This window comes from Salmo trutta, chromosome 12 (genome assembly GCF_901001165.1).
Source record: "Salmo trutta chromosome 12, fSalTru1.1, whole genome shotgun sequence".
NCBI lineage: Eukaryota > Metazoa > Chordata > Actinopteri > Salmoniformes > Salmonidae > Salmo > Salmo trutta.
The window spans coordinates 61,962,067-62,020,841 of record NC_042968.1 but is presented as its reverse complement, the minus strand read 5'-3'; the positions used below and the strand labels follow the sequence as shown (position 1 = coordinate 62,020,841).

Here is a 58,775-nt window from a genome sequence, read left to right as displayed (position 1 = left end):
TAAAATTAACTATTTGTACACAACTTTTTCTGAACAGCGTACCACTTACCTTAAAACCCCCATACCATTTCATTACTTCCCTTACAACAACAACAACAAAAAACACGTGAAATGTATAACAGTTTTCACATGTTGAGCTAACATTTTCACATGTGAAAACAAGAGCCACGTGAGGTCAGTTGTTCACATGTGAAACCATATGTTCACATGAATTCAATATAGAATTCACATCTTAAATCCACCTTTTCACATGTGAAGAAAAGAACATGTTTTTACATTGCATGTGAATTGCAGATTCACATGTTGAATTTACAGTGGTTACATGGTCCCCCCACATTCTGAAATTGCATTTTGTCCCTCCCCCAGTTTTATCATTGGAATGTGAAACAAACGAGGCAACGTTGTGATTTAGGACCATGCGGAAGCCTACGAGCGGTTGGGTAGGCTGTTTGGAATGTTTATCCGACTGACAAAAAAATTCTAATCATAATTATGCACCCCCCCTTCTAAAACCAAAGTTGCTCCCCTGGTTTTACATGTCACATGTTATCACATTTACTTCACATGTGATCACCTGAAATTGCTGTGTTTTTTTCTTTAAGGGGAACCCTAACTTTTACGCTAACCTCACATCCAACCACTGACCCATTACAACCAACAAAGCATCTTTGGGTTTTAGAAAAGCGCCATATAAGAACTGTTTTGTTAACAACAACAATATATACAGTATCTCATGAATTCTCAGCAGTTCAAACAATATCACCAATGTTGTCTGAAACCATAACATTTAGAAGTAGTTGTCTTAATTTCCTTTTTGCAAACCCACATCCACCTCTCTCTACTCTGACACATCTTTGTGAGGATCCTGAAGCAAAAAGATTAACAAGCGATCATCTATGTCAGCACTAATTCACACGCGCGCGCACACACACACACACACACACACACACACACACACACACACACACACACACACACACACACACACACACACACACACACACACACACACAAAGGTCAATTCTCAGTTCGGTGTGATTGGTTGTAATTGAGCAAGATAATGAGTCTGTCTGGTGGGAAATTATGTGATGATTATCTTTTTTTGTGACATTTCACAATAGCTGTAATCATAGCGGACCTCTCATCGATTTAGAAATAGTACTTATTTTTCATAGAATTATAGATTCTCCCTTTGTTAGAGAACTTGTACTTGGCGTGACCCTCTTATCTTTTGCTATCCCTCTCCCTTGGAGTGATGTCGTTTCTTACAGCTCAAGTTGGCTGTTGTGTCATTTTGTTCCCATGGAAGCATACTACACAAATGCATTGTGTAGCTTGTCAGTCTCTTCACTTAATATTTGTGTACTGTAGGTGACATGATAAGAACAGTCATTTTAACATCATGGCTTCCATGAACGAGCCTAGTGTTGGCAGTGTGTCTCAGTTGGCCTCGTTTGTAACACACACACACACACACACACACACACACACACATACAGATGTGTGTACAAAGCACACGCATGCACGCACCTTCCCTATCACAGCCCCATCTCCTTGTTCCCCTGAGATACTGAGATGTAGCTGAAGCCATGTCCGAGTTGGAAACACGAAGAAACACTGAGAGACACAGAGTCTATTCCCATACACGTCATGTCCAATTGGTTTACGGAACTGTGAACGCCATTATCCATGCTCTGCGTCACGCACACACACACACACACACACACACACACACACACAACGGCCTGGAAAGAAACTGAGAAAACCACACGACATAGAGCCTACTGGAGGAAATATATGGAATACTTATTCTGCAGTCCCCAAGAAACAAAATGTTTAATAGACGCACACACAGCTATGTACTTTACTGAACATGAACGAAATGTTGTTATGTGTAACGTAACTAAAGATCTGGAGGAAAGACCACACCTGGAACAATCTACGTCTCTTACCCTTCCAACAATCAAACCATTTACAACACCTCCCCTCCTGCTAATCAAACTATTTTCTACTCCTCCCTTCGCCAATCATTGGCTGTGTATGTACTCACCCAATCCAGTCCCTGTTATTTGAATATTTTCTGTCAAAACACCTGCTCCCGTCATGTCTTGCTCACAAACCTCTACTACGCCGTTCGCCTCTCAACCTCGCTGTTGAAATCAGTTGGTTCTTGGTGTTTCATGCTTTAGAGCAGGGCTCTCGAACCCTGTTCCTGGAGCGCTACCCTCCTGTAGATTTTCAATCCAAACCCAGTTGTAACTAACCTGATTCAGTTTATCAACCAGCTAATTCTTAGAATCAGGTGTGCTAGATTAGGGTTGGTGCGAAGACTTAGCTCTCCAGGAACTGGGTTGGAGAGCCATGCTTTAGTATTATATTCAGTCCGTTGCTGCCTTCGGGTTGTTTATACCTCGTTCCTCTCGTATCACGGACCAGCAAGCTACCTACCTAACCAATGTTTCCTCTCCACCAAACCATAGTCCACATAAGGGCAGGTCACACATAGGCAGGCAGCCCACTTCTGATTTCTGCCAAATTAGCGGCAAAAGACCTGATCTGATTGGTCAAAAACAATTTGTGGCAAAATAATCATAATTGGGCTGCCTGTGTAAACACAGATGTTGCATCATGCTAATGTTAACCTTTTATTGGCCACTATACTATTTAAACTCACACAATCTAGGAATGCCTATCGCTATGTAATGGTGTGGAGATCCATCCTGCCATGATTCATTTCTCTCTTATCTTGCTCCCTTCTCACTTTTCTTCCACTAAACTACAGTACTTCTCCCTCTCTCCGGTTGGTCGCCTAAAGCTGCCACTCCTCCCTGAGGCAACAACCACATCCACCTCCACCCATTTTGCCCGCCTCCTGATAATACCATGCTCCCAATAATGGTCTGGGGCTGTTTTTCATAGTTCGGGCTAGGCCACTTAGTTCCAGTGAAGGGGAAGGCCCTTTCTTGTTTCAGCATGACAACACCCCCGTGCACAAAGCGAGGTCCATACAGAAATGGTTTGTCGAGATCGGCGTGGAAGAACTTGACTGGCCTGCACAGAGCCTTGACCGCAACCCCATCGAACACCTTTGGGATGAATTGGGAACGCCAACTGCGAGCCAGGCCTAATCGCCCAACATCAGTGCCCGACCTCACTAATCCTCTTGTGTCTGAATGGAAGCAAGTCACCGCAGCAATGTTCCAACATCTATTGGAAATCCTTCCCAGAAGAGTGGCGGCTGTTATAGCAGAAAATGGGGGACCAACTCCATATTAATGCCCATGACTTTGGAATGAGATGTTTGAGGGGCAAGTGTCCACATACTTTTGGTCATGTAGTGTACTTCTCAGGCTCTCCGGGTTGGTCGCCTAAGGCTGCCACTCCTCCCTGGGGCTCAACCACATCCACCTCCACCCATGTTGCCCACCAACTGATAATACCATGCTCCCAAGGTCCACCATGATGACATCCCCTGCGGCCCCCACTGCCGTATTCCACCACCATCAACTAGGCCCAAACCAGCTCCAGACCTGGATTCTCACACAGCTTCCACAAACTACGACCTGGCATCCGACGCAGCCTTCTGCTTTCACATTGCTGCGGCTACAGCTCCCCCTGACGGCCCAGAAGCTTCCAGCAGGACGGCTCCCCCTGCCAGCAGGCCACACTCTCTCCCTCTACCCGCTCTCTCTTTTTACCTGAACACAGGTACTCTTCCCTCTCCACTATCTCCCCCCTTTCTCTTATGCACCCGAACAAAGATGACGACCCAGCATCTGACACAGCCTCAACAGCTCCCTCTGCTGGTCCAGCGGTGCCCATTCCTACTGCGTCTTCCAGCGCTGCTCCCCCTGCAGGCCCGGAGGTTGCAGCCATCTTGTCCTCATGCCACAGGCCACAATCCCATCCCTCCCCACCCCACCCCAAGCGCAACGTGCAACATCCCCCTTCACTATCCTGACCATTTTCAGGCTTGCCTGCACTCCACCGGCAGATCATATAGGATTCCTTGCCTATGCAAGCTATCCGGCATCTTCCCCATCGAGTCTAGTTCCTCAAGGTTTCTTCCTTCTAGGGAGTTTTCCTTTCTTATGCTAGCTTTCAGTGTCAACAGAATTGCTTCTTAACAAACTTCAATCTGATCCTGTCCACAATCAACCATAAGACCCTCTACACATCAAGTTATGGCTGCCTGTGACTTCAAGATCATGACTAGAAGCTATCATACAACCACTACAGACTTCCTTTTCGACATGTGAACAATTCTATACAAGAAACATTCTTCCTAAGTAATTCTTCAAACTACAAGATCCAAGCTCAAGATTGCCCCATCTTCACCACCAAATGCAGTAAGAGGACTTCACTACCTCCTTCCTCATCACCTCAGTTCCCATCTCAACTCAGACGTTTCCCATCCACATCATCTGTCCCCTGGTCCCTGGACTCTCAGGCCATCAGAACTATGATCTTTCCATTCAAACCACCAAACCCTCTGACATGTTCTCGCTTCTTTGTTCACAGACATTTCAGGAGTCCTGACCCTTCCTTTTTTGGGATTAACTCTGCGCCGAGAAGCAGAGACCACCAGTACTCCCACCCAAAAACTCAGTCTTCATCACCCCTTCCCTATCCTGTGACGACCAAGCAACTATCCTCCCAAACCATCAAGGTCCACCAACCATAAGAACCATCAAGCTCCTCGAACCATCCTGAACCATCAAGCTCCACCAACCATCTGAACCATCAAGCTCCACCAACCATCCTGAACCATCAAGCTCCACCAACCATCCTGAACCATCAAGCTCCTCCAACCATCCTGAACCATCAAGCTCCTCCAACCATCCCGAACCATCAAGCTCTACCAACAATCCCGAACCATCAAGCTCCTCCAACCATCCCGAACCATCAAGCTCCTCCAACCATCCCGAACCATCAAGCTCCTCCAACCGTCCTGAACCATCAAGCTCCACCAACCATCCTAAACCATCAAGCTCCTCCAACCATCCCGAACCATCAAGCTCCACCAACCATCCTGAACCATCAAGCTCCTCCAACCATCCCGAACCATCAACCTCCTCCAACCATCCCGAACCATCAACCTCCTCCAACCATCCCGAACCATCAACCTCCTCCAACCATCCCGAACCATCAAGCTCCACCAACCATCCTGAACCATCAAGCTCCTCCAACCATCCCGATCCATCACGCTCCTTCAAGCCTCATGAACAGTCACTCTCCCTTCAATCATCCAGTGTCTTCCTCTCAAATCCCGCCTACAAAGACGTTTCCATTCTACAACCACCTATCATCAAACTTCACTCCAAGCTCAAGCTCATTTCAGTATGACATCATTCTCTATTCATACCTTGCAACCTTTCCTGCATTAAGCTATATCAAACGTGCATAGCTATATGTTGAAGGTGTGGTCTGTACCTAGTGAATACAAGTTAGAACACCAAAAGAGCTGTGTATTCCAAACCTACTAGTCTTCAATACAGGAAGCACGTGGTCACAGTAGAGAATCATGAAGAGTCCCCCGTCGAGTTGAGTTTAAACTGGTCCGTCAAAGAAACCCCTTCTATTGAACTTCCATGTCCCTCCAAGTATATCTGAACACAGTATCTGTGGTGGATCAAGTTGCACAATTATATGCAGCTGAAAGAAAAGTCAGCAGGGTGTGCGTGAGTGTGTTACAGTAGAAAGTTATTGGGGGCTGCCGCCCTCCAGACAGCAGGACAGGTACCAGAGCACGCTCTATAGACACCACAGGAGGTTGGTTGCACCTTAATTGGGGAGGACGGCTCATGGTAATGGCTGGAGTGGAATACATGGAATGGCCATCGAACTCAAACACACGGTTTCCATGTGTTTGTTTCCATTCCGTTCACTCCTTTCCAGCCATTATTATGAGCCGTCCTCACCTCAGCAGTCTCCTCTGATGGACACTATGAATATAACTCAGAACAACTATTACCTGTCCCTTAAGATGGTTTCCTTATATGGCTGCCCTGCAGCACACAAACACACACACACACACACCATTCCTTTTGACCGCTGTCTCTCCCCATCACACAGACACAGCCCTCCCTCTCTCTGTCAGAAAGCCTAATTTATTTCTTTGGTGGCAACGTTTATCTCCTCCTCTTGCCAAACCCTGAGCGGTCCCCATCAGCTTCTGACGTCTACAGAACTGATGATGAAGGGCTTGTTTTGCCATTTGAGCGTAAACTGCTACCATCGATCACTCCCCCTCACGTCATGCTATGTTTGGGATAGGGAGATGGAGGGTTGTGATGGTAGATTTTTCTTTTCACAGCAACAGCCCATTTTTTAACACTAGAATACCTTCAGATGGTCCCTTGGTGTCGGCCTCTGTGTCTGTCTCCGTGTCTTTCACCTAACAATGGGGCTTCATATTGAAAGGATCGGCTCTCGCTGGTGCCTGTTATCTGTAGTAGATCTGTGGTCCTTCTCTCTCTAATCCATTTCCTGAATGCAACAGGAAGTCAACAAAGCCTGACAGGACTGACTGACTGTATGTCAGCGATAGCCACAACCAGGGTCTATCTACACTCCAATGGCCAGGGATCAGCCATCAGTAGGCTAATATAGGGAAATGTTTCCTCCACTGGGGACGTAGGACTGTATTGTTCAAAGGAGGCATATCAGCCTATTAGAAAAAGACACTCAAACCATTACATCCAAGGTTGTCCTTTACAGTTTCTCTCTGTATGCCCCCAAAATAACGTAAAGAGGGAAAGAGAGAGGTTACGAGAGAGAGAGAGCAAGAGAAAGAAAGAGAGGGATGAGAGTGAGAAAACGAGAGAAGGAAAGGGATAGAGGGAGAAAGAGAAAGAATAAGTGTGAGATTTATCACCTCCGGGGGGCTAGATGTAAAGAGACAGAGAAACGGATCGTTCAGACGTTTTCACACCGTGGTGCTGTCCTTCAGCGACAGATGGAAGCTCATGCTAACAAACAACACGTGAGGCCCAGCCTCCAGGACAGGTCGGTTTGTTCTGCCAAACAGCATTGGTCATCCCCTGGGGCCTAATGACAGACAGAGTGAACGAGAGATGGAGAGAGTTGCCATCATAGAAGTACAATGAACTAGATTACTAGAAAGAGAATCCCATTCAAATTTATGCTCTGTGGTCATCACTATCTAACCATTCTATGTAACGCACGTACGCACGCGCACACACACACACACACATACACACACATACATGCACACACACCACACATGCCACCCTACCCTATGAGTTTCAGTATTGAGTGGGATAATCTTCCTGTTTCAGTGTAACTGAAGGGTTTGCATGGTCTTTGCGTCAGTTATGACTAGGGTTGCACATTTTGGGGAATATTCAGAGGTGGAAACTGTCCGTGGGAATTAACGGGAATATATGGGAATTAACGGGAATTTATGGGAATTAATGAAAATATTAGCAAATTAATATTAATACCATTTAAAAGGAGATGTTTTTTGCATTGGATATATTTATCATATCATATGGAGACAGAAACATAAACCTTTTACCTTATCATAAGTAGCCATAATTGCAAATGATTAAATCATTCCAATAGAAATAAAAACAACAATTTAGTTACGAATTGAACTTTAATTAAATGAATTGACTCTTCACATGGGATGATTTCACTGAAAAACAAAAGGGAATATTGAATGATCCCCAATGATCCATCGCATCTCCCAAAAACGTTTCCAACATACATCTGTAAAATTATAGTCTAGAAACTAAAGCTTTGGTGGTCTTCCTCTCAGGCTTCCATGTCTTCTCCCTGGACCTCCTCAATGTCCACCTCTTGAACATCAGACTCTGAGACCTCCTCTTCACTGTCACTTTTCAACCTTGTTGAGGATGGCTCGTTGTCAGGCTCAAAAACCCTCAAATTTACCCGGATGGCCATCAATTTTTCAACCCATGTATTGGTCAGCCTGTTGCGTGCTTTAGTGTGTGTGTTCCCAAACAAGGACCAGTTACGCTCTGAGGTGGCTGATGTTGGTGGGATTTGGAGGATGATGGAGGCAACAGGGAAAGAACCTCAGATCCACAAAGTCCCTTCCACCAGGTGGCTGATGAGATATGTTGGCACGACTGCCATATTGCATCTCCATCCCAAAGCCCTTGCTTGGAAGTGTACTTCACCAGACTGCCAAGAACCTTGCCCTCATCCAGGCCAAGGTGGCGAGACACAGTAGTGATGACACCATAGGCCTTGTTGATCTCTGCACCAGACAGGATGCTCTTGCCAGCATACTTGGGGTCCAACATGTACACTGCGGCGTGTATGGGCATCAGGCAGAAGTCTTCACGCTTTTTGATGTATTTCAGAACTGCAGTTTCCTCTGCTTGGAGCAACAGTGAAGTGGGCAGGGATGTCTTCTCTTACATCTGCAAGCAGAGTCTGAACATCAGACAGGATGGTATTGTCTCCCTCAATCCGCTATCCCTTATCCACCCGATTGGTGTTGCTGGCCAGCTTCAATGTGGTGCTCTTATTCTTCTCACTTTGCTTGGTGAGGTAGATTGTTGCTATAACTTGATGACCCTTCACATACATAACCATTTCCTTGGCTCTCTTGTAGAGTGTATCCATTGTTTTCAGTGCCATGATGTCCTTGAGGAGCAGATTCAATGCATGAGCAGCACAGCCAATGGGTGTGATGTGAGGGTAGGACTCCCCCACTTTAGACCAAGCAGCCTTCATGTTCGCAGCACTGTCTGTCACCAGCGCAAATACCTTCTGTGGTCCAAGGTCATTGTGTGGCTCAGTTGGTAGAGCATGGTGTTTGCAACGCCAGGGTTGTGGGTTCGGATTCCCACGGGGGACCAGTATGGAAAAAATGTATGAAATGTATGCATTCACTACTGTAAGTCGCTCTGGATAAGAGCGTCTGCTAAATGACTAAAATGTAAAATGTAAATGTAATGACTGCTTCAGCTCATCTGCAATGTAAAGACTGGTGTGTCTGTTGTCCCTTGTGTCTGTGCTCTTATAGAATACTGGTTGAGGGGTGGAGATGATGTAGTGAATTATTCCTTGCCCACGAACATTTAATCACCCATCAGAGATGATTGCAATACAGTCTGCTTTCTCTATGATTTGCTTGACCTTCACTTGAACTCTGTTGAACTCTGCATCCGGCAAATTAATAGATAAAGCATGTCTGGTTGGAGGGGTGTATGCTGGGTGAAGAACATTCAGAAATCTCTTCCAATACACACTGCCTGTGAGCATCAGAATTGAACCAGTTGCATACACAGCTCGAGCAAGACATTCATCAGCATTTCTCTGACAACGTTCCTCCATTGAGTCAAAAAACTTCTGATTCCAGGAGAACCATGAGCTGTTGCTATTGATAAGGTGTCTAATTCATCATTTTCACCGCGAATAGAAGTAGAGGTACTTTTGTCAGAGGTTGCTTGTTGTGAGCACTGAGGGAACTTTATGCACTTGGCCAGATGATTCTGCATCTTTGTTGCATTCTTCACAAATGATTTGGCACAGTGTTTGCAAATGTACACAGCTTTTCCTTCTACATTAGCTGCAGTGAAATGTCTCCACACATCAGATAGTGCCCGCAGCATTTTCCTGTAAAGATTAGAACAAAATGAGTAAAAAATAAAATACAATTCGATGTACAGATAAATAGTTAAGCAGTTAGATTAAACAACTCCTTTGTAAGATAAATGTTTTAAAATGAAACATGTATGGAAACAGGTGAATTTACACTCCTCAGTTGGCAGGCTCAAGAAAGATAAAACCCACATGGTACAGCAGCAAAAACTAACTAGCAGAAATTGTTAACAAGTTAGAAATGATTTAAAGACACTTTGCTGTAGGCTACTATTTACTAGTTAACAAAAAAATCATGTGTCATATAAAATATATTCACCCCACCCAGTATTGTATTCAAAACTTACCAGAAAGCATGTAGTCCTTGGCTCAGACAGTGTAGTAGTGTGGGCTCAATAGCATCTCATTAGTGTACCAGATCTTGAGAATCAGCTGTACATGTGATGGAAGAATGCACTGCGCATGCAGAGGCTTGCAATTCCATTGAATTGGGGTTAGTTTAACCAAAATATGCCAGAAGACCTATTTCCTTATATGTATCTCACAAAAAAAGGTAAACTGTTATAAGCTAACTTTTTTGATGAATTTAAGAAGAATTCCCCAAATTCCAGGGCTTAACATAACATGGACAATTTCCGGGAAAATTCTGGGAATTTACCAGAAAGTTTCCGACCCTTTGCAACTCTAGTTATGACGTCCCTTGTGATTCCTGTTTTACTGTAAGACTTTCACTTCTTATGACTTGCTTGCTGCAGGAGAAATGAGACAGTTTCCATTGAGAGGGAATGTGGTGACTGACATGATTGCTGCAGTTTTTCCACCTGCACTAAAAGGTCAATGTCATCATGAGAAAATCAAGGGACATGAAGAACTATAGAGAGGAAATGTATATTAGGCAGTATGCTGTATATATATCCAAAAGAAAAAATAGTCAAATAGAAAGAATCAGAAGAACGTTATCGCTCTTCAACAATGTCAAAAGGAATCATTCCTGTCCTAAGAGGGGATCGGTGAGGCAGAAAGCACCATGGAAGCAGGGCTCAGGGTAAGGACATGTAAGGTTACACTGTTATCTGGAGACAAAGCTCCAGGAGGCCCCTTCCGTGTCAATCTCCCTGCCGATCAGAGTCAGGTCGGGTGGTGGGACACTGGTATGTGGGGGGTGGAGATAAGACAAGGGGTCACTGTCAGGAGGGAGGAGAGTTAGTGAAACGGAAAAGGAGAGGGGAGGGATAGGGGAACACATAAAATACGTCAGAGAAGAGAGGAGATGAGAAAAGCTGTAATGGCTCCTGCTGATACCAGGCGATACCTGAGAGGAAGAGGAGGAGGAGAAGCACAACCCAGTGGAGGAAGAGAGATTAAAGTCCAGTCATACAGGAGAAATACACTCAGATCGATAGTGTAGGTCTTAAACAGGCAGGGAGAAAATGGATGAAGAGAAATGGGATATGGTCGGCTCCTGATGAGTGCACATCGGTTCAGTTCTGTAGAGCTGTATAACCCTGGGCGCTGGATGATTTTCTGACCCCCTAAAAGCATTTTTGTTTTATTATTAATATTTCTTCAGAGCTTCAGGGCATTATTTCCATTTGGTTGATTTGTCAGTCTCTCTCTCTCTCTCTCTCTCTCTCTATTTATCTCTTTCTCTCTCGTTTTCTCTCCCTCTCTCTTTCCTCTGTCTCTTTTCTCTCTCTCTTTTTTCACATTTTCTCTCTCTCTTTCTCTCTCTCTTTCTTTCTATCTCTCTAAACACCAGTTTATAGTGTTTAGTGTTACATAATGGGGAAAAGAAAAGTGTGTCTAATTTATTCTTCAATATTTAGCCCCATTAGAGACTCGACTGCCTAAGTAGAAAATGACCATGTAATATGGTAATGAGGGCAAGAAATACCTCCATAAAAACACACACAATATAGCTTTATTTTCAGATCTGTAATGGACTGTCATCCATTAGACAAAAAGTACTTTTATCACCCTGACTCTTTATGGCTGGGTTGAAGGTACAAACAATGCTTAGGTCACCATCAAGACCTACGTAAAATAATGATTACTCAACCGGACCATTAGCACGGTTTGGTTTAAAAGGACCTCATGCCTGATTCATCCTCTTTGGCATTTCCCTTCTATCAAAGTGCATATCGCCTTTGTCTATGTTTAGATTTAACATGCTTGGAAAACATTGTAAATCGTGTGCATTTTGTCCTGCTATGATGATGGACATTTATGTAAAGTAACAAAACACCTGGCAGTAGTGTCCTCTGTTCTGGAGTCTGGCTGTAGTGTCCTCTGTTCTGGAGTCTGGCAGTAGTGTCCTCTGTTCTGGAGTCTGGCTGTAGTGTCCTCTGTTCTGGAGTCTGGCAGTAGTGTCCTCTGTTCTGGAGTCTGGCAGTAGTGTCCTCTGTTCTGGAGTCTGGCAGTAGTGTCCTCTGTTCTGGAGTCTGGCAGTAGTGTAGCGCTTAAGTGTAACAGCTAGAGCAGGCCTTGAACCAGCAACTCCTGCAGATACAGGTCATACATTTCTCAGGTCACAAAGGCTGCCTGATCTTTTTGCCAAAGATCAAAATTAGGCTGCCTGTGTAAACGCAGCCATAGGCTCAGAATGAGTTTAGCCAACATGTAATCAGAAATCAATACATACGCCACAATTGCCTCAGAGCTTCCATCATAGATTCCCCCCCTCCAACACACACACACACACACACACACACACACACACACACACACACACACACACACACACACACACACACACACACACACACACACACACGCACACACACACACACACACGCACACACACGTGCGTGCGTACAAACCCACTTGGGGTGATCTCAAATCCTTATCAATTAGCTGTGCTGCTCGGTGGGGTGGTGCACCAGGTGTCTCACCGTGACAATACACACTCTGACCTTTAATCAAGCCAGCACTCGTCAGCAACACCCACACCATGTTCCCCTATCCTCCCTGCGGAGGGGGGGAGAAGAGTATTACTCATACATACGTCAGACATACGGCACTTTTAATGAAGGAGAACTTGAAATGCGGCTTAATGAATCCTTCATGAACCCTTTATAAAGGAAATCAGAAGTAATTCATAAGTAATGCCATGCCATATAAAAGGTGGCAGAAAGGTTGATTGTGTTCAGGGTTTTTTCTTCTTCAACAAACAGGTAGAAGACAGTGGGCTTATTGAGGCTCCGATATTTGTATTTGGGTAATATCACTGAATATCTGTTTGTGATTAATTCTGTGTACAGGAAACCAAATATGAAGTACTCTTTGACCCTAAATGAACCATAAAGCTTTTAACCATCAACCCATGGTATCAAAAGTAGGCCATTTCTAAAAGTGTCTCATCAAGAGAATTTGTTATTGGTTTGTTTCATGTGCGATGTGGGATAATGCTGCAAAGCAATATATGAATAATTTACTGTATTAATACATTCTAATCTAAATGTAATCATGAACTAGAGGGATTGAGCTTCAGGATATGGAATGACTTGGATACCAAAATATCACAGTGTTCTTTCTGGTTCTATTGAAGTAAACTCAACTAATCAAATATGATTAACATGTATTTAACTATTGACTATTTTAAGAGTGCTTAAATTCTGTGTAATCGGGAACTGGAGAGGGTTTTCTTGTTAGGTTGAGACATGCGACTGATTTTGACATCTTCCATTCCTCTTCATAGTGACCCCACGAGACCCCCCCTCCACCCAGCATCCTTCCCCTGACAGCCAACCCTGTTAGTTCTGCATCATTTTACTGATTCAAAAATGAAAGGAATTATCATCTCCAATGAGTGCTTTCTCATGCGATTCAGTTTTATTACAAAAAATGTTTTGATACAAATGAATATAGATCACAGCAATGAACATGTATTTGACATGCTCCATTGAACACTCGTCTCCATCCACAGTCCTGTAACCACACACATCGTCTCGCAAAATAAATAAATAGAAACATTCCGTTTTTCAGAACCCTTTCTTGTACAGAATGTGAACCAAAAACGCCCTGCTTAACACCCTCACTGGCCCGTTTGTACAGTCATGTACTGCATATAATCACACAGGTTAAACAATCTAAATACAGAATCAAAACCAATATTAGAAACGCCCACAAAACACAAAATGACACTTTATTAAGCTTGAGCGCCAGCCACAATTCATTGAACATATAGTGAGCAAAAAAAACAAAAAAAACGAATGAGGTACAAAATTAATAAATCTCTTTAAATTCAAAATGTAGTACAGAACAGAATTTTATGGCAATCTTCAGGCTTTTTTTCTGTAATCAGTCTCATAGTAGATTTGGCAGCCGGTGATGGGTGGTCCCTGTTAGCTAGGTGGCAGATAGACAACATGTTGGCGGGGGAGATAGATAAAGAGACAGAGCTCAGCCAGTGAAGCAGAAATCCTCCACACTGTTCACCTTGATCCTCTGCAGCTCCTGCCGGTCCAGCAGGCGGTACTGGAACGCCACCCGGTTGACAAACTTCCCGCTGGACACCATCCTAACCACCGTGTTATCGCAACCGATCTTCATCTGGGCTGTAGGACGAGGAAAAGAGACAGAAATAAGAGAGAAAGTCAAAAACAGTCAGACATCATATTGCACACGGTAAGCAAAGCAACAACAAAAAAACATTCCATTCAAAAATGGCTAATAGAGAAATATTCTAGTATGGATGGTGATGGTGGGGAATAAAGATATATTGTAGTTAGGATGGTAATGGTGGGTAATAAAGATATATTGTAGTTAGGATGGTGATGGTGGAGTTAATAAAGATATATTCTAGTTAGGATGGTGATGGGTAATAAAGATATATTCTAGTTAGGATGGTGATGGTGGAGTTAATAAAGATATATTCTGGTTAGGATGGTGATGGTGGGTAATAAAGATATATTGTAGTTAGGATGGTGAAGGTGGGTAATAAAGATATATTCTTGTTAGGATGGTGATGGTGGGTAATAAAGATATATTGTAGTTAGGATGGTGATGGTGGGTAATAAAGATATATTCTAGTTAGGATGGTGATGGTGGGGAATAAAGATCTATTCTAGTTAGGATGGTGATGGTTGGTAATAAAGATATATTCTAGTTAGGATGGTGATGGTGGGGATTAAGATATATTCTAGTTAGGATGGTGATGGTGGGTAATAAAGATATATTGTAGTTAGGATGGTGATGGTGGGTAATAAAGATATATTGTAGTTAGGATGGTGATGGTGGGTAATAAAGATATATTCTGGTTAGGATGGTGATGGTGGGAAATAAAGATATATTCTAGTTAGGCTGGTGATGGTGGGGAATAAAGATATATTCTAGTTAGGATGGTGATGGTAGGGAATAAAGATATATTCTAGTTAGGATGGTGATGGTGGGTAATAAAGAAATATTGTAGTTAGGATGGTGATGGTGGGTAATAAAGATATATTCTGGTTAGGATGGTGATGGTGGGTAATAAAGATATATTCTAGTTAGGATGGTGATGGTGGGGAATAAAGATCTACTGTTGTTACGATGGTGATGGTGGGTAATAAAGATATATTCTAGTTAGGATGGTGATGTTGGGTAATAAAGATATATTCTAGTTAGGCTGGTGATGGTGGGGAATAAAGATCTACTGTAGTTAGGCTGGTGATGGTGGGTAATAAAGATATATTCTAGTTAGGATGGTGATGGTGGGTAATAAATATATATTGTAGTTAGGATGGTGATGGTGGGTAATAAAGATATATTGTAGTTAGGATGGTGATGGTGGGTAATAAAGATATATTGTAGTTAGGATGGTGATGGTGGGTAATAAAGATATATTGTTGTTAGGATGGTGATGGTGGGTAATAAAGATATATTGTAGTTAGGATGGTGATGGTGGGTAATAAAGATATATTCTAGTTAGGATGGTGATGGTGGGTAATAAAGATATATTGTAGTTAGGATGGTGATGGTGGGTAATAAAGATATATTGTAGTTAGGATGGTGATGGTGGGTAATAAAGATATATTGTAGTTAGGATGGTGATGGTGGGTAATAAAGATATATTGTAGTTAGGATGGTGATGGTGGGTAATAAAGATATATTCTAGTTAGGATGGTGATGTGGGTAATAAAGATATATTGTAGTTAGGATGGTGATGGTGGGTAATAAAGATATATTGTAGTTAGGATGGTGATGGTGGGTAATAAAGATATATTGTAGTTAGGATGGTGATGGTGGGTAATAAAGATATATTGTAGTTAGGATGGTGATGGTGGGTAATAAAGATATATTGTAGTTAGGATGGTGATGGTGGGTAATAAAGATATATTGTAGTTAGGATGGTGATGGTGGGTAATAAAGATATATTCTAGTTAGGATGGTGATGTGGGTAATAAAGATATATTGTAGTTAGGATGGTGATGGTGGGTAATAAAGATATATTGTAGTTAGGATGGTGATGGTGGGTAATAAAGATATATTGTAGTTAGGATGGTGATGGTGGGTAATAAAGATATATTCTAGTTAGGATGGTGATGGTGGGTAATAAAGATATATTCTAGTTAGGATGGTGATGGTGGGGAATAAAGATATATTGTAGTTAGGATGGTGATGGTGGGTAATAAAGATATATTCTAGTTAGGATGGTGATGGTGGGTAATAAAGATATATTCTAGTTAGGATGGTGATGTTGGGTAATAAAGATATATTCTAGTTAGGATGGTGATGGTGGGTAGTAAAGATATATTCTAGTTCGGATGGTGATGGTGGGAAATAAAGATATATTCTCGTTAGGATGGTGATGGTGGGGAATAAAGATATATTGTAGTTAGGATGGTGATGGTGGGTAATAAAGATATATTCTGGTTAGGATGGTGATGGTGGGTAATAAAGATATATTCTAGTTAGGCTGGTGATGGTGGGGAATAAAGATATATTCTAGTTAGTATGGTGATGGTAGGGAATAAAAATATATTCTAGTTAGGATGGTGATGGTGGGTAATAAAGATATATTGTAGTTAGGATGGTGATGGTGGGTAATAAAGATATATTGTAGTTAGGATGGTGATGGTGGGTAATAAAGATATATTCTAGTTAGGATGGTGATGGTGGGTAGTAATAAAGATATATTGTAGTTAGGATGGTGATGGTGGGTAATAAAGATATATTGTAGTTAGGATGGTGATGGTGGGTAAAAAAGATATATTCTGGTTAGGATGGTGATGTTGGGTAATAAAGATATATTCTAGTTAGGATGGTGATGGTGGGTAATAAAGATATATTCTAGTTCGGATGGTGATGGTGGGAAATAAAGATATATTCTAGTTAGGATGGTGATGGTGGGGAATAAAGATATATTGTAGTTAGGATGGTGATGGTGGGTAATAAAGATATATTCTGGTTAGGATGGTGATGGTGGGTAATAAAGATATATTCTAGTTAGGCTGGTGATGGTGGGGAATAAAGATATATTCTAGTTAGTATGGTGATGGTAGGGAATAAAGATATATTCTAGTTAGTATGGTGATGGTAGGGAATAAAGATATATTCTAGTTAGGATGGTGATGGTGGGTAATAAAGATATATTGTAGTTAGGATGGTGATGGTGGGTAATAAAGATATATTCTAGTTAGGATGGTGATGGTGGGTAATAAAGATATATTGTAGTTAGGATGGTGATGGTGGGTAATAAAGATATATTGTAGTTAGGATGGTGATGGTGGGTAATAAAGATATATTGTAGTTAGGATGGTGATGGTGGGTAATAAAGATATATTGTAGTTAGGATGGTGATGTTGGGTAATAAAGATATATTCTAGTTAGGATGGTGATGGTGGGTAATAAAGATATATTGTAGTTAGGATGGTGATGGTGGGTAATAAAGATATATTCTAGTTAGGATGGTGATGGTGGGTAATAAAGATATATTCTAGTTAGGATGGTGATGGTGGGTAATAAAGATGTACTGTAGTAAGGATGGTGATGGTGGGTAATAAAGATATATTCTAGTTAGGCTGGTGATGGTGGGTAATAAAGATCTACTGTAGTTAGGATGGTGATGGTGGGTAATAAAGATATATTGTAGTTAGGATGGTGATGGTGGGTAATAAAGATATATTCTAGTTAAGATGGTGATGGTGGGTAATAAAGATATATTCTAGTTAAGATGGTGATGGTGGGTAATAAAGATATATTCTAGTTAGGCTGGTGATGGTGGGTAATAAAGATGTACTGTAGTTAGGATGGTGATGGTGGGTAATAAAGATATATTCTAGTTAGGATGGTGATGGTGGGTAATAAAGATATATTCTAGTTAGGATGGTGATGGTGGGGAATAAAGGCATACTGTAGTTAGGCTGGTGATGGTGGGTAATAAAGATCTACTGTAGTTAGGATGGTGATGGTGGGTAATAAAGATATATTGTAGTTAGGATGGTGATGGTGGGTAATAAAGATATATTCTAGTTAGGATGGTGATGGTGGGGAATAAAGATCTATTCTAGTTAGGATGGTGATGGTTGGTAATAAAGATATATTCTAGTTAGGATGGTGATGGTGGGGAAAAAATATCTATTCTAGTTAGGATGGTGATGGTGGGTAATAAAGATATATTGTAGTTAGGATGGTGATGGTGGGTAATAAAGATATATTGTAGTTAGGATGGTGATGGTGGGTAATAAAGATATATTCTGGTTAGGATGGTGATGGTGGGAAATAAAGATATATTCTAGTTAGGCTGGTGATGGTGGGGAATAAAGATATATTCTAGTTAGGATGGTGATGGTAGGGAATAAAGATATATTCTAGTTAGGATGGTGATGGTGGGTAATAAAGAAATATTGTAGTTAGGATGGTGATGGTGGGTAATAAAGATATATTCTGGTTAGGATGGTGATGGTGGGTAATAAAGATATATTCTAGTTAGGATGGTGATGGTGGGGAATAAAGATCTACTGTTGTTACGATGGTGATGGTGGGTAATAAAGATATATTCTAGTTAGGATGGTGATGGTGGGTAATAAAGATATATTCTAGTTAGGCTGGTGATGGTGGGGAATAAAGATCTACTGTAGTTAGGCTGGTGATGGTGGGTAATAAAGATATATTCTAGTTAGGATGGTGATGGTGGGTAATAAATATATATTGTAGTTAGGATGGTGATGGTGGGTAATAAAGATATATTGTAGTTAGGATGGTGATGGTGGGTAATAAAGATATATTGTAGTTAGGATGGTGATGGTGGGTAATAAAGATATATTGTTGTTAGGATGGTGATGGTGGGTAATAAAGATATATTGTAGTTAGGATGGTGATGGTGGGTAATAAAGATATATTCTAGTTAGGATGGTGATGGTGGGTAATAAAGATATATTGTAGTTAGGATGGTGATGGTGGGTAATAAAGATATATTGTAGTTAGGATGGTGATGGTGGGTAATAAAGATATATTGTAGTTAGGATGGTGATGGTGGGTAATAAAGATATATTGTAGTTAGGATGGTGATGGTGGGTAATAAAGATATATTCTAGTTAGGATGGTGATGTGGGTAATAAAGATATATTGTAGTTAGGATGGTGATGGTGGGTAATAAAGATATATTGTAGTTAGGATGGTGATGGTGGGTAATAAAGATATATTGTAGTTAGGATGGTGATGGTGGGTAATAAAGATATATTGTAGTTAGGATGGTGATGGGGGTAATAAAGATATATTGTAGTTAGGATGGTGATGGTGGGTAATAAAGATATATTCTAGTTAGGATGGTGATGTGGGTAATAAAGATATATTGTATGTTAGGATGGTGATGGTGGTAATAAAGATATATTGTAGTTAGGATGGTGGATGGTGGGTAATAAAGATATATTGTAGTTAGGATGGTGATGGTGGGTAATAAAGATATATTCTAGTTAGGATGGTGATGGTGGGGATTAAGATATATTCTAGTTAGGATGGTGATGGTGGGGAATAAAGATATATTGTAGTTAGGATGGTGATGGTGGGTAATAAAGATATATTCTAGTTAGGATGGTGATGGTGGGTAATAAAGATATATTCTAGTTAGGATGGTGGGTAATAAAGATATATTCTAGTTAGGATGGTGATGGTGGGTAGTAAGATATATTCTAGTTCGGATGGTGATGGTGGGAAATAAAGATATATTCTCGTTAGGATGGTGATGGTGGGGAATAAAGATATATTGTAGTTAGGATGGTGATGGTGGGTAATAAAGATATATTCTGGTTAGGATGGTGATGGTGGGTAATAAAGATATATTCTAGTTAGGCTGGTGATGGTGGGGAATAAAGATATATTCTAGTTAGTATGGTGATGGTAGGGAATAAAGATATATTCTAGTTAGGATGGTGATGGTGGGTAATAAAGATATATTGTAGTTAGGATGGTGATGGTGGGTAATAAAGATATATTGTAGTTAGGATGGTGATGGTGGGTAATAAAGATATATTCTAGTTAGGATGGTGATGGTGGGTAGTAATAAAGATATATTGTAGTTAGGATGGTGATGGTGGGTAATAAAGATATATTGTAGTTAGGATGGTGATGGTGGGTAAAAAAGATATATTCTGGTTAGGATGGTGATGTTGGGTATAAAGATATATTCTAGTTAGGATGGTGATGGTGGGTAATAAAGATATATTCTAGTTCGGATGGTGATGGTGGGAAATAAAGATATATTCTAGTTAGGATGGTGATGGTGGGGAATAAAGATATATTGTAGTTAGGATGGTGATGGTGGGTAATAAAGATATATTCTGGTTAGGATGGTGATGGTGGGTAATAAAGATATATTCTAGTTAGGCTGGTGATGGTGGGGAATAAAGATATATTCTAGTTAGTATGGTGATGGTAGGGAATAAAGATATATTCTAGTTAGTATGGTGATGGTAGGGAATAAAGATATATTCTAGTTAGGATGGTGATGGTGGGTAATAAAGATATATTGTAGTTAGGATGGTGATGGTGGGTAATAAAGATATATTCTAGTTAGGATGGTGATGGTGGGTAATAAAGATATATTCTAGTTAGGATGGTGATGGTGGGTAATAAAGATATATTGTAGTTAGGATGGTGATGGTGGGTAATAAAGATATATTGTAGTTAGGATGGTGATGGTGGGTAATAAAGATATATTGTAGTTAGGATGGTGATGTTGGGTAATAAAGATATATTCTAGTTAGGATGGTGATGGTGGGTAATAAAGATATATTGTAGTTAGGATGGTGATGGTGGGTAATAAAGATATATTCTAGTTAGGATGGTGATGGTGGGTAATAAGATATATTCTAGTTAGGATGGTGATGGTGGGTAATAAAGATGTACTGTAGTTAGGATGGTGATGGTGGGTAATAAAGATATATTCTAGTTAGGATGGTGATGGTGGGTAATAAAGATCTACTGTAGTTAGGATGGTGATGGTGGGTAATAAAGATATATTGTAGTTAGGATGGTGATGGTGGGTAATAAAGATATATTCTAGTTAAGATGGTGATGGTGGGTAATAAAGATATATTCTAGTTAAGATGGTGATGGTGGGTAATAAAGATATATTCTAGTTAGGCTGGTGATGGTGGGTAATAAAGATGTACTGTAGTTAGGATGGTGATGGTGGGTAATAAAGATATATTCTAGTTAGGATGGTGATGGTGGGTAATAAAGATATATTCTAGTTAGGATGGTGATGGTGGGGAATAAAGGCATACTGTAGTTAGGCTGGTGATGGTGGGTAATAAAGATCTACTGTAGTTAGGATGGTGATGGTGGGTAATAAAGATATATTGTAGTTAAGATGGTGATGGTGGGTAATAAAGATATATTCTAGTTAGGATGGTGATGGTGGGGAATAAAGATATATTCTAGTTAGGATGGTCATGGTTGGTAATAAAGATGTACTGTAGTTAGGATGGTGATGGTTGGTAATAAAGATATATTCTAGTTAGGATGGTGATGGTGGTTAATAAAGATATATTCTAGTTAGGATGGTGATGGTGGGGAATAAAGATATATTCTAGTTAGGATGGTGATGGTGGGTAATAAAGATGTACTGTAGTTAGGATGGTGATGGTGGGTAATAAAGATATATTGTAGTTAGGATGGTGATGGTGGGTAATAAAGATATATTCTAGTTAGGATGGTGATGGTGGGGAATAAAGATATATTCTAGTTAGGATGGTGATGGTGGGGAATAAAGATATATTCTAGTTAGGATGGTGATGGTGGGTAATAAAGATATATTGTAGTTAGGATGGTGATGGTGGGTAATAAAGATATATTCTAGTTAGGATGGTGATGGTGGGTAATAAAGATATATTCTAGTTAGGATGGTGATGGTGGGGAATAAAGATATATTGTAGTTAGGATGGTGATGGTGGGTAATAAAGATATATTCTAGTTAGGATGGTGATGGTGGGTAATAAAGATATATTCTAGTTAGGATGGTGATGTTGGGTAATAAAGATATATTCTAGTTAGGATGGTGATGGTGGGTAGTAAAGATATATTCTAGTTCGGATGGTGATGGTGGGAATAAAGATATATTCTCGTTAGGATGGTGATGGTGGGGAATAAAGATATATTGTAGTTAGGATGGTGATGGTGGGTAATAAAGATATATTCTGGTTAGGATGGTGATGGTGGGTAATAAAGATATATTCTAGTTAGGCTGGTGATGGTGGGGAATAAAGATATATTCTAGTTAGTATGGTGATGGTAGGGAATAAAGATATATTCTAGTTAGGATGGTGATGGTGGGTAATAAAGATATATTGTAGTTAGGATGGTGATGGTGGGTAATAAAGATATATTGTAGTTAGGATGGTGATGGTGGGTAATAAAGATATATTCTAGTTAGGATGGTGATGGTGGGTAGTAATAAAGATATATTGTAGTTAGGATGGTGATGGTGGGTAATAAAGATATATTGTAGTTAGGATGGTGATGGTGGGTAAAAAAGATATATTCTGGTTAGGATGGTGATGTTGGGTAATAAAGATATATTCTAGTTAGGATGGTGATGGTGGGTAATAAAGATATATTCTAGTTAGGATGGTGATGGTGGGGATTAAGATATATTCTAGTTAGGATGGTGATGGTGGGGAATAAAGATATATTGTAGTTAGGATGGTGATGGTGGGTAATAAAGATATATTCTGGTTAGGATGGTGATGGTGGGTAATAAAGATATATTCTAGTTAGGCTGGTGATGGTGGGGAATAAAGATATATTCTAGTTAGTATGGTGATGGTAGGGAATAAAGATATATTCTAGTTAGTATGGTGATGGTAGGGAATAAAGATATATTCTAGTTAGGATGGTGATGGTGGGTAATAAAGATATATTGTAGTTAGGATGGTGATGGTGGGTAATAAAGATATATTCTAGTTAGGATGGTGATGGTGGGTAATAAAGATATATTGTAGTTAGGATGGTGATGGTGGGTAATAAAGATATATTGTAGTTAGGATGGTGATGGTGGGTAATAAAGATATATTCTAGTTAGGATGGTGATGGTGGGTAATAAAGATATATTGTAGTTAGGATGGTGATGGTGGGTAATAAAGATATATTCTAGTTAGGATGGTGATGGTGGGTAATAAAGATGTACTGTAGTAAGGATGGTGATGGTGGGTAATAAAGATATATTCTAGTTAGGCTGGTGATGGTGGGTAATAAAGATCTACTGTAGTTAGGATGGTGATGGTGGGTAATAAAGATATATTGTAGTTAGGATGGTGATGGTGGGTAATAAAGATATATTCTAGTTAGGATGGTGATGGTGGGTAATAAAGATATATTGTAGTTAGGATGGTGATGGTGGGTAATAAAGATATATTCTAGTTAGGATGGTGATGGTGGGTAATAAAGATGTACTGTAGTTAGGATGGTGATGGTGGGGAATAAAGACATACTGTAGTTAGGATGGTGATGGTGGGTAATAAAGATATATTGTAGTTAGGATGGTGATGGTGGGTAATAAAGATCTACTGTAGTTAGGATGGTGATGGTGGGGAATAAAGACATACTGTAGTTAGGATGGTGATGGTGGGTAATAAAGATATATTGTAGTTAGGATGGTGATGGTGGGTAATAAAGATATATTCTAGTTAGGATGGTGATGGTGGGTAATAAAGATATATTGTAGTTAGGATGGTGATGGTGGGTAATAAAGATATATTCTAGTTAGGATGGTGATGGTGGGTAATAAAGATGTACTGTAGTAAGGATGGTGATGGTGGGTAATAAAGATATATTCTAGTTAGGCTGGTGATGGTGGGTAATAAAGATCTACTGTAGTTAGGATGGTGATGGTGGGTAATAAAGATATATTGTAGTTAGGATGGTGATGGTGGGTAATAAAGATATATTCTAGTTAAGATGGTGATGGTGGGTAATAAAGATATATTCTAGTTAAGATGGTGATGGTGGGTAATAAAGATATATTCTAGTTAGGCTGGTGATGGTGGGTAATAAAGATGTACTGTAGTTAGGATGGTGATGGTGGGTAATAAAGATATATTCTAGTTAGGATGGTGATGGTGGGTAATAAAGATATATTCTAGTTAGGATGGTGATGGTGGGGAATAAAGGCATACTGTAGTTAGGCTGGTGATGGTGGGTAATAAAGATCTACTGTAGTTAGGATGGTGATGGTGGGTAATAAAGATATATTGTAGTTAAGATGGTGATGGTGGGTAATAAAGATATATTCTAGTTAGGATGGTGATGGTGGGGAATAAAGATATATTCTAGTTAGGATGGTCATGGTTGGTAATAAAGATGTACTGTAGTTAGGATGGTGATGGTTGGTAATAAAGATATATTCTAGTTAGGATGGTGATGGTGGTTAATAAAGATATATTCTAGTTAGGATGGTGATGGTGGGGAATAAAGATATATTCTAGTTAGGATGGTGATGGTGGGTAATAAAGATGTACTGTAGTTAGGATGGTGATGGTGGGTAATAAAGATATATTGTAGTTAGGATGGTGATGGTGGGTAATAAAGATATATTCTAGTTAGGATGGTGATGGTGGGGAATAAAGATATATTCTAGTTAGGATGGTGATGGTGGGGAATAAAGATATATTCTAGTTAGGATGGTGATGGTGGGGAATAAAGATATATTCTAGTTAGGATGGTGATGGTGGGGAATAAAGATATATTCTAGTTAGTATGGTGATGGTGGGTAATAAAGATGTACTGTAGTTAGGATGGTGATGGTGGGTAATAAAGATATATTCGAGTTAGGATGGTGATGGTGGGTAATAAAGATATATTCTAGTGAGGATGGTGATGGTGGGTAATAAAGATATATTCTAGTTAGGCTAGTGATGGTGGGTAATAAAGATATATTGTAGTTAGGATGGTGATGGTGGGTAATAAAGACATACTGTAGTTAGGATGGTGATGGTGGGTAATAAAGATATATTCTAGTTAGGATGGTGATGGTGGGTAATAAAGATATATTGTAGTTAGGATGGTGATGGTGGGTAATAAAGATATATTCTAGTTAGGATGGTGATGGTGGGTAATAAAGGTATATTCTAGTTAGGATGGTGATGGTGGGTAATAAAGATATTTTCTAGTTAGGATAGTGATGGTGGGGAATAAAGATATATTCTAGTTAGGATGGTGATGGTGGGTAATAAAGATATATTCTAGTTAGGATGGTGATGGTGGGTAATAAAGATATATTGTAGTTAGGATGGTGATGAAGGGTAATAAAGATATATTGTAGTTAGGATGGTGATGGTGGGGAATAAAGATATATTCTAGTTAGGATGGTGATGGTGGGTAATAAAGATATACTCGAGTTAAGATGGTGATGGTGGGGAATAAAGATATATTGTAGTAAGGATGGTGATGGTGGGTAATAAAGATATATTGTAGTTAGGATGGTGATGGTGGGTAATAAAGACATACTGTAGTTAGGATGGTGATGGTGGGTAATAAAGATATATTCTAGTTAGGATGGTGGTGGTGGGTAATAAAGATATATTGTAGTTAGGATGGTGATGGTGGGTAATAAAGATATATTCTAGTTAGGATGGTGATGGTGGGTAATAAAGGTATATTCTAGTTAGGATGGTGATGGTGGGTAATAAAGATATTTTCTAGTTAGGATAGTGATGGTGGGGAATAAAGATATATTCTAGTTAGGATGGTGATGGTGGGTAATAAAGATATATTCTAGTTAGGATGGTGATGGTGGGTAATAAAGATATATTGTAGTTAGGATGGTGATGAAGGGTAATAAAGATATATTGTAGTTAGGATGGTGATGGTGGGGAATAAAGATATATTCTAGTTAGGATGGTGATGGTGGGTAATAAAGATATACTCGAGTTAAGATGGTGATGGTGGGGAATAAAGATATATTCTAGTTAGGATGGTGATGGTGGGGAATAAAGATATATTCTAGTTAGTATGGTGATGGTGGGTAATAAAGATGTACTGTAGTTAGGATGGTGATGGTGGGTAATAAAGATATATTCGAGTTAGGATGGTGATGGTGGGTAATAAAGATATATTCTAGTGAGGATGGTGATGGTGGGTAATAAAGATATATTCTAGTTAGGCTAGTGATGGTGGGTAATAAAGATATATTGTAGTTAGGATGGTGATGGTGGGTAATAAAGACATACTGTAGTTAGGATGGTGATGGTGGGTAATAAAGATATATTCTAGTTAGGATGGTGATGGTGGGTAATAAAGATATATTGTAGTTAGGATGGTGATGGTGGGTAATAAAGATATATTCTAGTTAGGATGGTGATGGTGGGTAATAAAGATATATTCTAGTTAGGATGGTGATGGTGGGTAATAAAGATATATTCTAGTTAGGATAGTGATGGTGGGGAATAAAGATATATTCTAGTTAGGATGGTGATGGTGGGTAATAAAGATATATTCTAGTTAGGATGGTGATGGTGGGTAATAAAGATATATTGTAGTTAGGATGGTGATGAAGGGTAATAAAGATATATTGTAGTTAGGATGGTGATGGTGGGGAATAAAGATATATTCTAGTTAGGATGGTGATGGTGGGTAATAAAGATATACTCGAGTTAAGATGGTGATGGTGGGGAATAAAGATATATTGTAGTAAGGATGGTGATGGTGGGTAATAAAGATATATTCTAGTTAGGATGGTGATGGTGGGGAATAAAGATATATTCTAGTTAGGATGGTGATGGTGGGTAATAAAGATATATTGTAGTTAGGATGGTGATGGTGGAGTTAATAAAGATATATTGTAGATAGGATGGTGATGGTCAGTAATAAAGATATATTCTTGTTACTATGGTGATGGTGGGTAATAAAGATATATTGTAGTCAGGATTGTGATGGTAGGTAATAAAGATATATTCTAGTTAGTATGGTGATGGTGGGGTTAATAAAGATATATTTTAGTTAGGATGGAGATGGTGGAGTTAATAAAGATATATTCTAGTTAGGATGGTGATGGTGGGGAATAAAGATATATTCTAGTTAGTATGGTGATGGTGGGGAATAAAGATATATTGTAGTTAGTATGGTGATGGTGGGGAATAAAGACATATTGTAGTTAGGATGGTGATGGTGGAATTAATAAAGATATATTGTAGTGAGGAGGGTGATGGTGGGGAATAAAGATATATTCTAGTTAGGATGGTGATGGTGGCTAATAAAGATATACTATAGTTAGGAGGGTTATGGTGGGGAATAAAGATATATTGTAGTTAGGATGGTGATGGTGGAGTTAATAAAGATATATTGTAGTTAGGATGGTGATGGTGGGTAATAAAGACATACTGTAGTTAGGATGGTGATGGTGGGTAATAAAGATATATTCTAGTTAGGATGGTGGTGGTGGGTAATAAAGATATATTGTAGTTAGGATGGTGATGGTGGGTAATAAAGATGTACTGTAGTTAGGATGGTGATGGTGGGTAATAAAGGTATATTCTAGTTAGGATGGTGATGGTGGGTAATAAAGATATTTTCTAGTTAGGATGGTGATGGTGGGGAATAAAGATATATTCTAGTTAGGATGGTGATGGTGGGTAATAAAGATATATTCTAGTTAGGATGGTGATGGTGGGTAATAAAGATATATTGTAGTTAGGATGGTGATGAAGGGTAATAAAGATATATTGTAGTTAGGATGGTGATGGTGGGGAATAAAGATATATTCTAGTTAGGATAGTGATGGTGGGTAATAAAGATATATTCTAGTTAGGATGGTGATGGTGGGTAATAAAGATATATTCTAGTTAGGATGGTGATGGTGGGTAATAAAGATATACTCGAGTTAAGATGGTGATGGTGGGGAATAAAGATATATTGTAGTAAGGATGGTGATGGTGGGTAATAAAGATATATTCTAGTTAGGATGGTGATGGTGGGGAATAAAGATATATTCTAGTTAGGATGGTGATGGTGGGTAATAAAGATATATTGTAGTTAGGATGGTGATGGTGGAGTTAATAAAGATATATTGTAGATAGGATGGTGATGGTCAGTAATAAAGATATAATCTAGTCAGGATGGTGATGGTGGGGAATAAAGATCTACTGAAGTTAGGATGGTGATGGTCGGGAATAAAGATATATTGTAGTTAGGATGGTGGGTAATAAAGATATATTCTAGTTAGAATGGTGATGGTAGGGATTAAGATATATTCTAGTTAGGATGGTGATGGTGGGTAATAAAGATATAATCTAGTTTGGATGGTGATAGTGGAGTTAATAAAGATATATTCTAGTTAGTATGGTGATGGTGGGGAATAAAGATATATTGTAGTTAGTATGGTGATGGTGGGGAATAAAGACATATTGTAGTTAGGATGGTGATGGTGGAATTAATAAAGATATATTGTAGTTAGGAGGGTGATGGTGGGGAATAAAGATATATTCTAGTTAGGATGGTGATGGTGGTTAATAAAGATATACTATAGTTAGGAGGGTTATGGTGGGGAATAAAGATATATTGTAGTTAGGATGGTGATGGTGGAGTTAATAAAGATATATTGTAGTTAGGATGGTGATGGTGGAGTTAATAAAGATATACTCTAGTTAGGATGGTGGGTAATAAAGATATATTCTAGTTAGGATGGTGGGTAATAAAGATATATTCTAGTTAGGATGGTGATGGTGGGTAATAAAGATATATTCTAGTTAGGATGGTGATGGTGGGGAATAAAGATATATTCTAGTTAGGATGGTGATTGTGGGGAATAAAGATATATTCTAGTTAGGATGGTGATGGTGGGTAACAAATATATATTCTAGTTAGGATGGTGATTGTGGGTAATAAAGATCTACTGTAGTTAGGATGGTGATGGTGGGGAATAAAGACATACTGTAGTTAGGATGGTGATGGTGGGTAATAAAGATATATTCTAGTTAGGATGGTGATGGTGGGGAATAAAGATCTATTCTAGTTAGGATGGTGATGGTGGGTAATAAAGATGTACTGTAGTTAGGATGGTGATGGTGGGTAATAAAGATATATTCTAGTTAGGATGGTGATGGTGGGGATTAAAGATATATTCTATTTAGGATGGTGATGGTGGGGATTAAATATATATTCTAGTTAGGATGGTGATGGTGGGTAATAAAGATATATTGTAGTTAGGATGTTGATGGTGGGTAATAAAGATATAATGTAGTTAGGATGGTGATGGTGGGTAATAAATATATATTCTAGTTAGGATGGTGATGGTGGGTAATAAAGATATATTCTAGTTAGGATGGTGATGGTGGGTAATAAAGATGTACTGTAGTTAGGATGGTGATGGTGGGTAATAAAGATATATTCTAGTTAGGATGGTGATGGTGGGGATTAAAGATATATTCTAGTTAGGATGGTGATGGTGGGGAATAAAGATATATTCTAGTTAGGATGGTGATGGTGGGGATTAAAGATATATTCTAGTTAGGATGGTGATGGTGGGGAATAAAGATATATTCTAGTTAGGATGGTGATGGTGGGGAATAAAGATATATTCTAGATAGGATGGTGGGTAAAAAAGATATATTCTTGTTAGGATGGTGATGGTGGGGATTAAGATATATTCTAGTTAGGATGGTGATGGTGGGTAATAAAGATATATTCTAGTTATGATAGTGATGGTGGATAATAAAGATATATTCTAGTTAGGAAGGTGATGGTGGAGGTAATAAAGATATATTCTAGTTAGGCTGGTGATGGTGGGGAATAAAGATCTACTGTAGTTAGGATGGTGATGTTGGGTAATAAAGATATATTCTAGTTAGGATGGTGATGTTGGGTAATAAAGATATATTCTAGTTAGGCTGGTGATGGTGGGGATTAAAGATCTATTTTAGTTAGGATGGTGATGGTGGGTAATAAAGATATATTCTAGAAAGGATGGTGATGGTGGGTAATAAAGATATATTGTAGTTAGGATGGTGATGGTGGGTAATAAAGATGTATTGTAGTTAGGCTGGTGATGGTGGGTAATAAAGATCTACTGTAGTTAGGATGGTGATGGTGGGTAATAAAGATATATTCTAGTTAGGATGGTGATGGTGGGTAATAAAGATATATTCTAGTTAGGATGGTGATGGTGGGTAATACAGATATATTCTAGTTAGGATGGTGATGGTGGGGAATAAAGATATATTCTACTTAGGATGGTGATGGTGGGTAATAAAGATGTACTGTAGTTAGGATGGTGATGGTGGGTAATAAAGATATATTCTAGTTAGGATGGTGATGGTGGGTAATAAAGATATATTCTAGTTAGGATGGTGATGGTGGGGAATAAAGATATATTCTAGTTAGGATGGTGATGGTGGGTAATAAAGATGTACTGTAGTTAGGATGGTGATGGTGGGTAATAAAGATATATTCTAGTTAGGATGGTGATGGTGGGGAATAAAGATATATTCTAGTTATGATGGTGATGGTGGGTAATAAAGATGTACTGTAGTTAGGATGGTGATGGTGGGTAATAAAGATATATTCTAGTTAGGATGGTGATGGTGGGTAATAAGATATATTCTAGTTAGGATGGTGATGGTGGGTAATAAAAATATATTCTAGTTAGGCTGGTGATGGTGGGTAATAAAGATATATTGTAGTTAGGATGGTGATGGTGGGTAATAAAGACATACTGTAGTTAGGATGGTGATGGTGGGTAATAAAGATATATTCTAGTTAGGATGGTGATGGTGGGGAAATAAGATATATTGTAGATAGGATGGTGAGGGTGGGGAATAAAGATCTATTGTAGGTAGTCTGGTGATGGTGTTGGGGGAATAAACCGATATTCATTTCTAGTTAGTAAGGTGCATGGTGGGAATAAAGATATATCTAGTAAGGATGGTGCATGGTGGGGTCAATAAGCTATCTCTTGTTAGGATGGTTGATGGTGGGGAATAACGATCTATTCTTGTTAGGAGGGTGATGGTGGGACTAAAGATATATTCTCGTTAGTAAGGTTGATGTGTGGGGATACAGACTTATCTAGTAAGGATGGTGATGGTGGGTAGGTATAAAGCTATATTGCAGTTAGGATGTTGCATGGTGGGGCATACTACGATTATATTGTAGTAGTTAGTATGGTGATGGTGGGGAATAAATATATATTGTAGTTAGAAGGTGTCTGGTCGGGACTAAAGCCGCCGATATTGTAGTTAGGTGGTGATGGTGGGGAAAAAAAGATCTATTATAGTTAGGATGGTGATGGTGGGGAATCAAAGATATCCTCTAGTTAGGATGGTGATGGTAGGTAATAAAAGACTATTATCTTACTAAGGATGGTGATGGTGGGTAATAAATATATTCTCGTTAGGATGGGATGGTGGGTAATAAAGATATATTCTAGTTGGGATGGTGATTGTGGGTAATAAATATATATTGCAGTTAGGAGAGTGATGGTGGGCTATAAAAATATATTCTAGTTAGGATGGTGATGGTGGGGAATAAAGATATCCACTAGTTAGGATTGTGATGGTAGGTAATAAAGATATATTCTAGTTAGGATGGTGATGGTGGGTAACAAATATATATTCTAGTTAGGATGGTGATGGTGGGGTTAATAAAGATATATTGTAGTTAGGATGGTGATGGTGGGGAATAAAGATATATTCTAGTTAGGATGGTGATGGTGGGTAACAAATATATATTCTAGTTAGGAATGGTGATTGTGGGTAATACAGATATATTCTTGTTAGGATGGTGATGGTTGGTAATAAATATATATTCTATTTAGGATGGTTATGGTGGGGAATAAATATATATTGTAGTTAGGATGGTGATGGTGGGGAATAAAGATATATTGTAGTTAGGATGGTGATGGTAGGTAATAAAGATATATTCTAGTAAGGATGGTGATGGTGGGGTTAGTAAATATATATTCTAGTTAGGATGGTGATGGTGGGTAATAAATATATATTCTGGTTAGGATGGTGATGGTGGGGAATAAAGATATATTCTAGTTAGGATGGTGATGGTGGGTAATAAATATATATTCTAGTTAGGATGGTGATGGTGGGTAATAAAGATATATTCTCGTTAGGATGGTGATGGTGGGTAATAAAGATATATTCTAGTTGGGATGGTGATTGTGGGTAATAAATATATATTGCAGTTAGGAGGGTAATGGTGGTGCAATAAAATATATTCTAGTTAGGATGGTGATGGTGGGGTTAATAAAGATATATTCCAGTTAGGATGGTGATGGTGGGGAATAAAGATATATTGTAGTTAGTATGGTGATGGTGGGGAATAAAGATCTATTGTAGTTAGTATGGTGATGGTGGGGAATAAAGATCTATTGTAGTTAGTATGGTGATGGTGGGGAATAAAGATATATTCTAGTTAGGATGGTGATGGTGGGGAATAAAGATATATTGTAGTTAGGATGGTGATGGTGGGGAATAAAGATATATTCTAGTAAGGATGGTGATGGTGGGTAATAAAGATATATTCTAGTAAGGATGGTGATGGTGGGTAATAAAGATATATTGTAGTTAGTATGGTGATGGTGGGGAATAAAGATCTATTGTAGTTAGTATGGTGATGGTGGGGAATAAAGATATATTCTAGTTAGGAAGGTGATGGTGGGGAATAAAGATATATTGTAGTTAGGATGGTGATGGTGGGGAATAAAGATATATTCTAGTAAGGATGGTGATGGTGGGTAATAAAGATATATTCTAGTAAGGATGGTGATGGTGGGTAATAAAGATATATTCTAGTTAGGATGGTGATGGTGGGGTTAATAAAGATATATTGCAGTTAGGATGGTGATGGTGGGGAATAAAGATATATTGTAGTTAGGATGGTGATGGTGGGGTTAATAAAGATATATTGCAGTTAGGATGGTGATGGTGGGGAATAAAGATATATTGTAGTTAGTATGGTAATGGTGGGGAATAAAGATATATTGTAGTTAGGATGGTGATGGTGGGTAATAAATATATTTTCTGGTTAGGATGGTGATGGTGGGTAATAACGATATATTCTAGTTAGGATGGTGATGGTGGGGATAGTAAAGATATATTCTAGTTAGGATGGTGATGTTGGGTAATAAATATATATTCTAGTTAGGATGGTGATGGTGGGTAATAAAGATATATTCTAGTTAGGATGGTGATGGTGGGGAATAAAGATATATTCTAGTTAGGATGGTGATGTTGGGTAATAAATATATATTCTAGTTAGGATGGTGATGTTGGGTAATAAATATATATTCTAGTTAGGATGGTGATGGTGGGTAATAAAGATATATTCTCGTTAGGATGGTGATGGTGGGTAATAAAGATATATTCTAGTTGGGATGGTGATTGTGGGTAATAAATATATATTGCAGTTAGGAGTGTGATGGTGGGCAATAAAAATATATTCTAGTTAGGATGGTGATGGTGGGGTTAATAAAGATATATTCCAGTTAGGATGGTGATGGAGGCGAATAAAGATAAATTCTAGTTAGGATGGTGATGGTGGGGAATAAAGATATATTGTAGATAGGATGGTGAGGGTGGGGAATAAAGATCTATTGTAGTTAGTATGGTGATGGTGGGGAATAAAGATATATTCTAGTTAGTAAGGTGATGGTGGGGAATAAAGATATATTCTAGTAAGGATGGTGATGGTGGGTAATAAAGATATATTCTTGTTAGGATGGTGATGGTGGGGAATAAAGATATATTCTTGTTAGGAGGGTGATGGTGGGGAATAAAGATATATTCTAGTTAGTAAGGTGATGGTGGGGAATAAAGATATATTCTAGTAAGGATGGTGATGGTGGGTAATAAAGATATATTGCAGTTAGGATGGTGATGGTGGGGAATAAAGATATATTGTAGTTAGTATGGTGATGGTGGGGAATAAATATATATTGTAGTTAGGAAGGTGATGGTCGGGAATAAAGATATATTGTAGTTAGGTTGGTGATGGTGGGGAAAAAAGATATATTATAGTTAGGATGGTGATGGTGGGGAATAAAGATATCCTCTAGTTAGGATGGTGATGGTAGGTAATAAAGATATATTCTACTAAGGATGGTGATGGTGGGTAATAAATATATATTCTCGTTAGGATGGTGATGGTGGGTAATAAAGATATATTCTAGTTGGGATGGTGATTGTGGGTAATAAATATATATTGCAGTTAGGAGAGTGATGGTGGGCTATAAAAATATATTCTAGTTAGGATGGTGATGGTGGGGAATAAAGATATCCACTAGTTAGGATTGTGATGGTAGGTAATAAAGATATATTCTAGTTAGGATGGTGATGGTGGGTAACAAATATATTTTCTAGTTAGGATGGTGATGGTGGGGTTAATAAAGATATATTGTAGTTAGGATGGTGATGGTGGGGAATAAAGATATATTCTAGTTAGGATGGTGATGGTGGGTAACAAATATATATTCTAGTTAGGAATGGTGATTGTGGGTAATACAGATATATTCTTGTTAGGATGGTGATGGTTGGTAATAAATATATATTCTATTTAGGATGGTTATGGTGGGGAATAAATATATATTGTAGTTAGGATGGTGATGGTGGGGAATAATGATATATTGTAGTTAGGATGGTGATGGTAGGTAATAAAGATATATTCTAGTAAGGATGGTGATGGTGGGGTTAGTAAATATATATTCTAGTTAGGATGGTGATGGTGGGTAATAAATATATATTCTGGTTAGGATGGTGATGGTGGGGAATAAAGATATATTCTAGTTAGGATGGTGATGTTGGGTAATAAATATATATTCTAGTTAGGATGGTGATGGTGGGTAATAAAGATATATTCTCGTTAGGATGGTGATGGTGGGTAATAAAGATATATTCTAGTTGGGATGGTGATTGTGGGTAATAAATATATATTGCAGTTAGGAGGGTAATGGTGGTGCAATAAAATATATTCTAGTTAGGATGGTGATGGTGGGGTTAATAAAGATATATTCCAGTTAGGATGGTGATGGTGGGGAATAAAGATATATTGTAGTTAGTATGGTGATGGTGGGGAATAAAGATCTATTGTAGTTAGTATGGTGATGGTGGGGAATAAAGATCTATTGTAGTTAGTATGGTGATGGTGGGGAATAAAGATATATTCTAGTTAGGAAGGTGATGGTGGGGAATAAAGATATATTGTAGTTAGGATGGTGATGGTGGGGAATAAAGATATATTCTAGTAAGGATGGTGATGGTGGGTAATAAAGATATATTCTAGTAAGGATGGTGATGGTGGGTAATAAAGATATATTGTAGTTAGTATGGTGATGGTGGGGAATAAAGATCTATTGTAGTTAGTATGGTGATGGTGGGGAATAAAGATATATTCTAGTTAGGATGGTGATGGTGGGGAATAAAGATATATTGTAGTTAGGATGGTGATGGTGGGGAATAAAGATATATTCTAGTAAGGATGGTGATGGTGGGTAATAAAGATATATTCTAGTAAGGATGGTGATGGTGGGTAATAAATATATATTCTAGTTAGGATGGTGATGGTGGGGTTAATAAAGATATATTGCAGTTAGGATGGTGATGGTGGGGAATAAAGATATATTGTAGTTAGGATGGTGATGGTGGGGTTAATAAAGATATATTGCAGTTAGGATGGTGATGGTGGGGAATAAAGATATATTGTAGTTAGTATGGTAATGGTGGGGAATAAAGATATATTGTAGTTAGGATGGTGATGGTGGGTAATAAATATATTTTCTGGTTAGGATGGTGATGGTGGGTAATAACGATATATTCTAGTTAGGATGGTGATGGTCGGGAATAAAGATATATTCTAGTTAGGATGGTGATGGTGGGGATAGTAAAGATATATTCTAGTGAGGATGGTGATGGTGGGGAATAAAGATATATTGTAGTTAGGATGGTGATGGTGGGGAATAAAGATATATTCTAGTTAGTATTGCGATGGTTGGGAATGAAGAAATATTCTAGTTAGGATGGTGATGGTGGGTAATAGATATATATTGCAGTTAGGAGGGTGATGGTGGGCAATAAAAATATATTCTAGTTAGGATGGTGATGGTGGGGTTAATAAAGATATATTCCAGTTAGGATGGTGATGGTGGGGAATGACGATATATTCTAGTTAGGATGGTGATGTTGGGGAATAAAGATATATTGTAGATAGGATGGTGATGGTGGGGAATAAAGTTCTATTGTAGTTAGTATGGCGATGGTGGGGAATAAAGATATATTCTAGTTAGGATGGTGATGGTTGGTAATAAATATATATTCTATTTAGGATGGTGAATGTGGGGAATAAAGATATATTGTAGTTAGGATGGTGATGGTGGGGAATAAATATATATTCTGGTTAAGATGGTGATGGTGGGGAATAACGATATATTCTAGTTAGGATGGTGATGTTGGGTAATAAATATATATTCTAGTTAGGATGGTGATGGTGGGTAATAAAGATATATTCTTGTTAGGATGGTGATGGTGGGTATAAAGATATATTCTAGTTGGGATGGTGATTGTGGGTGATAAAGATATATTCGAGTTAGGATGGTGATGGTGGGTAATAAATATATATTTTAGGTAGGATGGTGATGGTGGAGGTAATTAAGATATATTCCAGTTAGGATGGTGATGGTGGGGAATAAAGATATATTCTAGTTAGAATGGTGATGGTGGGGAATAAATATATATTGTAGTTAGGATGGTGATGGTGGGGAATTAAGATCTATTGTAGTTAGTATGGTGATGGTGGGGAATAAAGAAATATTCTAGTTAGGATGGTGATGGTGGGTAATAAATATATATTGCAGTTAGGAGGGTGATGGTGGGCAAGAAAAATATATTCTAGTTAGGATGGTGATGGTGGGGTTAATAAAGATATATTCCAGTTAGGATGGTGATTGTGGGGAATAAAGATATATTCTAGTTAGGATGGTGATGGTGGGGAATAAAGAAATATTGTAGATAGGATGGTGATGGTGGGGAATAAAGATATATTCTAGTTAGGATGGTGACGGTGGGTAATAAATATATATTCTGGTTAGGATGGTGATGGTGATGGTGGGGAATAAAGATATATTCTAGTTAGGATGATGATGGTGGGTAATAAAGATATATTCTAGTTAGGATGGTGAATGTGGGGAATAAAGATATATTGTAGTTAGGATGGTGATGGTGGGGAATAAATATATATTCTGGTTAAGATGGTGATGGTGGGGAATAACGATATATTCTAGTTAGGATGGTGATGTTGGGTAATAAATATATATTCTAGTTAGGATGGTGATGGTGGGTAATAAAGATATATTCTTGTTAGGATGGTGATGGTGGGTATAAAGATATATTCTAGTTGGGATGGTGATTGTGGGTGATAAAGATATATTCGAGTTAGGATGGTGATGGTGGGTAATAAATATATATTTTAGGTAGGATGGTGACGGTGGAGGTAATAAAGATATATTCCAGTTAGGATGGTGATGGTGGGGAATAAAGATATATTCTGGTTAGAATGGTGATGGTGGGGAATAAATATATATTGTAGTTAGGATGGTGATGGTGGGGAATAAAGATCTATTGAAGTTATTATGGTGATGGTGGGGAATAAAGAAATATTCTAGTTAGGATGGTGATGGTGGGTAATAAATATATATTGCAGTTAGGAGGGTGATGGTGGGCAAGAAAAATATATTCTAGTTAGGATGGTGATGGTGGGGTTAATAAAGATATATTCCAGTTAGGATGGTGATTGTGGGGAATAAAGATATATTCTAGTTAGGATGGTGATGGTGGGGAATAAAGATATATTGTATATAGGATGGTGATGGTGGGGAATAAAGATATATTCTAGTTAGGATGGTGATGGTGGGTAATAAATATATATTCTGGTTAGGATGGTGATGGTGATGGTGGGGAATAAAGATATATTCTAGTTAGGATGATGATGGTGGGTAATAAAGATATATTCTAGTTAGGATGGTGAAGGTTGGGGTTAGTAAAGATATATTCTAGTTAGGATGGTGATGGTGGGGTAAATAAAGATATATTCCAGTTAAAATGGTGATGGTGGAGGTAAAAAAAATATATTCCAGTTAGGATGGTGATGGTGGGGAATAAATATATATTCTGGTTAGAATGGTGATGGTGGGGAATAACGATATATTGTAGTTAGGAAGGTGATCGTCGTGAATAAAGATATATTCTAGTTAGGATGGTGATATTGGGTATTAAATATATATTCTAGTTAGGATGGTGATGGTGGGTAATAAAGATATATTGTAGTTAGGATGGTGATGGCGTTTAATAAAGATATATTCTAGTTAGGATGGTGATGGTAAGTAATAAAGATATACTGTAGTTAGGATGGTGATGGTAGGTAATAAAGATATATTCTAGTTAGGATGGTGATGGTAGGTAATAAAGATATATTCTAGTAAGGATGGTGATGGTAGGTAATAAAGATATATTCTAGTAAGGATGGTGATGTTGGGTATTAAAGATATATTCTAGTTAGGATGATGATGGTGGGGAATAAAGATATATTCTAGTTAGGATGATGATGGTGGGTAATAAAGATATATTCTAGTTAGGATGGTGATGGTGGGGTTAGTAAAGATATATTCTAGTTAGGATGGTGATGGTGGGGTAAATAAAGATATATTCCAGTTAAAATGGTGATGGTGGAGGTAAAAAATATATATTCCAGTTAGGATGGTGATGGTGGGGAATAAAGAAATATTCTAGTTAGGATGGTGATGGTGGGTAATAAATATATATTGCAGTTAGGAGGGTGATGGTGGGCAATAAAAATATATTCTAGTTAGCATGGTGATGGTGGATAATAAATATATATTCTGGTTAGGATGGTGATGGTGGGGAATAACGATATATTGTAGTTAGGAAGGTGATGGTCGGGAAAAAAAGATATATTCTAGTTAGGATGGTGATGGTGGGGAATAAAGATATATTGTAGTTAGGATGGTGATGGTGGGGAATAAAGATATATTCTAGTTAGGATGGTGATGGTAGGTAATAAAGATATATTCTAGTTAGGATGGTGATGGTGGTTAATAAAGATATATTCTAGTTAGGATGGTGATGGTGGGGATAGTAAAGATATATTCTAGTTAGGATGGTGATGGTGGGGTAAATAAAGATATATTCCATTTAGGATGGTGATGGTAGGTAATAAAGATATATTCTAGTTAGGATGGTGATGGTGGGGTTAGTAAAGATATATTCTAGTTAGGATGGTGATGGTGGGGTAAATGAAGATATATTCCAGTTAAGATGGTGATGGTGGAGGTAAAAAATATATATTCCAGTTAGGATGGTGATGGTGGGGAATAAAGAAATATTCTAGTTAGGATGGTGATGGTGGGTAATAAATATATATTGCAGTTAGGAGGGTGATGGTGGGCAATAAAAATATATTCTAGTTAGCATGGTGATGGTGGGTAATAAATATATATTCTGGTTAGGATGGTGATGGTGGGGATTAACGATATATTGTAGTTAGGAAGGTGATGGTCGGGAAAAAAATATATATTCTAGTTAGGATGGTGATGGTGGGGAATAAAGATATATTGTAGTTAGGATGGTGATGGTGGGGAATAAAGATATATTCTAGTTAGGATGGTGATGGTAGGTAAAAAAGATATATTCTAGTTAGGATGGTGATGGTGGTTAATAAAGATATATTCTAGTTAGGATGGTGATGGTGGGGATAGTAAGGATATATTCTAGTTAGGATGGTGATGGTGGGGTAAATAAAGATATATTCCAGTTAGGATGGTGATGGTAGGTAATAAAGATATATTCTAGTTAGGATGGTGATATTGGGGTTAGTAAAGATATATTCTAGTTAGGATGGTGATGGTGGGGTAAATAAAGATATATTCCAGTTAAGATGGTGATGGTGGAGGTAAAAAATATATATTCCAGTTAGGATGGTGATGGTGGGGAATAAAGAAATATTCTAGTTAGGATGGTGATGGTGGGTAATAAAATATATATTGCAGTTAGGATGGTGATGGTGGGGAATAAAGATATATTGTAGATAGGATGGTGATGGTGGGGAATAAAGATCTATTGTAGTTAGTATGGTGATGGTGGGGAATAAAGATATATTCTAGTTAGGAAGGTGATGGTGGGGAATAAAGATATATTCTAGTAAGGATGGTGATGGTGGGTAATAAAGATATATTGTAGTTAGGATGGTGATGGTGGGGTTAATAAAGATATATTGCAGTTAGGATGGTGATGGTGGGGAATAAAGATATATTGTAGTTAGTATGGTGATGGTGGGGAATAAAGATATATTCTAGTTAGCCTCTGGAACTGCCGGTCTGCGGCCAACAAGGCAGAGTTCATCTCAGCCTATGCTACCCTCCAGTCCCTCGACTTCTTGGCGCTGACGGAAACATGGATTACCACAGAAAACACTGCTACTCCTACTGCTCTCTCCTCGTCTGACCACGTGTTCTCGCACACCCCGAGAGCATCTGGTCAGCGGGGTGGTGGCACTGGAATCCTCATCTCTCCCAAGTGGACATTCTCTCTTTCTCCCCTTACCCATCTGTCTATCTCCTCATTTGAATTCCATGCTGTCACAATCACTAGCCCATTCAAGCTTAACATCCTTACCATTTATCGCCCTCCAGGTTCCCTTGGAGAGTTCATCAATGAGCTTGACGCCTTGATAAGTTCCTTTCCTAAGGTTGGTTCACCCCTCACAGTTCTGGGTGACTTTAACCTCCCTACATCTACCTTTGACTCATTTCTCTCTGCCTCCTTCTTTCCACTCCTCTCCTCTTTTGACCTCACCCTCTCACCGTCCCCCCTACTCACAAGGCAGGCAATATGCTTGACCTCATCTTCACTAGATGCTGTTCTTCTACTAATCTCACTGCAACACCCCTCCAAGTCTGCGATCACTACCTTGTATCCTTTTCCCTCTCGCTCTCCTCCAACACCACTCACTCTGCCCCTACTCAGATGGTATTGCGCCATCGCAACCTTCGCTCTCTCTCTTCTGCTACTCTCTCCTCTTCCATCCTATCATCTCTTCCCTCTGCTCAATCCTTCTCCAACCAATCTCCTGATTCTGCCTCCTCAACCCTCCTCTCCTCCCTTTCTGCATCCTTCGACTCTCTATGTCCCCTATCCTCCCGACCAGCTCGGTCCTCCCCTCCTGCTCCGTGGCTTGACGACTCATTGCGAGCTCACAGAACAGGGCTCCGGGCAGCCGAGCGGAAATGGAGGAAAACTAGCCTCCCTGCGGACCTGGCATCTTTTCAGTCCCTCCTCTCTACATTTTCCTCCTCTGTTTCTGCTGCTAAAGCCACTTTCTACCACTCTAACTTCCAAGCATCTGCCTCTAACCCTAGGAAGCTCTTTGCCACCTTCTCCTCCCTCCTGAATCCTCCTCCCCCTCCCCCCCTCCTCCCTCTCTGCGGATGACTTCGTCAACCATTTTGAAAAGAAGGTCGACGACATCCGATCCTCGTTTGTTAAGTCAAACGACACCACTGGTCCTGCTCACATTGCCCTACCCTATGCTTTGACCTCTTTCTCCCCTCTCTCTCCAGATGAAATCTTGCGTCTTGTGACGGCCGGCCGCCCAACAACCTGCCCGCTTGGCCCTATCCCCTCCTCTGTTCTCCAGACCATTTCCGGAGACCTTCTCCCTTACCTCACCTCGCTCATCAACTCATCCTTGACCGCTGGCTACGTCCCTTCAGTCTTCAAGAGAGCGAGAGTTGCACCCCTTCTCAAAAAACCTACACTCGATCCCTCTGATGTCGACAACTACAGACCAGTATCCCTTCTTTCTTTTCTCTCCAAAACTCTTGAACGTGCCGTCCTTGGCCAGCTCTCCTGCTATCTCTCTCAGAATGACCTTCTCGATCCAAATCAGTAAGGTTTCAAGGCTGGTCATTCAACTGAGACTGCTCTTCTCTGTGTCACGGAGGCTCTCCGCACTGCTAAAGCTAACTCGCTCTCCTCTGCTCTCATCCTTCTAGACCTATCTGCTGCCTTTGATACTGTGAACCATCAGATCCTCCTCTCCACCCTCTCCGAGTTGAGTATCTCTGGCGCGGCTCACTCTTGGATTGCTTCCTACCTGACAGGTCGCTCCTACCAGGTGGCGTGGCGAGAATCCGTCTCCGCACCACGTGCTCTCACCACTGGTGTCCCCAGGGCTCAGTTCTAGGCCCTCTCCTATACACCAAGTCACTTGGCTCTGTCATATCCTCACATGGTCTCTCCTATCAATGCTACGCAGACGACACACAATTAATCTTCTCCTTTCCCCCTTCTGATAACCAGATGGTGAATCGCATCTCTGCATGTCTGGCAGACATATCAGTGTGGATGACGGATCACCACCTCAAGCTGAACTTCGGCAAGACGGAGCTGCTCTTCCTCCCGGGGAAGGACTGCCCTTTCCATGATCTCGCCATCACAGTGGACAACTCTATTGTGTCCTCCTCCCAGAGTGCTAAGAGCCTCGGCGTGACTCTGGACAACACCCTGTCGTTCTCCGCTAACATCAAGGCGGTGACCTGATCCTGTAGGTTCATGCTATACAACATTCGCAGAGTACGACCCTGCCTTACACAGGAAGCGGCGCAGGTCATAATCCAGGCACTTGTCATCTCCCATCTGGATTACTGCAACTCCCTGTTGGCGGGGCTCCCTGCCTGTGCCATTAAACCCCTACAACTAATCCAGAACGCCGCAGCCCGTCTGGTGTTCCACCTTCTCAAGGTCTCTCACGTCACCCCGCTCCTCCGCACACTCCACTGGCTTCCAGTTGAAGCTCGCATCTGCTACAAGACCATGGTGCTTGCCTACGGAGCTGTGAGGGGAACGGCAGGCTCTGATCAGGCCCTACACCCAAACAAGGGCACTGCGTTCATCCACCTCTGGCCTGCTGGCCCCCCTACCTCTGCGGAAGCACAGTTCCCGCTCAGCCCAGTCAAAACTGTTCAATGCTCTGGCACCCATATGGTGGAACAAGCTCCCTCACGACGCCAGGACAGAGGAGTCAATCACCACCTTCCGTAGACACCTGAAACCCCACCTCTTTAAGGAATACCTGGGATAGGATATAGTAATCCTTCTGACCCCCCCCCCCCCCAAAAAAAAAAGATATAGATGTACTATTGTAAAGTGGTTGTTCCACTGGATATCATAAGGTGAATGCACCAATTTGTAAGTCGCTCTGGATAAGAGCGTCTGCTAAATGACATAAATGTAAATATATTGTAGTTAGGATGGTGATGGTGGTTAATAAAGATATACTGTAGTTAGGACAGTGATGGTGGTAAATAAAGATATATTCTAGTTAGGATGGTGGGGATAGTACAGATATATTCTAGTTAGGATGGTGATGGTGGGGAATAAAGATATATTGTAGTTAGGATGGTGATGGTGGGATTAAAAACTATATATTGTAGTTAGGATGGTGATGGTGGGGAATAAAGATATATTGTAGTTAGGATGGTGATAGTGGGGAATAAAGATATATTGTAGTTAGGATGGTGATGGTGGGGAATAAAGATATATTGTAGTTAGGATGGTGATGGTGGGTAATAAAGATATATTCTAGTTAGGATGGTGATGGTGGGTAATAAAGATATATTGTAGTTAGGATGGTGATGGTGGGGAATAAAGATATATTGTAGTTAGGATGGTGATGGTGGGTAATAAAGATATATTGTAGTTAGGATGGTGATGGTGGGTAATAAAGATATATTCTGGTTAGGATGGTGATGGTGGGGAATAAAGATATATTGTAGTTAGGATGGTGATGGTGGGTAATAAAGATATATTCTAGTTAGGATGGTGATGGTGGGGAATAAAGATCTATTCTAGTTAGGATGGTGATGGTGGGGAATAAAGATATATTGTAGTTAGGATGGTGATGGTGGGGAATAAAGATATATTCTAGTTAGGATGGTGATGGTGGGGAATAAAGATCTATTCTAGTTAGGATGGTGATGGTGGAGTTAATAAAGATATATTCTAGTTAGGATGGTGATGGTGGGGAATAAAGATATATTCTAGTTAGGATGGTGATGGTGGGGAATAAAGATATATTGTAGTTAGATTGGGGATGGTGGGGAATAAAGATATATTGTAGTTAGGATGGTGATGGTGGGGAATAAAGATATATTCTAGTTAGGATGGTGATGGTGGGGAATAAAGATATATTCTAGTTAGGATGGTGATGGTGGGTAATAAAGATATATTCTAGTAAGGATGGTGATGGTGGGTAATAAAGATATATTGTAGTTAGGATGGTGATGGTGGGATTAAAAACTATATATTCTAGTTAGGATGGTGATGGTGGGTAATAAAGATATATTCTGGTTAGGATGGTGATGGTGGGGAATAAAGATATATTGTAGTTAGGATGGTGATGGTGGGTAATAAAGATATATTCTAGTTAGGATGGTGATGGTGGGGAATAAAGATCTATTCTAGTTAGGATGGTGATGGTGGGGAATAAAGATATATTGTAGTTAGGATGGTGATGGTGGGGAATAAAGATATATTCTAGTTAGGATGGTGATGGTGGGGAATAAAGATCTATTCTAGTTAGGATGGTGATGGTGGAGTTAATAAAGATATATTCTAGTTAGGATGGTGATGGTGGGGAATAAAGATATATTCTAGTTAGGATGGTGATGGTGGGGAATAAAGATATATTCTGGTTAGGATGGTGATGGTGGGGAATAAAGATATATTGTAGTTAGGATGGTGATGGTGGGTAATAAAGATATATTCTAGTTAGGATGGTGATGGTGGGGAATAAAGATCTATTCTAGTTAGGATGGTGATGGTGGGGAATAAAGATATATTGTAGTTAGGATGGTGATGGTGGGGAATAAAGATATATTCTAGTTAGGATGGTGATGGTGGGGAATAAAGATATATTCTAGTTAGGATGGTGATGGTGGAGTTAATAAAGATATATTCTAGTTAGGATGGTGATGGTGGGGAATAAAGATATATTCTAGTTAGGATGGTGATGGTGGGGAATAAAGATATATTGTAGTTAGATTGGGGATGGTGGGGAATAAAGATATATTGTAGTTAGGATGGTGATGGTGGGGAATAAAGATATATTCTAGTTAGGATGGTGATGGTGGGGAATAAAGATATATTCTAGTTAGGATGGTGATGGTGGGTAATAAAGATATATTCTAGTAAGGATGGTGATGGTGGGTAATAAAGATATATTGTAGTTAGGATGGTGATGGTGGGATTAAAAACTATATATTCTAGTTAGGATGGTGATGGTGGGTAATAAAGATATATTCTGGTTAGGATGGTGATGGTGGGGAATAAAGATATATTGTAGTTAGGATGGTGATGGTGGGTAATAAAGATATATTCTAGTTAGGATGGTGATGGTGGGGAATAAAGATATATTCTAGTTAGGATGGTGATGGTGGGGAATAAAGATATATTGTAGTTAGGATGGTGATGGTGGGGAATAAAGATATATTCTAGTTAGGATGGTGATGGTGGGGAATAAAGATATATTCTAGTTAGGATGGTGATGGTGGAGTTAATAAAGATATATTCTAGTTAGGATGGTGATGGTGGGGAATAAAGATATATTCTAGTTAGGATGGTGATGGTGGGGAATAAAGATATATTGTAGTTAGATTGGGGATGGTGGGGAATAAAGATATATTGTAGTTAGGATGGTGATGGTGGGGAATAAAGATATATTGTAGTTAGGATGGTGATGGTGGGGAATAAAGATATATTCTAGTTAGGATGGTGATGGTGGGGAATAAAGATATATTCTAGTTAGGATGGTGATGGTGGGTAATAAAGATATATTCTAGTAAGGATGGTGATGGTGGGTAATAAAGATATATTGTAGTTAGGAAGGTGATGGTGGGATTAAAAACTATATATTCTAGTTAGGATGGTGATGGTGGGTAAAAAATATATATTCTAGTTAGGATGGTGATGGTGGGGAATAAAGATATATTGTAATTAGGATGGTGATGGTGGGATTAAAAACTATATATTCTAGTTAGGATGGTGATGGTGGGTAATAAAGATATATTCTAGTTAGGATGGTGATGGTGGGTAATAAAGATCTATTCTAGTTAGGATGGTGATGGTGGGTATTAAAGATATATTGTAGTTAGTATGGTGATGGTGGGGAATAAAGATATATTCTAGTTAGCATGGTGATGGTGGGTAATAAATATATATTCTGGTTAGGATGGTGATGGTGGGGAATAACGATATATTGTAGTTAGGATGGTGATGGTCGGGAAAAAAAGATATATTCTAGTTAGGATGGTGATGGTGGGGAATAAAGATATATTGTAGTTAGGATGGTGATGGTGGGGAATAAAGATATATTCTAGTTAGGATGGTGATGGTGGTTAATAAAGATATATTCTAGTTAGGATGGTGATGGTGGTTAATAAAGATCTACTGTAGTTAGGATGGTGATGGTGGGTAATAAAGATATATTGTAGTTAGGATGGGGCTGGACCATGGCACCAGGCTGGGGAATATCGTCGCCCACCGGAGGAGATAGAGGCAGCCAAGGCGGAGCGACGCCGGTATGAGGCTCTATACACACGGTTGGCATTTAAGCCTGAGGGATAGCCCCAATAAAAAAAATTTGGGGGGCACACGGGTAGTTTGGCTGGGCCAGGGTTAAGCCCCAGGCCAACTCCCCGTGCTTACCGGAAGCAGCCTATTACTGGTCAGGTCCCGTGCTATGGGTGATGCGCACGGCGGCGAGGCAGAGCATTCACAGGCCGGTGTGCGCGGTGCCAGCGCCCCGCATTTGCCAGGGGGAAGCGGGCATCCAGCCAGTAAGGGTGGTGCCAGTACTGCGCTTGAGACCGCCAGTGTGCCTTCACGGCCCAGTGTATCCTGTTCCCGCTCCTCGCACCAGCCCTGAGGTGTGTGTATCCAGTCTTTCACATCCAAAGCCAGCACCACGCACCAGGCCTCCAGTGCGTCAGCCCAGTCCAACTCGTCCTGTTCCTGCTCCTCGCACTAGCCTTGGGGTGCGTGTCTCCAGTCTGGTACCTCCACTACCAGCCCCACGCATCAGGCTTTCAGTGAGCAGTCCCCGTCCAGAGCTTCCGACGACAGTACCACGTCCAGAGCTTCCGACGACAGTACCCCGTCCAGAGCTTCTGACGACAGTACCCCGTCCAGAGCTTCTGACGACAGTACCCCATCCAGAGCTTCCGGCAACAGTGCCCCGTCCAGAGTGTCCGACGACAGTGCCCCATCTAGAGATGGCCCACAGTCCGGAACCAAGAGAGACGGCCCACAGTCCGGAACCAAGAGAGACGGCCCACAGTCCGGAACCGAGTGAGACGGCCTACAGTCCGGAGCTCCCAGAGTCGCCCTACAGTCCGGAGCTCCCAGAATCGTCCTTCTGCCTAGAGCTCCCAGAATCGTCCTTCTGCCTGAGGTCTACAGCGAAGTGCTTCAGCCCGAGGTCCACAGCGATGTGTCTCAGTCAAAGGTATTCAGCGGGGGTGGACAGGTTAGGTGGTGGACTAAGGCCAGAGCCTGAGTCACCTCCACAGTAGGAGGATTGGGGAGGGGGGGTGTAGCACGGGAACCGTCGGTGACGGCAGCCACCCTCCCTTCCCTCCCTTTAGTTTGGGGGGTTTATTTTGTGTGAGGTGCATCCGGGGTCTGCACCTTTGGGGGGGGGGGGGGGTACTGTCACGTCCTGACCAATATAAGGGGTTATTTGGTTATTGTAGTTTGGTCAGGATGTGGCAGGGGGTATTTGTTTTATGTGGTTCGGGGTTTAATGGGATGTGTATTTATGTAAGAGGGGTGTTTGATATATGTGTTCTGGGGTTTTTGGGTAATGTTCTTGTTTTGTATTTCTATGGTTTTCTATGTTGTGTATTTCTTTGTGTTGGCCTGGTATGGCTTTCAATCAGGAACAGCTGTACATCATTGTTGCTGATTGAGAGTCATACTTAGGTAGCCCTGTTCCACCTGTCCCTTTGTGGAAAGTTGTTGTTGCACTGCTGTGTGTTAGCCTGCAATAATGTTCATTCGATCGTTTTCTTGTTTTGTTTGTTACGTGTTCAAATAAAGTTAGGATGAGCACTCAACCCGCTGCGCCTTGGTCTACTACGTACGACGGCCGTTACAGATATATTGTAGTTAGGATGGTGATGGTGGGGTATATAAAGATATACTGTAGTTTGGATGGAGATGGTGGGTAATAAAGATATATTCTACTTAGGATGGTGGGTAATAAAGATATATTCTAGTTAGGATGGTGATGGTGGGTAATAAAGATATATTCTAGTTAGGATGGTGATGGTGGGGTTAGTAAAGATATATTCTAGTTAGGATGGTGAGTAACAAAGATATATTATAGTTAGGATGGTGATGGTGGAGTTAATAAAGATATATTCTAGTTAGGATGGTGATTGTGGGTAATAAAGATATATTCTAGTTAGGATGGTGATGGTGGGGAATAAAGATCTACTGTAGTTAGGATGGTGATGGTGGGGAATAAAGATATTAATAAAGATATACTGTAGTTTGGATGCAGATGGTGGGTAATAAAGATATATTCTACTTAGGATGGTGGGTAATAATGATATATTCTAGTTAGGATGGTGATGGTGGGTAATAATGATATATTCTAGTTAGGATGGTGATGGTGGGGAATAAAGATATATTATAGTTAGGATGGTGATGGTGGAGTTAATAAAGATATATTCTAGTTAGGATGGTGATGGTGGTGAATAAAGATATATTCTAGTTAGGATGGTGATGGTGGGTAATAAAGATATATTCTAGTTAGGATGGTAATGGTGGGTAATAAAGATCTATTCTAGTTAGTATGGTGATGGTGGGTAATAAAGATATATTCTGGTTAGGATGGTGATGGTGGGGAATAAAGATATATTGTAGTTAGGATGGTGATGGTGGGTAATAAAGATATATTCTAGTTAGGATGGTGATGGTGGGGAATAAAGATCTATTCTAGTTAGGATGGTGATGGTGGGGAATAAAGATATATTGTAGTTAGGATGGTGATGGTGGGGAATAAAGATATATTCTAGTTAGGATGGTGATGGTGGGGAATAAAGATCTATTCTAGTTAGGATGGTGATGGTGGAGTTAATAAAGATATATTCTAGTTAGGATGGTGATGGTGGGGAATAAAGATATATTCTAGTTAGGATGGTGATGGTGGGGAATAAAGATATATTGTAGTTAGATTGGGGATGGTGGGGAATAAAGATATATTGTAGTTAGGATGGTGATGGTGGGGAATAAAGATATATTGTAGTTAGGATGGTGATGGTGGGGAATAAAGATATATTCTAGTTAGGATGGTGATGGTGGGGAATAAAGATATATTCTAGTTAGGATGGTGATGGTGGGTAATAAAGATATATTCTAGTAAGGATGGTGATGGTGGGTAATAAAGATATATTGTAGTTAGGAAGGTGATGGTGGGATTAAAAACTATATATTCTAGTTAGGATGGTGATGGTGGGTAAAAAATATATATTCTAGTTAGGATGGTGATGGTGGGGAATAAAGATATATTGTAATTAGGATGGTGATGGTGGGATTAAAAACTATATATTCTAGTTAGGATGGTGATGGTGGGTAATAAAGATATATTCTAGTTAGGATGGTGATGGTGGGTAATAAAGATCTATTCTAGTTAGGATGGTGATGGTGGGTATTAAAGATATATTGTAGTTAGTATGGTGATGGTGGGGAATAAAGATATATTCTAGTTAGCATGGTGATGGTGGGTAATAAATATATATTCTGGTTAGGATGGTGATGGTGGGGAATAACGATATATTGTAGTTAGGATGGTGATGGTCGGGAAAAAAAGATATATTCTAGTTAGGATGGTGATGGTGGGGAATAAAGATATATTGTAGTTAGGATGGTGATGGTGGGGAATAAAGATATATTCTAGTTAGGATGGTGATGGTAGGTAATAAAGATATATTCTAGTAAGGATGGTGATGGTGGGTATTGAAGATATATTCTAGTTAGGATGGTGATGGTGGTTAATAAAGATATATTCTAGTTAGGATGGTGATGGTGGGGAATAAAGATATATTGTAGTTAGGATGGTGATGGTGGGTAATAAAGATATATTGTAGTTAGTATGGTGATGGTGGTTAATAAAGATCTACTGTAGTTAGGATGGTGATGGTGGGTAATAAAGATATATTCTAGTTAGGATGGTGATGGTGGTTAATAAAGATATATTCTAGTTAGGATGGTGATGGTGGTTAATAAAGATCTACTGTAGTTAGTATGGTGATGGTGGGTAATAAAGATATATTCTAGTTAGGATGGTGATGGTGGGGAATAAAGATATACTGTAGATAGGATGTTGATGGGGGTTAATAAAGATATATTATAGTTAGGATGGTGATGGTGGGTAATATAGATATACTGTAGATAGGATGTTGATGGGGGTTAATAAAGATATATTGTAGTTAGGATGTTGATGGCGTGGGTGCCGCTCACCGGGACCATTAAAGTTGTAGCAAAGGTCAGCTACAGGGAACATTTTAGACGGGTCCATTCCGTTCCCTCCCAGCAGCTCCACAAAGTCCCCTGCTCCCGCACAGCCTGGGATGGACCTCTGTAGAGAAAAACCAGCTCAATGGATTAACAAGTATTTTTACTTCCCTCCCTTTCTTTCTTTCTTCCTTCCATCTTTCCTTCTACCTCCTCACACTCATCTCCACCGACTCCAAGCATCCACTCATCATCACTGGGAGCTAACACAGGTCTCTAGGTCTTTGGCAGGGTAGTTCACTAAACCACCTCCTGCCAAAAGCCAGAATCGTTGATGTTTTTTCTATTCTTCCCTTCTAATCAGGATTTTTGATTCAGACCTGTGACACATGGTGAGTGGAATCTCTGGCTAATTAGTGAGTGATATTAATCAACCAAAACATTTCCCGGGGCGAAAAGAAAATGAGCAGTGCTTCGGACCTCTAGGCTCAGAGGTTTCCCTGCTCGGGGCTCACCTTGATGGGGAAGTCGTTGAGGTGTCCCAGGCTGAGCTCAGCAATCTTGATCTCTACGGGGTAGATGATGGAGAAGCTGCAGTTCCTGTGCTGCTGGGGTATCACCATGGTGAAGCTGCCCTCTGGTGTCTGGGAGATGATATTACAGGCTGTAGGGGGAGAGGTGGAGGGGGGCATGAGAAAGGAAGGGGGATAACTCATCAGTTGCACAACTGAATGCATTCAACAGAAATGTATCTTCTGTATTTAACCCAACCCCTCTGGATCAGAGAGGTTCGAGGGGGCTGCCTTTATTGACGTCCACGTCATTGGCGCGCGGGTTGGGGGATGTATCAGTGTCTCTAGACGTGTTGACCTTATAGCAAAAATGCATCCATTTAAGTGGGCAAAATTGCTTAGTACAAATGCAAACACACACACACACACAAGTACGGCTTAGACGTGAGCAGCTTGAACAACCTAAAGGGTCACCTAAAGCATTAGCACACAACCCTGGCATTACAACGTGGTATGAAGTACTATTATAGCATTACATTGGCATCCTGCCCCATGTTGGCGCACCTAATGGCACGCCTGTCATTACAGTCCTTGGCCTTTCTGTACAATGTTTTCCAGTATTTTATTTCTATTTTTCACTGGCATTGGACGAGGGAACGGGAGAACCCTTTTTCTCTCATTCGGGACGATATCTCCTAATAAATATCCTTACTTCTATATGCGTTATCTAACTTCGATTGGCCTGTGGCATCCGACCACAGTGCCAGTATAGGCACTTCGTTTCTAATGAAGACCATGATGTTCATTCTGGAGGAATTGTAGAGGTATCATTGTCCATAACTACTACTTCAACTGGCCGGTGTGATTTATTTTTAGAGAGCGGGACAAGCGGGACCTTGGCCAAAAGGAATAAAAGGCTCTACATGGTCAATCCGCCATCTTTTTATTTATTAACCTTTATTTAACTAGGCAAGTCAGTTAAGAACCAATTCTTATTTACAATGACGGCCTAGGGACAGTGGGTTAACTGCCTTGTTCAGGGGCAGAACGACGGATTTTTACCTTGTCAGCTCGGGGATTCGATCTAGCAGCCTTTCAGTTGCAGTGGCCGTACAGCATTTACTGCACTGAGGCCTCCGCAGAAGTCCGATCATTCATAGGCCTATTTCTTGCCGCTCGTGGAGCAGATCAGAGCTGTTGTCAAGGAAATGAGTTTGTGTTTATACAGGACCTCTTGCTCCCACCTACCATCAACTAATCATGTCAATGAGGAGCTATACAGAGCCCTACGCATTGTTACAACATTTGGGAGGCACGCGGCGATGCGGTACGGAGCTCGATTTGGCTTCCGCAAGCCTCCGGAGACTCTGCGATTGCTTCAAACCTTCTCTACGGTGCTTCCCGGAGCAAGCATAAATTGGCTTTAAGCTTTAGTTGTCCAGATCTGTTTACACTTCAAGGAAATCCGTACAAGATGCGTCTTCGACTACCTCTGGATGTGGTCAGGAAGATCTAATCACAATCAGATCACAATGCGACTTTTGACTATCTACACCTGTCGACAAATGTGGGGACAATCAGAATGTGGAGAAGATCAGGACAACTGATGCATGTTAGAACCAGGTATAAACAGGGCTTCAGTTCATGCACTCAAAGCACAACCTTAAAGGTCATTAACACGAAGACTGGCCATCAAGCTAGTGCAGGTCTCTACTCACGGAAAGGGTTGATGGGTTTCCTGACTGTCAGCGTGAAGGAGCTCCCGGCAGTGTGAATGCGGAAGAACAGCATGGCAACGTTCTGAGACGACCGCATGGTTCTCCTGACCGTCCCAGAGTCGCAGTAGTCCACATAGCGTTCCATCAACGGCAGGGCGTGGTCCTGGGAACTAGGGAACTTCTCTCCCTTCATCACCCAGCCATCAAACACCTGGGAGAGGAGAGAGATGTGGACTTAATCAAAAGCATTCAATCAAATCCAATTTCCAGAAGTTCTCTCTGTAAGCAAAACGAGGGTTCTAAAAAATGCAGATGAACAATCTGTTCACTGTAATTGACTTTTAAACGTGACTTCCGTTTGAGCCAGTGTTCAAATCAGGAAGTGACTATGTGACTGTGTGGTTAATTCCAAACAAGGTATCACCAAAGAACTAACCCAAGATAGACCACAGGGTATCGTTTCCAATGGGAGCAAGTTAAGCATAGTGGGCAGAACAAGCAAGGCGGTGGGCAGAGCCAAGCACAAGCTAGAAAGATCCTATTGGCGCGTTGTAGCATGTATTTGCATATTTCCATTAGGAAATGCGTACTCTGTGACTCAACTTGCCCTTGCACTCAATTTGCCCTTGCACAAAACGTCAAATTTCTACAGTTAAGTTTAGCCATTAATTCCGACTGGTTAACCCTTTACACTCGTGGGAATTGGCCGATATGAATATGGCTAAATTGAAATGTTTCTTACAGAAGAAATATGAAAAGCAAATGCATAAGCATGGTAGCAATTGAAAGGAACAGTTTTGAGATCATGGGGAAATTATCTGACCAAAGTTGATGAAACAACAGTTCACCTGACACAAGACTGAATCCAAACATTACACTGTTGATTTTATGTGCATTTTACATTTACTGTACTTTTCACCGCATTTGTTGATAACGAAATCTGAAAATATTCTGGATATTTAGTAAGATGATAAGAATATTCCTGGAAAATTTGAGGTGGGTGCAACGTAAGACAAAAGAATAACACGGATTTGAGTGAGAGGACTAACTCCAAGTGGCCAAACACCTCTCCAAAGCGTTTACAGGTCCAAAGTAATTCCAATACACTTTTATGACTCAAAGAAGAGTCTTCAACTATATGGTGCTTTAGCTCTCCCATGTGCCGTTAAGGAACTAGAACGAGCACACTTGTAGTTGTTTTGTTTGGAACACAACCCTGCATCCAAACACAATTACTGTTAAAAAAAAACTTCTCATTATAAATCGCAATCTGGGTCAGGTGGGTGTTACTTGCAAGCTTGTTCTGTTGCCAACATGACTAGCCAAGTTATAAAATAGGATCTTACAGTGTAAGGCTCTCCACAAGACAATTCAGAGAAACCGATCGTCATTTTGGGGCGCATAGAAAGGAGTCATGCGTGCGTTCAGGCGGGTGTTCTTCACAATGAACAACCCAGGGTACGACCCCGTGTCATCTTGTAACTGTACATCAAACACAGCGATGAAAAGAACGTTGACACTGTATATGACATGAGTTGTATAATATAGAAATGTGAAGTGCACATTTGGACTCACGGGTGTTTGGCTTGCTTGTACGACATCAAATCAGTATTTATTATAATCCTCAACGTCTCATCTTTCAAAATACTGCTTTCCGATTAGGTGCTTATTAGTGCCCAAAGATGCCATTTTCAACCCACATACGCGTATGAGTGTAAAGGGCTACAGTAAGGGTTAAGGTTTGGGATAGGGTTAAAACAGAGAAAAATACAAAAGAGTGCCTAGCACTGGGATTGAACCCGCCATCCTTGGAGCCTACTAGAGGGTAATAGGTGCTCAGGTTGCCCCTAGTGGAAGGTATTGGAGGCATCTCCCGATGTCCTGGGGACTTGGACAAACGTTGAATACTGAAGTCGATCGGGTATGATCTGGCTGTAAATCAAGGGTGGGACCTTAGCACAAATTCACAAAAGTCAAGTAAGAAAACGACACCGGAAAATACCCTGTGTTACCCTTGATGACAGCATCTGCTAAGTGACTATATCATTTTGTGGTGTTTAGGAGTCTGTAATTATCTTCTACTGAGAACGAGTGTTCCCAGGCCAGGGGGTAAGGTGAGGGATTACGCCTAGCCTCGGAGGAAGAGCACTACTCAGACCTGGGCACGAATAACAACAAAATAGTCTGCCGGGAATTTCATCCCATCAACTGTCTGGAAAAGTGAATCTACCCCTGGACCTGGTGGTGCTGACGTCAGTCAAGGTGAAGGTGGGAGGAGAATAGTATTTGGGATGTATGTGGGTGTGAAAGAGGTGGTGTGTGTGTGTGTGTGTTTGCTGTGCATGTGTACTTTGCATGTGTGCGTGCATGCCACATGTGCGCGCGCGGTTACCTTGATGAAGTCTCCTCCCCTGCAGTCGATGTCGACGCTGTTATACTCCACACTGATGACCTGGTCGGGCTCAGCGATGAAGAAAGCAGCACAGCTGAGCTGAGGCCGGTCTGCTGTGAAGGTGAACTGACCCTCTACTGCCACCATGTCCAGACAACCTGAGAGCGGGAGAGGATGAGGACGGGAGGAAGAAAGGGAAGGTGGTAGAGAAGGATAGGGAGAAGGAGGAGAGATAGAGGGGAGAGATAGGGAAGAGGGGAAGAAGGAGGGAGATGGGTGTGGGAGTAACAGAGAGGGGGGAGAGTGGGAGATAGAGACAGAAAGGGAGATGACATGGAGAGGGAGAGAGAAATGGAGACAGAGACAGGGTTAACATTAAATTGTGTGCACATTGGCTGTTTATCTTTTTTTTCTGACAAAAATGCAATCTAATATACATTTCCAATTCCTCAAGTAGTATACATCAATTTGTAAATTTAGTCAATAAAGTTATATACAGATTATAATTATATAAATTACAAGAGGCCTAAATCACACTTTTATTATTTTCGATTATATAGTATTCACACAAATCCATACACAATTGTGACTGAAAAATTCAGATTTACATTTTTATTTACCTTTCATGCTAAATAAAAGCATTTTTGAAGATTTGATCATGTCGGCAAAAAATAATTATTGCTTCACAGATCGACCGTGTATAAGGCAAATATGCATAATAAAGTCTTTTAAGAAAGTACTTCAGTCAGTTACGGTTTTTAAGAAATGACTTCAGTTAGTTACTTACGGAGGGGTCGCCTGTAAATTAATGTCTCGGGTATTTCTCTTTTGAGCTCTGAATTAAGAAGTGCAAATAATCCCTCTGGTGTAATGTCATTTTCCTGCACACAAAAAAAACGACATTTAGATAATATTTTAAAAAAGAAAGTCAAGATTTAATGTGGACAAGTGACAACAATATACCGTCAAGCAAGATAACTCAAGTGTTTTAGTAAAGGTTAATGCATAAATCAAGTGCACAATGACAGCTATTACAATGATAACATTATTTGACTTCAGTACAAAAAGTTGTAACAACTTTTCTCATACAGAAAACATTATTGCATTAATTGAGCTCGTATGACAAAGTCTAGTACATTAAACACATGGGAACGAAAAAGGTAAATTAACGGGCAAAGTGACTTCAGAGGCTTACCTCGATGTATCTGGTGTCTCCCTTCAGAAACGACAGACATAACACAAGGAAGAAAAGCTGCTCTCGGAAAGTCCCCTCCATATTGCTCAGTATCTTTGTATGGAGTCTCTATCGCACCTCAAGAACAGAACAGGGGAAAGTCTGGTCCCGCGCTCCAAGCCGCACTCCTCTTTTATAGGTCGACACACCGCGCGCGTCTCAATAAAAACGTACCCGGTAAAGATCAATGGATACACTGTCCCTCATATAGGCTCTACCAACCAGATTGCGTGTTTGTGACGAGAGCAAATCAGGAATCACCGTGTGCCTGTGACTCTGTGTCAGATGAGCAGAGAGAGAGAGATGAGCAGAGAGAGAGAGGGGGGGGCTTCACTTCCTAACCTCCTGCTAGAGACACATATTCCCTCAGATTACACAGACCAACAAAGAATTTGAGATCCAATTTTGATAAACTCTCCTATCTATTAGGTTAAATACCAGTGTGTCATCACAACAGCAAGATGTGTGACCTGTTGCCACTGTCACACCCTGACCTTAGATTGCCGTTTATTTTCCCTTTTTGGGGGGTTAGGTCAGGGTGTGATGTGGGGTGGGCATTCTATGCCAGTCTATGTGTTCTATTTCTTTGTGTTGAGCCGAGTGTGGTTCCTAATCAGAGGCAGCTGTCTATCGTTGTCTCTGATTAGGAATCATACTTAGGCAGCCCTTTTCCCTCTTTGTCTGTGGGATCTTGTTTTGCACAGCTCTGTAAAGCCTGCAGAACGTGACGGTCGTGGTTTCTTTGTTTATTGTTTGCTTTAGTGTTCTGAGTTGAATTAAATATTTTTTCATGAGCACTGAACACGCTGCACCTTGATCTACTCCTTACGACGATCGTTATAGAAGATCCGACCTCAATATGACCAAGCAGCATGGGGAGGACCAGTGGACTTTTGAGGAAATTAGGAGGAATATATCGTGGACTTTGGAAGAAATAGTTGCAGGAGAAAAGAGCTTGCCAGGGAAGCAGGCGGAAGCAGCAAAGGAGGGACAGCTACAAAGTCAGTAAGGAAGGCTACAGAAACTCCAAGAAAAAAATGGGGGGGGGGGGGCACATGGAGCAGTCGGAGGAGCCGAGGAGTGAAACAGAGCCGAAGAGGGAGAAGAGAGAAATGGGAGAGTTGTTGAGTTGGTGGAGGATGCACAAGTTTTTCCCAAAGGAACGTGTCGTCAGTTTGGTGCCACCTGAGTCAGCTCCCTGTACTCGTCCTGAGAAGTGTGTGGAAGTTCCGGAACAATTGATACCAGCTATACACACCAGGTCTCCAGTACGTCTCAACAGCCCGGTACGTCCTGTGCCTACTCCTCGCATTCGCCCTGAAACGCATGTCACCAGTCTGATGCCACCTGTCCCGGCTCCACGCACTAGGCTTTCAGTGCGTCTGCCCAGTCCAGTGCTTCCGGCAACAGTTCCCAGTACAGAGCGTCCGGTGGCAGTTCCCAGTCCAGAGCGTCCGGTGGCAGTTCCCAGTCCAGAGCGTCCGGCGGCAGTTCCCAGTCCAGAGCGTCCGGCGGCAGTTCCCAGTCCAGAGCGTCCGGCGACAGTTCCCAGTCCAGAGCGTCCGGCGACAGTTCCCAGTCCGGAACCTCTTGAGAGGGCTTGCAGTCCGGAACCTCCTGAGATGGCCTGCAGTCCGGAACCTCCTGAGACGGTCTGCAGTCCGGAGTCTTCAGCGGCGGTCTGCAGTCCGGAACCTCCAGCGGGGGGTTCCAGTTCTGAGCCTCCGGCGAGGATCCACGGTCTGGTTCCTCCGGAGACACAATAACGGAGGGATCAGCGGGCGGAGTGGGGGCTACGCCCCAAACCAGAGCCGCCGCCAGGAGTAGATGCCCACCCGGACCCTCCCCTATAGGTTCAGGTTTGCGGCCGGGAGTCCGCACCTTTGGGGGGGTACTGTCACACCCTGACCTTAGATTGCCGTTTATTTTCCTTTTTTTGGGGTTAGGTCAGGGTGTGATGTGGGGTGGGCATTCTATGCCAGTCTATGTGTTCTATTTCTTTGTGTTGAGCCGAGTATGGTTCCTAATCAGAGGCAGCTGTCTATCGTTGTCTCTGATTAGGAATCATACTTAGGCAGCCCTTTTCCCTCCTTCTGTGTGGGATCTTGTTTTGCACAGCTCTGTAAAGCCTGCAGAACGTGACGGTCGTGGTTTCTTTGTTTATTGTTTGCTTTAGTGTTCTGAGTTGAATTAAATATTTTTTCATGAGCACTGAACACGCTGCACCTTGGTCTACTCCTTACGACGATCGTTACAGCCACAAGAAAAGGGCAACCAGTGAAGCACAAACACCATTGTAAATACAACCTATATTTATCT

The 58,775-nt window shown here is 40.4% G+C and overlaps 1 protein-coding gene across 1 annotated transcript; it reads right to left on the bottom strand.

The window, feature by feature from the left end:
• Positions 1 to 13,409: 13,409 nt before the first annotated feature.
• On the bottom strand, positions 13,410 to 56,642 carry LOC115203940 (corticotropin-releasing factor-binding protein). Its single transcript, XM_029769043.1, has 7 exons — positions 56,418 to 56,642; positions 56,010 to 56,103; positions 55,223 to 55,380; positions 52,831 to 53,041; positions 51,116 to 51,264; positions 50,607 to 50,724; positions 13,410 to 14,156 (listed from the first exon to the last, which is right to left on the bottom strand). Exons 1-7 carry the CDS (start codon positions 56,496 to 56,498, stop codon positions 14,002 to 14,004), a joined length of 966 nt encoding a protein of 321 aa, XP_029624903.1. The 5' UTR covers positions 56,499 to 56,642; the 3' UTR covers positions 13,410 to 14,001.
• Positions 56,643 to 58,775: the final 2,133 nt, after the last annotated feature.

Excerpts from the sequence above, each read along its gene's own strand:
- LOC115203940 (XM_029769043.1), bottom strand. The coding sequence starts at position 56,498 with ATGGAGGGGACTTTCCGAGAGCAGCTTTTCTTCCTTGTGTTATGTCTG. Across the intron at positions 56,104-56,417 it reads GAGACACCAGATACATCGAG|GAAAATGACATTACACCAGA; the intron begins GTAAGCCTCTGA and ends TTTTGTGTGCAG. Across the intron at positions 50,725-51,115 it reads TCAACGACTTCCCCATCAAG|AGGTCCATCCCAGGCTGTGC; the intron begins GTGAGCCCCGAG and ends TTTTCTCTACAG.